The sequence below is a fragment of the Pinus tabuliformis genome, chromosome 1_1, assembly GCF_031772625.1.
Source record: "Pinus tabuliformis cultivar Carrire ecotype Pingquan chromosome 1_1, CPIR1, whole genome shotgun sequence".
Classification (NCBI taxonomy): domain Eukaryota; kingdom Viridiplantae; phylum Streptophyta; class Pinopsida; order Pinales; family Pinaceae; genus Pinus; species Pinus tabuliformis.
The window spans coordinates 67,855,296-67,927,384 of NC_142297.1; the positions used below are offsets into that span (position 1 = coordinate 67,855,296).

At 37.8% G+C, this 72,089-nt stretch overlaps 2 pseudogenes; both read right to left on the minus strand.

Annotated features, from left to right (window-relative positions):
- Window positions 1-21,012: 21,012 nt before the first annotated feature.
- LOC149211602 (putative F-box/LRR-repeat protein 8) lies at window positions 21,013-21,650 on the minus strand (annotated as a pseudogene).
- A 7,322-nt stretch (window positions 21,651-28,972) lies between these two features.
- Window positions 28,973-30,200, minus strand: LOC149211603 (strigolactones hydrolase CXE15 pseudogene; annotated as a pseudogene).
- Window positions 30,201-72,089: the final 41,889 nt, after the last annotated feature.

Sequence of the window (72,089 nt, forward strand, 5' to 3'; positions counted from 1 at the left end):
CATTCACATTTGAGATATATAATTCTCACCTTCATATGTTTGTATTTCTTTCATTGTCTCTTGTAGTAGCTCTATCAAGCTCATTAGTAAATGTTTTTTTCCTTCTTGAACCTTTTGTTGGAGGAAGAAATTGTGCAGAACTAGATGATGTATATGAGCGCTTATAAGTGACCATCATCTCCAAGAAATCTCTTTCACGCCCAAGTGTATATCCAAATCCATCTTGCACTTGTTAGAAAGATGGAGCAACTGGATGGTCCAACCCCAACGTGGTTAATGTCAATACTGTTTTGAATTCACTTGCAACATCTTCCATGTGTTTTTCTAAGAAGTGCAAATGTGACCCATCACCAGGTAATTGCATAAGTGACTCAAAAATATGCCTAATATTTTGTGAGATCTTTTCTTGTTTGTGACTTGGATCAACATTAGTGGAAGAATCCATGGAATAATTAATATTATCATTTACCTACAAAGAAAAAACAATAGTCATAACAACAATAAAAGAGTGATAAAAAACATAATTAACATTATCATTTACCTACAAAACAAAACAAAAAATAGTCATAACAATAGTAAAAGAGTGATAAAAAACATAAAATTAACCAAGTTATGAAATTATTACCATGACATCAACATAAGAATCCATGGAAGCATTAACATTATCATTTACCTACAAAGAAAAAAAACAACTAGTCACAACAATATTAAAAGAGCGATAACAAATATAAAATTTAGAGAGTTATTAAATTATTACCACGACATCAACATCCAAGTTATCCACACTTTCAAAGCCATCATTTTCACGTATCTATGAACAAAACATTGTATGGTATTAGATCACAATGACTATTATTTATTATTATTGATCTACATATTCAATGAAATACTCAAATCACCTAGTTTTGGGTTGTTGCATTGATTATTGCTTCTACATTTTCTTGTTCCAACCTTTTTTTTTCCCTCATCATGATAACCTTGATGACATGTTTGCAAAGATATCCATTTTTCACCCAATCACAATCACACATAGCAAAACTTGAACTTGAATGGCATACCATATGTTATGCCCCTATACCAATAGGTGTCATATATCATGATTGACTTGATGAGCTCTGTAATATGTTCATACCTTTTCTTGTTGCAAAGGTTTTCCATATTTTCAAAAAATCAAAAAATTTAAAAAATGAAAAGAGAGTATACCCTAAAAGAAAAATCAATGGATAAAAAGAATAAGATGGTCAAAAAATGAGAAAGAATGAACCCCAAACAAAAATAGACCAGGAAAGTGTGCAAGTCTAAATGCCACTACTTTTTCATTTTCTGTAATAAACAAATCGTGTGTAGCTTGTTACTTATGCCACAATTTATGAAGAGTCAAAGTGTTTAAACTTGGCTTATTCATATTTCAATTTCATGTTGTAGAAATAAATAATAAAGACCTGACTAAACAGTATAATCTTGGCAAATAAGTAGATAGGTAGAGTAAATAAAAAGGAGCTCAACAGTGTAATTTGAGCCCTTGGATGTAATAAGTGCAGACTTAGGTAGGCTTGCCATGTAAAAGAAAATGAAGATTTGATAAGGGTTTGCCAGTCTAAGTGCACCCAAATAAAGAAGAAAAAAATGTTAGGTTAAAGTAGGTAGGGTAGGTAGATGAGGTTGCAGAATGATACATGTGATGAATAATGTTTTTAAATGTGTTAATCTTTCATTTTTCGTTGAAAGGCCAAGGCATGCATCACATTGAAAACATCACAAGCAAAGCAAAGTCACAATGATTAACTCCCCTTCTCATTTTCCCTAATTGTTCACTAATTTCCCCTAAGCACTAAGGCATTTGCTAAATTGGAGGGGTTCAGAACATTTTTCTGACTTCTAGAGGGACCGGACCCTCGACCCAATAATTTAAAAAGCCTAAGTACTTAGAATCATTCATAAACCATTCATTTGATTTCATAAAGTCTTTCCCTAAGTAAAATTCTATTTTACTTAGGAACAATGCACAATATCACCTAAAAAACCCTTTTTCCACTTTAAAGCCTAAGTTTAAACATATACCCGAAATGTTTTAACTTAGCACTTTCATTTCATTTACCATATTAATTTCTTACTTATATTATATAAATCTTGCCCTATTTACCCTTTCCCGTATTATTTAATTATATACTAAAAACCCCAAATTATTATATACCCCGCCCTGGTTAATTATAACCATAAACGCAGTTAAAAAGGGATTAATGGATTAATATGAGATTCATTAATAACCTAATCTCCCCGCTCCACAAAATGGGATTAATTAACCCCTAAGGTTAATTAAGAACCTCCCCGCCATTCACAATCGCCCCGATATGATTTATTAACTTGTTAATTAAATCGAGCCCGCCGCAGTTAAAGTCCCATCGTACTTAACTCCCCGTCTGTCGTCCGATCATTCCCCCATCATCCAATAGTCGACACTGATATCGCTACTCCCTTGGTGACCGCGCTTTAACGCGCGATCGCCAGGCAATTTTCCCCCCATACTCCCGCCACGCGTCAGGCAGTGTATGTGATCGCTCACCCTCAGTCGAATACTGCCTAACTCCAAAAGCGGTGCGATCACGTATCACTTGCCACGCTCCAGAAATGACAAAACATCATTTCCCCGCCTACGTCAGTCACCTGATAATCTAAAAAAACCCCACCAACCTTGACTTTGTTAAATAAAACAAACAAAGTGTCATTTTCACTGTTATATGTTGCGACTCTTGCTCCCATGCAAAACAACATCCAAGTCAACTGTTCGAGCCTTCAAACCACCACCTGGTTAAGAAACTTTCAGTGACGTAGCCTGGAACCTGTTATCCTTCCTGTCTTGGCACTGTTCACTTCCTTGATACAGGTATTTATCTAAATTCCACCAAAACCCTGCAAATTTTAGTTTCACACTGTAAATTCCACAGAGTAAAGCCAAATTTAGTTCTAATTCAGTCTGTGATTTGCCATATAAGTTCCCAAACCTGTTGTTTGGCCTATTTCCTCACAGAAAACCCAAATTCCATTTTTGAATCCACAAGAACCAAAAATGGAAACCCCCGCTGTTTTGAATGTCGCACCAATCAATGCCCCTCATAAGGACCAAGACTATCTGCCTCTTGCAGATAAATATTTTCAGATAAAAGACCTATCAACTGATAAAAACCACCTTAAGGTCTTTTGCCAAGCCAGAGACAATTACTTAAATGGCTCAGACATCATAGGACTATGGGAATCTAACCTTCCCATGTATTTCCTCCCTTCAGTCCATGTTTTCCCAGATATAATTCATCAATGTTGTGCCAATTATGACCCCAGTCACAGAGCTGTTATGTCCCCAAGTCAAATAGTCCTTTTCCCCATAACTGCTCAATCCATTAATGAAATGTTGCAATTTTCCCCTGTTCAAGCTCTCACTCCCCTTTCTATAGAATATTTGCTTGAGAAATCCGCTCAATTGTCACAATCAGAACTCATTCGTATCTACCAAACCTTTATGTTAGAGAAACATCAGCCTAAGGGCCCACCTCCTTATCTGCAGGCTTTCTTCATAGATACTGGAAGACTCATAGTTGATATGATATCTTTAATCATGGGATTCAACACTAGTGAGTTTGTTGATGAGGTAATTCTAGTGTTGTTGTCAATTTTTACTCCTGGACAGCCTCCTGCTATTAGATATGACTATGCCTCCTACATTGCCAATAAAATCCATGATCAATTCCTAAGACTTGACAATGAAGGAGTCTTCAAATACACCACTTTCATATACCATCTTATGTTATATTACCAGTCAGAGAATTTTCCTTTCCCTGTCAGGAAGCTTGACACCAAAGGGAATCCCAGGTCTGTCATATTTTGGAGTCCCATTTTTCATAATACTCTTGAGTCCCCTTACACCTACAATGAGTTCATTGATCTATTTGTGCATCCAGCAACCACTTTATTGACAAGAGTTTCCCCTCCTAGGATCAGTGGTGATATAAAGAAAATCCTCCAACTCTCTGAGCAGTATAGAATAGGTGATTGGTACCTATACAAGAATCATACAGAAATCGGAATCTATGGGTGTGATCTCTGCCCTTTTAAACTCCCAAAATATGTTCCAATGACACTGTTTGCATTGGAATACTTCAGACAAATGATGCATACAGACTTAGTCAATTTTTGTAATGCTAAGAAGAAATCTCAACTTAGGATCAAGAATCAGTTATGCCCTTATATTTGCAATGATAGAGAAGCATGGAGAGAAGCACATATAATTTTACAAGATCATCTTAGGTTGCAAAAGAGTTTTGGATGGAGGCCATATGCTCCTAATAAATTTACCTATGATAGAAGAACGAAGAATAGGTTGTCACCATACATACATCATAGGATCCCAGAAATTGAACAATTTGCAAATATGGATGAATGGAGAGAAGGGACCCTAATAGAAGTTGTTAGTGAGCAGGTCAATATAGAAAATGCTACGAGAGATCTTGAAAAAACTCTTGACTGAGATTATTTTAGGCAAGTACCATTTCAGTTATCCTAGAGGCCAGGAATTGGTGCATCCATTGCTAGAACTTCTTAGGAACCTCCACAGGAAATCAATATACCAGCCATAGGAATATCTAAAGGCAAGGAAGTAGAGGTCACAAAACAGTCTACAATGTCTCAACAACCTGAAACTTCCAAAGAACAGGTCCAAATTCCAACTCCACCAGCTCAAACCAATGTAGAAGGACCTCCAAGCTTGCAAACTCCTCTGAATGAGGAAAGGAATAAGAAGAGAGACATGGAAACTATTACCCCAACCAGTGGACCTTTAGGACAGCCTGGGATAAAAAGGCAAAGACTGAATCCTCTTTCAGAGGAGGAATTTGTTGAAGAAACCACAAACAGTCAAAGGGAAGAAAGGGTAGTTAGCTAGCAGACTTTTCCAGTAGAAGGAACATCCACTAGCTCACAAAGGCAAGAGCTAGAAAAACAACATAGTGCAGAAGTATCATATCTCGGGCCACCAAGTAAAGAAGCTTTAGATATCAACAAAACATTTACATAGATAAAGGCTAGGAATGATTCATTGAGGCTTCAAATTTACAATTGATATTTGAAAATGCCCCCCACAAATCAGCAAAGATTAATGTCAGCCTATGACATTAAAGAAGGAAAGATGATAATGAGCTACTTCAAGCCAAAGGTACAACAGCCTCAATCAGCAACAGATTACCTCAAAACAAATTTGGAGGTCTTGAAAAAGGATATTCATCCTTTGGATCAGATCGAATTGCACAAGCAAACTGGAGAAATGGTTTATTCAAGCTTGACTGATAAGGCAATGATGGCCCACGGACTACAAAATTCTTTGGATAATACAACTGCCCAGCTAAACTTAGAAAAATCCTCCTCTCAGGCTAAAGATAATAGAATAAAGTCATTAGAAGAAATCATCATTGGATTGGGACATGATCCCAAAGATGTAAAGGGTATAGAAGCATTAATCAAAAAGAAGGATGAAGATATTGCTGCCTTGAGGAAACAGCTAAAGCTACCTCCTTCAAGGCATCCACAGACTGCTAAGGTTATAAAACAAAAGTCTGAAGAATAGATGATGGATCTACTCTTAAAACTCAATGAGAGACTGAATGATACAGAGCAAGCATTAGAAAAAGCATTGAATGACAAGCAGGGAGAGTCGACCTCTCAGCCTCCTGATGTAATACCAATAGTCTCAACAGCAGTCCCTTCTACACTTGGAACAACACTAGCTCCAAACATCCCAGCAGCCACAACAGAGGTGGTCACAGGTACAACAGGAACAACAGGGACAGTAAAGGGCAGTAGTACTAATTTGAGCACAAAGGAATTAATAAAGTCAATGGAGGACATGAAACTCCATGTTTCAGAGTTAAAACAGGTTAAAGAACAGTTTGCTAAGATGGAAAGAGACTATGATCTCTCAAAGTTAAACGTTGTGGAAAAAACTAGAGAGATTAAAGCATTAGAAGATAAAGTGAAAACATTAGAAAAAGATCCCACTTTTGACAAGCCTCTGGCAGAAATCAAGAGAATTCTTTGGGCCAACATCACTCAATCCATAAATGATGTTTGGCCATCCATTCAAGTAATTTTTGAGCAAATTGATTTAGTGAAGACAACATAGGAAGAAATTCAAAAGACAAAAGCACAATTGCCAAGACAAATGCCTGATGAAGCTAGCAGGCTCATACATTTTTTGAATACCAAGACTAGTGAACAACTTGAAGAGTTGGACATCACAGATAGAACAGAAACCATTTTGGAAATCAAAAGGGTGCTAACCAAGAAAACTTTGATGCAGAATTTAGAGAAAAGATGTCATGATATGCAGGTAGAAATTAATGCTTTCATGGAGAAGTTTACTATTTTGCAGAGTAAAGGATTACCAATTCCTTTAGTGATTAATGACAGATTAATGAAGCATAGAGATTATGTAGATAAATTGAATAAATATGCTGGCAATCAAGCTAGTTCATCAACAAGTGCATCAGGAATAAAAGCACTCCCAACAGGCCGAGTTCTCTATGACAGCTTAGAGAACTTATTATATGTCGAGCATGAATTGAAACACTTGTTTGCAATTCGGCCCACATTCTTCAGATAAACAGAAACCGATGAGACTCTGAGGAAACTTTAGAAACACAGATTGCTAGAGCCAAAGTGGTGGGAAGACATATTGGAAATTTTGTAAATTTATCCTTGGTAAAAGGTGAATTTTAGTTATTTATTGTAGTAAGTAATGAACAAAAATGAACAGAGATCAAACAGGTCGAAGTGCATCAGAACAGGTAAAGAGTATCAGTCAAAATAGGGCAGCCAGCATAGAGTTACTAAAGAAGACAGTAGCAAACCAAATCACAGGGCTTGCCTCCTGCACACTCAGAAAGAATAAGAACAACACAACATCAGTTTATCTTTCTCCTATCTTCGAGACTAGTTGTCTCTATTTTCTTGTAACTTATTCTTAGTCATCCTAGAATATATCTCAATTTGTTATGAGATATTTTTTGTAATTTTTTTTTGTATAAATACTCCCTCAATTGGAGTATTGAGGGTGGATTCTTAGACATTGCTGTAATATTGATTATTTGGAATAAAGTGTTGTTGGACCAATTTGTGTATGGCTAGGTGGATAAAGAATTGATGCAAAGGACTTTCCACAGATTTCTTGAATCAAACATCGGATCAATAAGTCCTCTATACCTTGTGTTTTAAAGTTTTCCTTGTTTCATATATCATCTATGTTTTCTTCTGAATTAGGATAAACAGTGAAATCTTAATTGATCATGTTTGCTAGTTCGTTCATTTTGATTATTTATTAAAGAATACTTAACTGCTTTTTATTAGTAATCATTCAAGTTCCCTTTTTCAAATAGGTTGAAGGATTCTTAACTTCCCTTCACCCATTTTGAAACCATTCCATTGATTCTAAGTCTTTATTTGTTCCCTGTTTGACCATCTTTCCCTGTGAAACCATCCTTTGTTAAGAGACCTAATCCAGTTAAGCCATTCTCTTTGACTCCATTAGCCCAATGGCCTAAACTAGTCAGTCATACCCCTCTGCTATTGAATCTCACCACCCAAATTCAAACAAAATCCTAAACTTCACAACTAGCCTAATATCTTTCAAAACAAAGCTAAAACTTAAACAGAGAGCCCTCTCTGGACACAAATTGGCTAGATTCTGTGTCTAAAAGATTGGTTTGTGGTTACCTCGGACCCCTTTCCTCCTTTTACAACTTCAAGGAAAATCTGAGTGATAACACCATATATGATTTATCTATATGGCGTTGGCTTTGCACCCATGCTATTGAAGAATCTGAGTGGTGCAGTGTCACATTGTAATATGGAATAGATTATGCTCTTACCCATGAATGAGCTTCTATTTTCTCCACGTTATAGTTTCTATGGAAACCATTTTCCTTTTCACATTAACGCCACCAATAAAAAATGTAGACCACTGAACACAACTGATGCACCAACCAATCCACTTAACGATGTGAAGCTGCTTGTATTGACTTCAAAAGAACTTGTTTCAAATGTGAATGGTAGGACTCAATAGCGCCATTTGTTTCTTGTTCGGCATGCTTTAAGTGGCGACAACATTTTGCCCACATTTCTGATTAACACAAAATAAAGTATGTCAATAGTCAATACAATTATACCAAAAATATGAAAATTAAAGCTACAGAAATCAAACCTATTCTATCCAACCATCGTGCTCGAAAGTAGTCAACAAAGGTGGTTTCTTCTTAGAATTCATTTAGAAATTTGTTGGTCTCCTCAAGTGCAGAATTTGCATTTTGTGGATGTGCATAATGTCACCTAGACGCTTAAACATGGCACGTCTTGTAGTATCATCTTTCACTTTCATTACAAGATTTTTTAACCATGCCCTTCTAACATGCCAAATGCATAAGTAGACTTCACATTGAAATATCGCCCTATTACACATAAATGTCATACAACGTTAAATATATATATTTATATAGTGAGTCTACAATTATTTATATAATATTTCATTTTGAGAAATGAAGAAAAAACACACTCATATCTCTATCCTTGATTGCACCAATCTTAGCAGCTGCATCATCTACCATGAATGCATTTAACTTCCACTCCAACATACCCATGCGAACTTTAAGAAGTAGAATCTCCATCCACTTGGTGATATCAGAAGTCATAGATCTTGACATGAGAACCCATGCCACTAGAACACCATTATGTTGGGAATCAAATGTAGGAATTTACAGGGTAGGTTCCTCAGAAAGAACACCAAAAGGACACCGCTCACAACCAGATCACAGATCAATACACCAGTATTTTTGACGTGGTTAAAACCCTCAAAGAGGGAAACAGTCCACGGCCTGCGCCAACGTGGCTACTACAGGCAATTTATTAATCAAAGAATGAAAATTTACATAAGCTTCTCTCATGCACGGATTACGCGAACAATGACCCTCCATGCGCTTTAAATAGAACTCATGGACCAATCGGGTGTCAAGACACGGATCAAGTGTCGGTAATACCGAGGAGAGAGTGAACCGTCGGATCACTACATATCGTGACCGTCGGATTGTAAGTTAAAAAATGTACAACGGTAAAGAAACACACTTTACCTAACTCTACACTAGACCAAGTTGAACTTAACTATATCCTATGTGTCGGAATATCCTAACATCCCCCCTTAAGAACAACTTGGGATAGGATTGAAGGATTTACAAATATGACACAATAGGAGAAGGAAGGAGGCACTAGAGCCTATCCCCCCTTAGTGACAACTTCCTGAACTCCAAGCATATATCAAAGTTTAGTGAACTTCGCCTCTGTGAGAGCCTTTGTGAAGATGTCTGCAACCTGATCATCTGTTGAACAATATTGCACTTCAAGAACATGGTCATGAATGAGCTTTCTGATGAAGTGCATGTGTAGTTCAATGTGTTTGCTGCGCTGATGTTGGACTGGATCTTTGCATAGCTGAATGGCACTTTGATTATCACACCAAAGTGTGGTTGGATGTTGCTCCTCAAAGCCAAACTCTGATAGGATCTGACGAAGCCACAAGGCTTCCTTACTAGCTTCCACGGCACCTCGATACTCTGCTGCTGCTGACGAAAGAGAAATGGCAGCCTGTTTCTTACAAGCCCATGTAATAGGTCCTGAACCAAGAGTGAAGACATAACCGGCAGTACACTTCCGATCATCAGGGTCACCAGCCCAATCAGAATCAGTGAAACCAACTAATAGAGGAGCTACTTTGGCGCTGTAATGAATCCCAAACTGTTCTGTACCTCGAACATAATGAAGTATTCTTTTAGCTGCTTTCCAATGACTTTCATGGGGTTTTTGCATAAAACGAGCAACAAGGCCAACAACAAAGGAAAGGTCAGGACGAGTATGGGTTAAATACAAGAGTTTTCCTACAAGTTGACGGTATAAGGTAGCATCAACTTCAGGAGAAGTACAAGAGACTGAAAGTTTGACTCCAGACTGAAAGGGAGAAGGGGCTGGCTTACAGTCTTCCATGTGAAAATGACGAAGAATATCACAAGCATACTTGGACTGGGAAAGGAAAATACCCTCCTTGGATTGCAAGACTTGAAGACCGAGAAAATAGTGTAAGTGTCCTAAGTCTGTCATTTCAAATTTCTTTTTAAGGCTGGACTTCACATGGTTTATAAGGTTGGGATCACTACCAGTAAGAATAAGATCATCAACATAAAGAACAAGGATGATAAGAGAGTTCCCACTTTCTTGGTGTAGACAGTATTGTCAGAATAACACCTAGAAAAGCCAGATTCTAAAAGAAAGCTATCCATTTTGGCATACCAAGCCCGAGGAGCTTGCTTGAGACCATAAAGGGATTTCTTAAGTCGACAAACAAGGCTGGAGTCTGTTTGTATGAAGCCAATGGGTTGTTCCATATAGATTTCTTCCTGTGAGTCCTCATGCAAGAAGGCAGATTTAACATCCATCTGATGGACTTCCCATTTTAAAGAGGCAGCAAGGGAAAGAACAAGGCAGATAGAGTTCATTTTGGCAACAGGGGAGAAGGTTTCAGTGTAGTCAATGCCTTCAACCTGTGAAAAGCCCTTAGCAACAAGACGAGCTTTATGTTTATCAACTTTCCCATCTGGTCCATACTTGGTTCTGTAAACCCATTTACATCTAACAAGTTTGCGTCCCTTTGGTAGAGGAACAAGATCCCATGTATCATTTGCCAACAATGAATGATATTCTTCATTCATAGCTGCTTCCCAATGTGGATGGCCTGAAGCTTCTGCAAAAGTGTCAGGATCATGATTTACTGGAGCTTGAGCCAGTAAAGAAGAGGCTCTTTCAAACTGAGAACGTGTACGTCGCTGATCTGTAGGATCACCGGCAAGATCACCTGCTGCATCCCGAGTAGCACGGACCCATCTTGGAAGTTGAGGATCCTGAGAAGGTGGGGGAGGATTATCATCCTCACTTTCATCATCTGAAGAAGAAATGTTTTCAAAAGTAGAAGAGATAGGAAGAGGTGGCACATCCGCCGGACTAGGCTCGCAGGCCGATTTTTTTTCATCAAATTTTGCATCTCTTCTAATGATAACATTTTTGGACTTAAATGGAATAAGTCTATAACCTTTTACATCTTCAGAATATCCAACAAAAGTACATTTCTCACTCTTAGGTTCTAAAGCTTTATGCTTTTCATCTGGAATATGGGCCCATGCTTCACTTCCAAAAACACGAAAGTGACTTACATCTGGTTTAATGGAACTCCAAGCTTCTTCTGGAGTGATATTCTCTAGAACCTTAGTAGGAGTGCGATTGATTATATAATTTGCACAATTAATTGCTTCGGCCCAAAAACTAAGACTGAGTCCTTTAGATTGCAGCATACAATTAGCCATTTCCTTTAAGGTGTGATTTTTTCGTTCAGCTACACCATTTTGTTGTGGAGTGTATGGAACAGTATGTTGCATTTGAATTCCATTTTCGGTGCAAAAGTTGATGAATGTGTTTTTAACATATTCTCCACCATTATCAGTTCTTAGCTTAAGAATTTGATGTCCAGATTGTTTTTCAACAAAGGCTTTGAAGGCCAAAAAAGTGTTAAATACTTCGCTCTTGAGTTTTAAGAAGTATACCCAAGTGCGTCTGGAGAAATCATCAATGAAAGTTAAGAAATAATTGCAGCCAGAGAATGAAGCAACAGGAAGTGGACCACATAAATCACTGTGCACAAGCTGTAAAGGGGCTGAGGCGTGCCAAGAGGCACGTTTGTCAAAACTGTCCCGATGATGTTTTCCGAGTACACATCCGAAACAAACACCATCTCTGCAAGATACCATAGGAAGACCTGTCACCATATTTTCTTTACATAGATGCTGAAGGGAGTGATAGTTTAAGTGACCAAATCGCTCATGCCAAAGTTTGCTCACTTCATCATTATGAGCAACAAACACTGAGGGAAGATTTGATGACCCAAAGTTGTGAAACTTATACAACCTTGTAGAATCATCAGCAATGCCAGTAGCTAAAATCTTTTTAGGATCTCTTAAGTCCTTGATTACAACATCATGAGGTGAAAATTCAACAATTTTACCTTCACCTGAATGAGTTATCTGATATACAGATAGAAGGTTGCAGGATAAGGTTGGAACACATAATACATCATTAAACTGACCATTGTCTAGATGAACAGTTCCAGTCCCTACAACATTAAGAGATCTATCATCACCAACATATATATTTTTGGTGTTACAATCATTTAAAGAAGAAAACATGGCTTGGTTTTTGGCCATGTGATAAGAGGCTCCAGAATCAATGAGCCACTCATGAGAAGGAGAGGAAGAAGATACATTTAATGCATAACCAGACTGAGATGATTGACAACGACATGCAGAAAGTGCCATTACGGAAGTTGAAGTTGAAGTATGCTCCACATGGATGTTATGTTTCTTCATTGCGGCTTCCAAGGCTTCCATCTTCTTAAAGCATTTAGATTTTAAGTGGCCATCTCGATTACAAAAGTTACAATGTCTATCAGTCTTCTTCCATTTGTTTTTATTGGTCTTATCATTTTGCTGAAATGATCTTTCATTTTGAGGCTGAGTTGGTTTAGGACCATTCTTTTGAGGATATGACTTCTTAGGATTCTTTGAATTTGGTTGCTGCTGGGCGGCTAACGCTTTCGTGGAAGAGTTTCCAAGATTAAGAAGACCAAGGTGTAAGAGTTTTTCTTGTTCTCTTATTAAAGAATCACAAAAAGAGTCAAAGGAAGGGGCCTTGTAGTCTTTTCCTTGACAAATGAAAGCTTCCCTTGTAGAATGGAAGGTGGAAACAAATACAGAGTAGGCTGGTCCCAACTTAGTAAGGATGGAATAAATAAGGTTACTATCTTCTTTCTTAACCTTAACACCTTCCAAAAGATATCTAAGGGTCTTGAATTTGGACAAGAAATCTTCAATGCAAGAAAAATTATTAGGATCCAATGTAAGCAACTCATTTTCAAGTTGATGGGCTTTAATTTCATTTTTAATCCCAAAAACTTTAGTGAGTTTTTCCAATGCTTCATGAGGAGTCTCAAGTTCTGCAATATGGAATCTAAGATCAGGAGAAATAGACATCCCTATCAAACCACGTGCTTGATCTTGTCTATTTTCCCATTTTGCAGCCTTGTCTTCATCTTTTGGTTTCTTCTCTTGGTCTGTGGCTATTCTGTAGAGACCTTTACTTCTAAGTAAATCTTCCACGTAGGCTATCCATTGGAAGTAGTTAGTGATGTCAAGAATGACTTGGCATGGACTTTCCATTTAAAAAAAAAAAAACTGAAGCTGAAGATGCAGAAAGTAAGTGTTCCAATGGATAGATCTCGAAAAATTAGGCTGTTTTAAAAAAAACGGCTCTGAAAAAGGCTTCCGAATGAAGAAGTTATGGCTTTTTGAAAACTATTTGTTGAAGTTGCCGGCAAAGTGCGCGAATGTGCGGGAATGAAAAAATCCGCCCCCACAAAATGGAGACTTGAACCCAAGACCTCTACTCTCTTAAAATAGCTTTGAACCAATTGATCTATACAAAAAATTTGAGAGAGAGAGAGAGAGAGAGGGGGGGGGGCTTGGTTTGCGTGCTTGCCTTGAGAAAGCTCTTTTTCCCTACAAAACACAAAACCCAACACGAATATGCAAAGAAAAAACAAACCTTGCAGCTCGAAGTTAGCTTTAGCAAAAAAACTAGATATTTAAAAAAAAAAAAAAAAAACTCAAAGTTAGCTTTAGCCGAAAAACTAAATATTTTTCTCAATGTTTCTGATTTTCCGAGATCACACTAAGGTGCAGGGAAAAGAGCATACGCATGAGAAAAATCCTTCCTTTCTGTTTCTGATTTGCCCAGATCGCACAGAGTCGCAGGGCAAAGAGCATACGCAGAGATGAAAGGTATAGATCCGGTTAAAAAAAGGCTAAATAAACCAAAACCGAAATAAGCAGAGAGAAAATAACAGTAAACTTTAAAAACACTGTATACCTCCCGATCTGAAAAATGACGCAGCTAGGGCTACCAGAAACCTTTTCGCGTGAAACGAAAGGGGTTCCTCAATGGAACAGATGCTCCGAACGCAACAAAGCAGTCCTCTCGGCCCGAAAGCAGTCAGAAACAATAGATCTAGGAAACGACAGCCGCATGCAGTTCTACCGGCTTCAGATTTGGATCACCAACGGACGCGGCCTTCAAATAGCTCCGATACCATGTAGGAATTTACAGGGTAAGTTCCTCAGAAAGAACACCAAAAGGACACCGCTCACAACTAGATCACAGATCAATACACCAGTATTTTTGACGTGGTTAAAACCCTCAAAGAGGGAAACAGTCCACGGCCTGCGCCAACGTGGCTACTACAGGCAATTTATTAATCAAAGAATGAAAATTTACATAAGCTTCTCTCATGCACGGATTACGCGAACAATGACCCTCCATGCGCTTTAAATAGAACTCATGGACCAATCGGGTGTCAAGCCACGGATCAAGTGTCGGTAATACCGAGGAGAGAGTGAACCGTCGGATCACTACATATCGTGACCGTCAGATTGTAAGTTACAAAATGTACAACGGTAAAGAAACACACTTTACCTAACTCTATACCTAACTCTACACTAGACCAAGTTGAACTTAACTATATCCTATGTGTCGGAATATCCTAAAATCAAATGCCAATAATGTATAAAGTTGAAACTGCATAAAAATAAATAAAAAAGTAGGTATATCCTTGGATTATCTTATAAATAAAAAATGATGATAAAAAATACATAGCAATGTAAAATAATAATTAGTTATATACTTGGATTATCTTATAAATAGAAAATGATAATAAGAAAATATATAACAATATAAATATACCTTAAAGCGATTTGTCCCAAACGTAGAATCCATCGCTAATATACTATAATGACCATATTTTCTCATCCATTTTAGTTGTAGTGGTTGTTGAATGCCTAAAATGAATGGAGTGTATCCCTCATCATCTATGGCATTGTCAAACTCTGAGTAGTAAAATACTTTATTAGGATTTTCTGCTTGCCATATATGCACACTTTGAGCATCATTATTATCAAACATGTATTGGGCATGTTTCAATCTCCTCTCTAAATTTCCAAGGTCGTCACGAGTAAGAAAATCATTTTGATCAAACTCAGCTCTAGATGATGTTGCTTTAGCATGCACTAATTCACGATGTTTGTCATGTACACATTCAGCTGACATTCCCAACAACAAACATCTTTCTACCCATTGATGTAGTTCATTACTAAGATGGGGTGCATGGTATGCTCTTGTGCCTACAAAATCATCAACCTCCTGTCCATGGCAAGGTTTACCTGTAATATCTATATTGTTCATCTCAACATAAGTGATCAAGGCGTGTTTTCTTAGATATGTGAACACTAAAATGACATGTGCAATCATGTCTTAGATGCTTATGACCTGGACAACTCACTATCCCCTTTTCAGGCACTTTTGATATATCATAAGACAATGCATCAATAAGGTTTACCTGTAATATCTATATTGTTCATCTCAACATAAGTGATCAAGGCACGTTCTGGTGTTTTCTTAGATATGTGAACACTAAAATGACATGTGCAACCATGTCTTAGATGCTTACGACCTGGACAACTCCCTATCCCCTTTTCAGTCACTTTTGATATATCATAAGACAATGCATCAATATCTCGATAATCTTGTGGCACATATGAACACCAAAACCTGCAAGAAACAACAAGATATTATCACATCAAAAAATGAATTTAAAAGAAAATTATTTGAAGAAAAAATTAGTAGAAAAATGCTTACATTATATATTCCAATGGCGAGTCAACTCTATATTTTTGATTTCCAATATTTTCTAACTCTATATTTTTGATTTCCAATATTTTCTTCTTTCGATTTTCTGCTAAAACGTTTTCGAAAGCTTGTTGGATACAATAGATTTTCTCTCCCCAATAACAAACTCATTATATCTGGGATCTGATTGAAGAAAGGGCGAGCGATGGAGGCTTTTCTTGGATCTAGGGTTTCAGAGGAGGTCTTCTGCGCCGCCGAGGCTCCAAAAGAACTGCTCGGCTATGGATCGGCTGGGCGTCTGGCTTTTGGATACCCTGAATCCGCTGGCTTTCTCTGGTCCGGGGCAGGATCTGCTGGGGAGAAGGTCTTTTACGGTTGGAATCAAAGGAGGCTGCGACTGGCGTGCCCCGCTGCCAAGTTACAGATCGAATATCTCAGGGCGACACCAGAAATCCTCTGCCCGGAGATCCGCATCCCAAAACAACAGGCTCTTTACTGGTTTTTCCTTGATACGATCTCCTCTGTGAATGCTATACACTGGTATGGCAGAAAGGAAACCCCCATGTTCCATTTGGATGCAATATGGAGTCGATCTGCCGTAATAGGACGGATTTTAAATGATAAAATTGTAAGGGGCGGGAGCAGGGAACGGGGCGTGAAGTTTCTTAAGCTCCTGGCTGAGCAGATCTGGGCGCTTACAACCTGGATGCCGTTTTGTAACAGAAGGCCCGACAAGCATATTTTGAAAATAAGCGACAGTCCAATCAGAAGCACAGTAGAAGCTTCAGGGGGCAAAGAATTCAAGCTAGCCCTCAAAGACCCAGAAAAGGATCGAACTCAAATCTTCATCAGAACCCTGACAGGGAAAACCATCTGCAAGCAGATCTGGACAGGACTGCTGATAAAAAATATAAAGGATGAAATACAAGCAGATATGGGCATCCCATCAAATCTGCAAAGCTTGATACATGAAGGTAAAATCTTGCAGGACAATTTCTCAGTACAGCACTATGGCATTGGCAGAGACTCAACTATCATCATAAGCACAAGGTTGAGAGGAGGGAGCTCTGGTTCAGGCCCTAAAGGCTCTGGTTCTTTCAAAGATGCTGTCAAAGGGAAGGGGGAAGTCAAAAACAAGCCTTCACCATCTCCAGATCTTCCTGGTCCCTACATCGTGGAACAAAGAACTCAGACCCCTGCTCTGCAAATCGACTTGCCTGAGGTAAAAAAATTTCACTCTGATCTTGCTTCATTGGCTGTTATATGCAGATTCAACGGGTTTTGGCCCAAAACAGATGCTTTAAGACAGTGGATTTTCTCCACATGGACCACAAATTGTGATATACATTTGTGCTCCAAGGGGTTCTTTATTGTAAAATTCGACACAGCAAAGGAAAAAGATTATGCCCTCCATGAGGGGCCATGGTTCTGGGGCAATGCTGGTCTTTTCATGACCCCCTGGTTTCCGGGTTTTGACCCCTCCACTATGGTGGTTTCCAAAATGCCGGTTTGGGTCAGGCTCCACAATCTACCATTACATTTCTGGTTCCCTAATGTTTTTGCAGCGATAGGGAATGCCATAGGTTCATTCATCAAGCAGGATGTTGAAAGAATAGACAGATGCATTCATACCTTCGCCAGAATCTGCGTGGAGGTTGATCTCAGTGAAGGGCTTCCTGACAATATAATTTTGATTCACAACAACTCTCAGTGGAAACAGCCTCTGGACTATGAAAACACGGCCTTCAGATGTCGAGGCTGTCAACAAACAGGACATCTACAAAATAACTGTCCGCAAAATAAAAGAGAAACCAAAAGGAACAAGAAACAAGTACACAAACCAAGAGGCTGGCAATGTACAGTGAATCCAGAAGAAGAAATAGAGGAAGAGGGGGAGCTTAATGCTCCACCTGAACAACACGATGATCCTATTGGGGAGAATATCGCAGCAGCGACCCAAACGGTAAACAATCAGGAACATATGTCCTCAGATTCCCGGAAAATTACTACATCAACCTACAAGAGCACAAAGATTCATCAAAATCACGCAGAGATGACAACCATGGATCCAAGTGTGGGAGGCATCAAACGGCACCACCATTCAGAAACCTCAGACTCAGACAAAGAAACAGGGCCACAGAATGCAGAAACACAGTTAGTTATTGCTTCGATCGAGCCCACTCAAGGAGAATGGCGCAAGGTTGAAAAGAAAAAGGGGAGAAAAGCTTGAAGCGTGAGACTTTCAGCTTTTCTTGCCTCTCCTTCTCTCTCCTCTCTGTCTCTTTTTCCTATTCTTTGCACGTTAGTCTTCTAACGTTGCGTGGAGTGCGAAGGCACTCGGGCCCATGTGGCAACTTACGGAATGCTTAATTGCATCTGCTTTGTGTAACTTTTCATTAATTTATTAATAAAAGGTTACCGTTTTTTTCTTGGAAAAAAAAACAAACTCATTATATCTATTTGATTTGATCCAAGCCACATTGTTACCTCCAATCATACTCGAATCCAAATCAAAAGAAGAAAATATTTCTTTTTGTGGATCTTGCACTTCACGAGCTTGATTTTGTTTCCATTTTGAACACCTCTACAAGATATATAACTCAAGTTAGTTTCTCATAAGTTTGCAAAAAAATGATATGTTCCATTGGAAAAGTCAATGAGTTTTGTGCTTAAAATACTAGATAGGTATCAAATGGAAATAACTTATCATGTTGATTATCATATTCAGCGATAATTTTCTTTTTCCTATTTTTATTTACATATTAACATTTTTAAAATTTACATATTGAAAATTGCCTGAAATTTGATTTTCAAAGTTAAATATCCACGGAAACCACATCATGTGAAGCGAACAAAGAAATTATCCACACCATAACCACAAAGAAATTATCCACGTTAACCATATCCTCTTCTAACTTTGAAATTCAAAAATCTTTAAAAATTTTCAATCTACATAATTTTTTTTAAGATTCAATATTATATGTTTAATGCTCCAAACACACATGAATTTCTCATCTAAAAACTCGAGTTTAACAGTGTGATGAGGAGTGTTTCTAAATTTGCAAGTCACTTTGTGGGTATGCTATATTCTAATTGTTTGGTGCCACGTTTGAAAGAAAGAAGCTAAAATTTAAAAATTTAAATGTGTCTTACATGTTTATCTAAATTTACTAAACAGGTGAAAATGTGATTGGAAATTGTATTAGAAATATTTTCATTTGATGTGATATATTCTCCTCACAGTAATCTATTCATTATTATTCTGAAGTTTTAAAAATACCATGGTAAGGAGGTGAACCCGATATGCTTTGGAGAGCTACAACTCCGGGATTTTTTTAGAGAGGAAGCCTTGCTACTTTTGAGATAAGTGTGGTAGAAACTGCATACACACAACAACTCTACTATTAGTCTAGTTTCCAATTTAATAGAGTATGAAAAAATAAATTTAATATCCCAATCTACTTTAAATAATAAACTATAAATCAAAATCAAACACTTCATGATCACAAATAAAAAATTCTAAATTAAAACTTTAATCCATTTAAAAAAAAGATAAATGCTATCCAAAACTAATTAATTACTCATTTATTATTTAGTAAAAAGTGTTACCAATACTAATAGAATAAACCAAATATCAAATAACATTACTAATGACTTATCACCAAAACACTATTTTCCTTATTAAGAAGTGATCCAACTCACTTTGACCATCAAAACAAACCAAAATAGCAAAAGTATATGAAAATGATAAGAATAACATGCTTTCATATCTCACTCAAAAATAATAATTTTACTAAAATCAGGGTTCTACAAATATATTAAATTACCATATAAAATAAAAAAATTCACTAACTATCACGGTTTTCAATCGGTTTTCAATTGGCATATCTAAACCCCACTAAAACAAAATCACTTATTCTGTTTTTGCAGAAGCCAAACTGTAAAAAAAAAAAATATTACAATCAAGGCACCATAATTTCTTGGGCCAAGATACTGTAGTTCAGGGAATTTTCACTCATAACTATTTGTTTTTTTAACGGAAAGTTAATTCGGGACATTTGGTTGCAAAAGAGTTAAAGCCACACCGTTAAAAAAATATATATTACAATTGCTTCAATGAAGGCACTTAATTTTAGGGAATTTTCACAGAGTACTATTTAAAAAAATACCGTTGCAAAAGAATAAAATAACACAGTAAAAAAATATTGTAATATATGGGCATAACAATTTAAATACTGTTTAAAGCCGTCTGTGTTCAACATTTAAAGATCTCTGTGTTCTACGCAAAAACATGGAAATTTTGTAGAGGAAAGCGTAGCGATAAAGGAGTTGCTCCCAGGGAACATATCGCCTTGACTTCAACCATTCCAATGCCTTTTGAATGAATTTTGAATTTAAAATTGGTTTTCAGTAAGTCTGATATTATGACCCTGTTTTCATTGAGCCTGATATTACAACATCCATTGCAGGTTTATTCACTTCGTATTATGTAACACTGATTAGGACTTTCTTCACGGATGAGAAATTTGGAGGGGAAAATGGATAATTTGAATTTGTTCAAGACGAATGAAAAATTTGGAGGCGAAAATGGATAATTTGAATTTTCTCAGGATGGCAGGCAAGCTGGAAGAGAAGGGACAGACCACCAAGGCGAGCATTAATTTAAATAATCAAATCAACTTTAAATGACACCTACCCAATTTGGAAGTTTTAAAACATTTAAGTCATGACATCCTGAGGGTTTATAAACGGAGACGTTAACGGATATGGAGGGACCTAGTCAGCCACTTAAACAGGTCTTTGCAACCTGCAATCGAGATAAGGTTGGCGTTACAAGACAAAGCAAGTGTCACCAAACCAGAGATTACCCTCGTAATTCCCACACAAGTCCGTACGTCAGAACTGTAAAGACAGTTCCTGCAGATTGCGGTAGTGAGATTTAAAACAAATACACAGACAAATACATGGACAGAAAACCAGCAAAAGTGAGACAATGCTCACACACAACTTCTCAGTTACATCACAATTATATAAGAAATATCTGCAACCAATTTCTAACCACACAAACTAATTCTGATCAACTGCTCATAACTAATTCTGTTCAACTGCTTCATAACTAAATCTATTTCTACATTATTTTCACAGTGAGTGGCCAGAGACTAGAGGGCCAGGGTAATGTCGACGGACGGCTCAAGCTCGAGTGTGAACTTCAGAAGCGTTGGACAATTCTCACCTATTTTTATCAAACCAGATGGAGTGAATCAGAAACGACCCTTTAAACCCAATTCTTGGATATTGTCACAGTTTTTAAGGCTTTCCAGGGCATTATCAAGATTGATAGAATTAAGCCCTTTACAAACACTAGTCAACGCCTCAATACCCGAATCTTGCAGATTGGGTATGGAAGTCAAGGCAACATCCTCCAGCATAGTACAATTTTTCACAAACCCTACAAACCCCATGTTTGAAATGCATTCCTGTGGTTGGTCAGGGTTCCCTAATGATAAAGTAACTAGGTTTTTAAGGCATTCGGAGGCCAACTAAAGATCTTGGTCCTGCAATTGATCCATGCACTCAGAGAGATTTAAGTGCTTGACATGTTTGAAGCGAGAAACGAGAGAAGGGAGAAGTGCACGGGCCCTGATTGTGAGCTTTTTGGCTGCCAACGTGAGCACTTCGTTCCAGATTGTGCACACCATGGATGCCGAGAGCAGATCCTGCGGCCCCGATAGGCGTGTCAAGATGAGGGACAGCAGTCTCCTGTCGCTGATAGTAATCTCCATGCTGCTTTCCCCGATAGGCGTGTCAAGATGAAGGACAGCAGTCTCTGTCGCTGATAGTAATCTCCATGCTGCTTTCCGTAATATTTTTTTTTGTAAGCTTCGGTAGGACCCATTCATATTCCACATTACAACATTTACCCATTCATATTCCACATTACAACATTTTAAAACCTCTCCGCAGGATTTGAACTCGGCTGGGCAGTGTGAAAGCCATCCGCCCCAACCATTACATCATGCACGTCATGTGCCTCCGTAATAATTTATTTTTGGTTAAATGGGAAGATAAATATTTTTTAAAGAATTTAAAGCTCTTAGATAATAAAAGAGTAAGGAAAGTTTACAAATAAGAAAAAATTTAAAAAAAATTCTTTACAGTGATTTTATAAAAATGAAAATGATAACCTTTCTCCCAAAGGAAATTGATTTTCCTTATTAAAAAAAAAAAAAACTCAAAGCAATTGAAGTCAAAGCTCAATGATGAAAATTACCCACTAGGGAAAGTGAATAACAACCTCATAAATTAAATTATAGATTTCAATGCTCTGAATAATTTATTTCTCAAAATCGGCTTTAAATAGAAATGTTGATAGCTTCCCAAAAGAAATCGATAAATCATTTAAATCGAATTTTTTTATATTAAAATGTCTATAGGCACTAAGAGTTGAACCTAACTTTTGATATCATATGTAACATCCCCGAAATAACAACACATAATCAATTAGATTAATCAAGCGATAGTCAACAAACAATTTATCAACTAGTTAACATCAATTTTAAAAATATATGGGTAGAGAGTTTTTTTATATTAAAATGTCTATAGGCCCTAAGAGTTTAACCTAACTTTTTATATCATATGTAACAGCCCCGAAATAACAACACATAATCAATTAGATTAATCAAGCGATTTATAGTCAACAAACAATTTATCAACTAGTTAACATCAATTTTAAAAATATATGGGTAGAGAGACAACCTACTTGTGCAACGCTAGTTGAATTTTGCTACCTGTAACAAAGTCTTGGGGACTACTCTCCATCCAACCATAGTCTCAATTGCACAAAATCTTGTTACAACTGGCCACCCCCGAGCCCTCAATCAACGTACTACTGCCAGGGTATGGAATCATGGAATGATGGAATCCCCCTCATCTTCCTCCCATCTTATTAAATAGAGCTTACTGATTTTTACTGTGTTCTTGTTTTATTTCTGATTTATATTTATTTAGAGCATGTAAATAAATTATTTTATTATTATTTATTATTTATTTACCATTACTATTTTTTTATTTATTGTTTATTATTTATTTAATATTATATTATTTATTTATTTTTTATTTTTTATCATTTATTATTAAGGGACATTACACAGTCCTAATAAATAGTTGTCATGTAATAGTTAAAATATAAAATTTTAAATAAGAAATAAAGCATACATAGAAGGCAATAACATGAATGCTATTTTGGCATTTGTATTCACTACGAATCCTGAATAAGAAAATTCTCACCATTTTTCGTACTAGATAGCAGCACCATTTCCTCACTTTGCTTGGTTCTGAGCACTTCTTTCTATTCTTGCTAGACTACTTCAAGGAAGATAATTCCAACGAATGAAGTGACGAGGATAAAGCATACAAGTTCATTCAGTAGTTCCAAATGATTCATCAAGCAGTGTAGGAAAACTTGGAGAAGAGTTAAGCTTGATACAAAGATCAACATGAAAAACACTAATTTGATCATTAGTTCTAGGTTGGAGACATGGTATGGCTCCATATTAGCAAGGATGGGATGAATGGAGAAGGAAAGAAATTGAGACCAATCAGATATGGTCTTTTCATCATCTTGGAGAATATTGGGAGTAATGCACATTACCTTGATCTTCCAGCATATATGCAGATGTATTATGTGGTTAGTGTTGAAAACTTGAAGCTCTACAAACCACCTATGGTCATGGATCCAAAGGAGAGTGGACAGGTCCCTTCATTGGATGATTTTACACCAGAGTACTTAGACAAGTTGTTTGAAGACATCATCTTTGATAGGAGGACCAAGACTTCACGGCGAGGAGATGTGGAGTAACTTCGAATGGGTTTCAAAGGAATGCATCCAAGTAAGGCATGATGGATTGAAAAAGAGAAATTGAGGGAGCAATTCCCTCACCCGCCAGTTGATTGATGAGGCTTTTGGAGGCCCAAAAGCTTCTCAATGAGGAGGAATGATCTAGGAGGATCCTAAAAGGAAAAATTTTGAAGTCCTCAAATCTCAACGAAACCTAACTCAAATCAAAGAGCTCATCTTTCTTAATCAAACAACATAAATGACATCTCAATCCGACACAATATGTGAAAGTTATGACCATCTGAGGTTTTTGTCAAAAAAATGCAGGTGGATCTTAGGCTGCCATGTGGCAGTACAATCAACACCTTGGCCAATAGTTCAGTCAACCGTACGAGCCAATCGGGGAGCACCATGTGTTAGTGATTGGGCACATGTGATAGCAGACTGGGCACATTTGTGGACCAATGGGTGGGAACCACGTGGCCCAATCGAATGGTGTCATGTGGCACCCAATTGGCAACCCCTAAGGGCCAAGCCAACTCTTGGGACAAATTGTCAAATGGCATGGTCAAAACATGGAATGATTATGCAACGGATATATAGTATATGGTTACGAACCATATGTAATGAAACGACAACACAACAGATATATATATATATATATATATATATATATATATATATATATATATAACCAATGGAGTGGGTCAAACACGAGGTTTGACCCTGGGTCGCCGCCAACAAACTGTAACCACTAGCAATACGCCAAGATGTACACCTTGGTAACTCCGCAACCAACGAAATATTTAAACACACTTATGCATTCGGTGGAGAAGGAGGGTCGATAGGCAGGCTAGGAACCATGAGTCCAAAACCACATGCAAAGACGAGAACCTTGACTACAAAACCGTGTGTTGTATATTTTGAAACAAGAATATACTAGGAGAAAATTCACTAAAATATTTTAGGAATATTCTCCCACAAAATCTGTTGTGGAATCTTTTAGATTCTCTGAGGGGGCAAAGTTGTAGGTGACAAAATATAGCCAAGTTTATACTCAAATTTCTTAGAATTTCAATAGGATTTCACTGGTGCAATTTTCTTTTGGATTTGAGTAGCCCATTTTCAGGTCACTCCCAGGATTGTAGATATAATGATGTATTTTGCCATGTACTCCTTATTTTTAAGGAGATGAATGAAGAGGCTTCCCCACAATTGAAGCAAGGCTTGAAGACGTAGTCCACACTAGATGAACTTCATTATCAAATTTTTGTGTGCATTGTCTTTATGGTATCTTTTATGTTTCCTCGTCTTTAAGTGTTTTCACATATGGTTTTTTGTGCTCTTTTCCATGCAATTTTATAAACATCAATGAAGTAAAGATCTTAGATCATATATGAACTTGCATAAAGTGAACCTTGTTAACATCACAAAACTTAAAATTGTGATTCTATTCATTCAATTTAGAGCATCATCAAAGCATCACTCATTTGTTGTCCAAAATAATCATTCCACTTTTCCTGATTCCATGCATCTTTATCTATCATGCTTTTTCACCTTTTTCATGTTCTTTCTAGAAACGCTGACATTAGTGTGATAAGTTGTAGATGTTTTGAGAATATCCTATATAGCACTCTTTCCTTGTACCTCATCTCAAGCCCAATATTTATTAAATGTATCCTTTGTAGCAAATTCTTTGCACAACATTATTGAAGTTGTATAGGATTCTTAAGAAAGTTATGGAGAAGGTAACATAATTTTTATTATCATCAAACTCATTAGGATAATGATCTAGCATCCATTTTCCCATGGTATGAGAGATAAAATTAACAATCAATATCCTCAATAAAAATTTAACATAATTGACTTATGAGTAATTTCTTTTAGTTTCATGTTTTTATGGATCTTGGTAAGCTCCAAATCATAAACATCTTAACCTAAAGTATAAGCACTGGATGCACTCATGCTAGATTGTCATGTTCCTAGAGGCCTATAGTGCAAATAGGGTCTTCTCATTACTTTTATAGTATTTTGATGAAATGATCACCTTTCAACAAAAGCTTCAAGTTCTAGCCCAATTCCTTTTTTCTAATGAGATTTAGAATGAACATGACTCCTATGATTAAGTAGGATAAGTGTATTCTCAAAATATAAATATAAGTTCCATTGCTCATACATGATATGAATATATAGATTACGTAATCTCTTATAGGGGTATTCAATTTACAATTGTGTCTAAAGTTTTATATTTTCGTTTTTCACAGTATGAAATTCTTCAAAATGAAGTAATTCAATTGGTATGAATTTATATTGTTATTAATATCTATGAAACATATTGATGTTATATTTGACATTATAAAGTATGCACATTATTACTTTTTTGTTAAAATGTTTTTTTTTTGTTTTTGTTTTTTAATTTTAACATTTTAAATAATTAGAACGACAATATTTTTTAAGTATATACTTAATTTACCTTTTCCAATTAAAATACAATTAATTTTTAGACTTTGCATAAAAAAGTAGAATGATTACATATCCTTTGACCCAAAATTGAGATTATCCCTTCAATTTGATTAATTTCAACCCCATAACAAGAAATGATATTACATTTAGCTAATGTCCTTGATACCAAGAATCTCTTAAAAAAGAAGAAGAAAAACTAAAGTCAACATGCCACTATTAACATTATGATACAAATTCATCACTATTTCCAAAAAGTAAACAAAGGTTCATTATAGTTATATTACTCAACCAAAAACTGATAACCCATTTCCCTACAAAGAAGAAAGATATGATGATGGTATGCTTTGTCATAAGTTTTTCCTCTTCTCTCACCAATTTTAGTGGTTTGTTTTAGAAGGGAACACCAAATTTGAATGATTGATTTGTTATAATGTTTTATAAATAACTTTTCTTTTTAATAAAATCAAGTTCTATAATCTATATTACCAAATTATTCATCTCATGTCAAATTATCTATAATATAACAATTTTAAAATCTCTAAATATTTAAATATTAAATATTCTTAATTTCAATATATTTACAATTTAAAAAAATAATATAAAAAAATTATTAAAAATAATAATAAACATTTCTATATAATTAAACATCACAAATACTAAAAGTTGAAAATCTCTAAATATTTAAATATTAAATATTCCTAATTCCAATATATTTAATTTTAAAAAAAATTACAAAAAAATTATTAGAAAAAATAAAAATAATAATAAACATTTCTATATAATTAAACATGCACACATACTAACATTTGTTTTGAGAGATTTCATCAAAATTTATTAACAAAAAATAGTTGAAAAGACTTTCTCAAACAAACTTCATAACAACCTTTTTTGAAAATAAATTTTATGATAAACATTTTTCTTTAAAAAAAACTTGAAATCTTCTCACATATATTTGACCATGTCAAAACAATCAATGAAAAAAATAAAATTCTCAATAAATTGAATCTTTATTGAACACAAATCTTTAAGTAAAAAAAGGTGCTTCTAAAGCCTTAAATGAACCTTAAAATAGATTCAAACTTTTCACATTAAATGAACCTTAAAATAAATTCAAACTTTTCACACATAGAGACATTCATTTCCATATCCTAGGCCATAATCCAAGATATCCCAAAATTTTACTCCATTTTAATGTAAAGGAGTGCTCCTAAACCTTTAGATGAATCTTAAAATAAATTCAAAATTTTCACTTCCATATTCATCCAAAATATCCCAAATTTTTAATGCATTTTGGAAAAAACTATTCCTTATAAAAGTGCATAATCCACATTGAAAAGATAAAGATAATGTTTCCTCCCACTTTTACCCATTTGAGTCTTTGAAAAATGTAGTGTATAACCCATATGACATCAATAGGTCTGACCCTACGTTGATTATGTATAAAGTCCAAATTTAATCACTTTATGCTCGGTTTATCGATCAGCGGCGAATTAACACTCTCAGCAAATCAATAATTTACTTTTCGTCCGATATAGTATATACCAGCCAATATTTATTTTAAATACAGATTTAATATCAGCTTAAAAGATTTAATTTTTTAATTTTTAATTTATAAATCAATATTATTTAAATATTTTATATTGTTATTTAATTTTTTAATTTTATATTTAAAAAAATTAATCAATATTAACAAAATTCTAATTTTGATGAATAAAATTGTACATTATATTGAACTATATATACCAGCCAATATTTATTTTAAATACAGATTTAATATCAGCTTAAAAGATTTAATTTTTGAATTTATAAATCAATATTATTTAAATGTTTTGTATTGTTATTTAATTTTTTAATTTTATATTTAAAAAAATTAATCAATATTAACAAAATTCTAATTTTGATGAATAAAATTGTACATTATATTGAACTATATATACCAGCCAATATTTATTTTAAATACAGATTTAATATCAGCTTAAAAGATTTAATTTTTGAATTTATAAATCAATATTATTTAAATGTTTTGTATTGTTATTTAATTTTTTAATTTTATATTTAAAAAAATTAATCAATATTAACAAAATTCTAATTTTGATGAATAAAATTGTACATTATATTGAACTATAAAATAAACTTCTAATCTCAATAACTTTGAGCTTACTGCAAAGGGAACATTTAAAAAAAATAAAAATTCTCCTAGCTATTAAAATATATATTCTCTATTATTTTTTAAATGTAATTCACTGTATTAATATGATACCAATTATGGTTATAAATAACATTTATTTAGCTATTTGGTTCACTGTATTAATCTGCTATTAGTTACGGTTATGATTAATATTTATTTATCTATTGGTTGAACGGCCGGGCTGTCGGCTTATTCGCAATAGTGAGTTGCTCTGCAGTTATTTGTATGCAGTTGATATATGATCAATGATGTATGGGATGATGGATGTGATGTTTATCAGCCTGGATATTTGTAATATATTGTACATAATAGCTTAATAAATGCTTCTTCAGAAGACTAGCCATCTCATTTTTTTTTTAACAATATCTACATGCAAAGTGAACATTTAAAATAAAAATAATCTTTTTTCTGTTCTCCATTAAAAAAAATTAAATTATTTATTGTATTAATCTGGTACCAGCAATATTTATGAATAGCATCTATTCTGAACAACATTTACATGTCATATTCATAAACAACATCTAAATACTATTTCTAAGAATAAAAGAAATAATCCTATTACAAACAAATATGTGATAACATAAAATTCAAACCCAAATTAAAAAGAAGACAAAGACCATTCCCTACACGACCTCATCTATCTGGCAACGTCTATAATATGAATGGCGGACACTGAAGGAGAAGAGGAGATGAAAAGGGAGATTTGTTCCAACAGGCGTTGAAAAGAACGAGAGTTAGGTTTGAGCGCGTAGAATGCATGCTCTTCTTCCCCAAACACCACAACCTCCACACTCTTACCGCACTGCTTCAATAACTCACGGTAATCATGGCCTCGATCTCTGAGCATATCGATGGCAACCAGAAATCGGGGCAACGGCACCTCTTCCAGCTTGGGCGCTGCAGGGCTCCAAGGGTTGCTGAATGGATGATCTCTGTTACTGCCCACCGGGAGCGACAGCCGCCAACCCGCATCGCTAAGCTGCGGAGTGAGACACGCGTCAGGCGGGCACTCGTTCTCCGATCGTGTGCGTTGCTCCGCACCGAAATAAGGTTGCACGAAAATGGCCCCTCTGACTCTCATGGGACTCCACGCTTCAACACCGCCACACCGCAAGAGCACGTGATGTGCGATGTTGGCACCTGCGCTGTCTCCCAGCAGATACACCTCGGAAAACTCTGCGTGGGAGTTGAGCCACGGATCGTGTTCGAATTCTCCTCCGCCAACCGCATGGGAGCTCACCCACTGGAGAGCCTCGATGCAGTCGTCGTAGGCGGCGGGGAGGCGGTGCTCCGGAGCCAATCTATAAGCCACGGAGACTACCATTGCGCCCACGGAAGCGGCCAACTTAAGAGTAAAGTTGTGTAAATCCGGCAGGGCAGGAGAGGCGAGGCAGAAGCCGCCGCCATGGAAATACACGATTACCGGGAGGCGGTGCTTTTCTGTTTGTTGTTGGAGGTGGGAAGAGGGTAAGTAGAGTCGAACCCACAACCCCAGCTCCTCGTTCAACACCACATCTCTAGTCGCAACTCCACCTTCTCCTTGCAGAGAAGCCTTGACGAACATTTGGGGATCTTCCAGCCGAAAAATGGTGCCATCTCTGTATACCTTGAGCACTCCACTCACGTTCTCCACTTCTTCGGGATCTACGGAATCTTCAATCTTCCATACGAAAAAGTTTTCCATCTCTGTAAAGAAAGAATTTGGGAAGCATTAAACACTGGAGTACAGAAATTTAATGCTGTGTTTATTGTCCCATATAAATTCCCACGCTAAATTGTCGCTGTCAAATGCAAAGCCGTATCCAATCATCTTTCCCATCTGATCTTTGTAAGTGGCGTGGTGCGTGATCGATCGATCATATTCCGTCCCTCAAAAACGACACAACGTACTTGTTTCCTGGTGTTTATCACATCGCCCACATGTTTGATATTTGAAAATCTGAAGGCCAGTAAAAAATGATGGCTTTGACAAAGTATCTTAGCAATTGTAAATTAAAAAATAAAATAGTTATAAAGAGTTAAATTAATTTTATAGTTTTCGTATAAATAGAACAAATTAATAATGACAGTTGATTATTATAGAGGAGTTGCTTGGAAAGTTATGGAACTTCCAATCATATTTAAAGAAAAATTGGTAAGGATTTTTGTAAATTTAAATTATAGTTGTTAAACTTCAAAATTTTAGGTGTCCTAGAAGTTTTTGATGAACCCATTTCCACCATCAAAAACACGATTCAAACACTGTCTCTACAAGATTTTTTGAATTTTTTTTTGCTCAGATACATGACATGACTAAACTAAATTTCCAAAAAAAAAACAAATTTTTAGAATAATAATAATATTATAGAATTTTTTATTTATACATTATATTGATTATGATGATGATGATTAACATCCACTGAGACCAAATTTTGGTCTATCGAACCTAAAAAAATGCATTATTTAATTTGATTTAAGATTTTATTCCTATGCTCAAAAAGCTTGGAGAGAAGGCTCCCAAGCTCACTGTAATTTTAACAACGTAAAAGGCTAGGAAGGTGAGTATTGCAACAAAGATTTTGAAACTGAGATCTAATGTGGTTGTACACGGGGCACTCTAAGAGGAAGTGATTTTCACCCTTGATGTTTGTATTCTCATAGAGATGGTAGAACCTTTCCATCCATGGTGTTTTACGAACTGCCCAACGACCCGTTTCACTATGGAGCTCGTGGGAGTTCATTCTAATCTTGGCTATATTAATTTTATTCTTTGAGCTAGTTAAAACAGAGTGATACTTTTGATCTTCTAGGGTGGGGTTGATGACCTCCTTATAATATCTTAATTTTCTTTTAGCTGTTAAATCTTTCTCACACCACATTTTTTCTTTGAACTTAGAAGTAACAATATTTTTAATGTTATTAATGTTTTGCAATGCAACATTCAGGTCGATCTCCCAATGGTTTAACCAGGCCCTGGTGTCTTTATACCAACCTCGTTTGAGCCTTGGGTGGTTTTGGCTAGAATTTAAAGCTAGCTTAGGAAGTCTATGGTCTCCTATGTTATTGATTTTGTGCTTGTACAACAAAAACCTAGTCATAGCTAGGCTCTCGATAGGGGAAAGACCCACTTCTATAAGGAGAATAGGATAGGGTGTGTTGCTTTTAATTTTAAGGTTATACGTTATAAAACGCTTCTGGATTTGCTCAATCTTTCTCCAGGATTCTCTAGAGATGCTACAACCCCAAACCTCACATCCATATAAGATAACCGGAGTGACTAAAGTTTCAAAGAGGAACTTCTTTCTATCCCACATTACGAGGTTTGTTGTTTTACAATTATTTTCAAGACCAAAATAAGCTTTCCATCCCCTATTAATCCTTTTCTCAATGCTATAGTTCGCGTTGAGCTTGTGATGAATATCAATTCCTAGATACTCGTAGGAAGACACTTTCTCCAAGTTACTATTGTCATACATAAAATTAGCGTAAGTGTCCTTCTTGGATTTGATAATCATAACTTTTGCTTTATCAGTGTTAACAATCATACCCATGGTAGAGCAGAAATCCTTAAGAAGTATAAGTTGCTTATCAAGATCAGATGGGCACATTGTGAGAAGAACAATATCATTAGTGTAGAGAAGAAGGATGATGACTATCCCAGCTAAAATCATGCTAGCACATCCTGCTTCCTCTAAACAACCTTCTAGCTTGTTGATGTAAACGCCAAATAGGGTAGGGGAGAGGGGGCAACCTTGTTTAACTCCGATATTACACTTAATATCTTTCAACCACCCCTCATTGCTCTTTAACTTGGCAATTACATTCTCGTATAACCTTATAGCAACATCTCTCAACTCAAAAGGAACCTTTAACTCTTCTAATATGTTCCAAAGGTTATTTCTAGGAACCGTATCGAAAGCCTTTCTAAAGTCCACAAAACAACAAAAGAGATTGGATTTATCATTGCGACATTCCTCCATAATGATCCTAAACGTAACAAGGTGGTCTATTGTTGAGTGCTGCTTTCTAAAACCCGCTTGGCCTTTAGCCCGCTTACCTTCACTTTCAATCCATACGCTCAACTTCCTTTCCAAAACAATACCATATAACTTGGCTAGGAGAGGGTTGATCATAATTGTCCGATAATTAGAGGGGTTATTTGTATCTCCACTTTTAAAAATAGGGATAATGAGGCTTTGAGTCCATGGTTTGGGGAACCCTTGATTGACCGCTTCATTGAAAAGCTTGTGAATGTGGGGGATGAGGACATGACCTCCAATTTTTAAGATTTCCGCCTAGTAACCTTCAATGTCCTTAGCTTTCCCAAGCCAAGCGATTAACCCCAAAATCAATGTCTTATAATGAGAAAACTTCTTTCGTTGTGAGCAGGGTTTCAAAGTTATCCATGACATTTGGAGATTCATAAAGCTTTTTAAGATAGGAATTCTAGTTGTGTAAAGCAATTTTATTATTATCTTTAGTTTTCCTAGTTAGAATTTGCCTTCAAAATTTCTTAGGAGCTACCTTAGAGAGGTGTAAGAGATTCTCTTGTCTTTTACGAATATACTGCCTTTTTTTCTTTTTAGTTAGGGCTTCGTATATTTTTATCTTGCCAATTTTAAGAGATTCATCAACAACTTCCTTAATTGCTCTCCTCGCACTTTTACAATCTTTGTCATACAATGGGTTGGTTTTGCTATTTCTTTTATTACTTGAAACTTCAATTGAGAACTTGTTAATAGAATATGAGAGGGTTGTAGTAAAATTATGATAGAGATTTTCTATGTTGTCTATACTAGATAAAGGAAGCTAATTAGTTTTTAGTTCATTAAGAAAGAGATCTTTTTTATTTCTATCAAAGATTAACTTCTTTTGGCTATAAGGATTATCTTCTATGAAATCTTTATGCATGACAAAATAGAGAGTTATAAGTAAAGGCCTATGATTAGAGTCAGGCTCGTGGTCATTTAAGATGTTAAAATTTGTTATTTCATTGTATAGAAAGAGATCAGAGATAACATAACCTACCATGCTACTACCAACCTCATAGATACAAATCATCTAGCTAAAATATTTTATATAATATCTTAAGTATTTTTTAATATATAATAATATCTTATATTAATGGCTATGGCTATAAGGAAACTATGTATTTTAATGATTTAAAAAGTTGATTTCCTAATTGTTACTTATGTTTTAATACTTTTTCTATTTAATTATACATAAATAGCTATGAGGTGAATTAAGTTGAATATACTTTCTACAACATATTTTTGTTTGCTTTATACTTTTGTTTACTTTATATTTTAAGTGTATTGAATATTGTTTAGTATTTTGAACCCAAATTTTTTTAATAATAAATATGAGTGCAACTATAATCTAGATCACTTAATATATACGAATATGCCTTAGTGAGAGGTTGTATTGAATATTGTTTAATATTAAGGAACCCCAGATTTTTTTAGTAATAAATATTAGTGTTTAATTAAATATGCCTTAGTGAGAGCAATGAGTGTGGATAGTGCGTTGTTGTGTTTGATCAACGACCTTCTGCATCTTCGATTTGCACTATGGGATTGATTTACTTTTTGCCCAACATACCCTTCTCTAGCCTAATGAAACTCTATGTTGCAATAAGGATATGCTTACTTTATCCAAGTTAAATTAAGAAAAATGAATATGACAGTTTTTGGTTAAATTAAGAAAAATGTATATGATAGTTTTTTTTATGTTTGGAGATTTAAGTGTTTGTGTTGAGTATATTGAATGCGATTTTTCATAATGTATATGATTTGGTTGATTTGGTTAATTGTTGATTAGTTGGATCTCAAATATTTTGTCCAATTAAAATAGTTTAAAATGGTTTTTAAATTAATGTTTAGTTGAGAGATTCTCAACTAAGTGATTGTGTGATTAAGATATTATTTCTATCTTAAATCAATAATTGATATATTTATATGTGTGATTGATATAATATAAAATAAATATTTAGTTTTCTAAATCTTATTTTTGAAAGTTAAAGAAATTATGATTACTACTCTTTGAATTTTCTCTCTCCAAACGATAATTTCTTGCCCAACACAAACTAGCCATCTTTCATGATATATTCTTGCTATTCAATCAGACATAAATAGCTACTAAAGAATGAGGTGAATTAAGTTGGACATACTTTCTTATCTTTACACCTTATACAATACATTCAATTGAATATGGTCTATTATAAAATTATATAAATTTAACTCTTATTAAATTAGAGGATTGGATTTAATGTTCTAATTTAAGAATAAAGATTTTTTAAACTAAAATTATAATCTTGAAATCTCATCTCAAATATATAACTATGTTACATGAAATCTATTATCATTTTCTTTTTTATTTTCCTTTTTAATTAACTCTCAAAAAGTGAGTTTGTAGATTATTAAAGCAAATCTATTTCATATTCTTTCTGCTACATTTATTTGATAACAATAAATTATTGTAAAAATTATGTGATAAATCTTATATCCTTTTTAGCATTTTGTAAAAAAAATGATTATATATAACGACATTGTGTTTCTCGTCGATTAGTGGTTAGGAGGACAATTGTTATCCTCCTCACTAGGACTCATCTATGTACACACTTCATGAACTATTGTTGATTAAGTTCCATTGAAAAAATATATTCAATATATTCCTATGATTAAGAATTATTCGAAACAAGCAAATTTTCACTTATATTTTTTTATATTTAAGTTGGTTACTTTTTATATTTAAGCTGATTATTTTTTTATTTTTATTTTATTTAAGTTGGTTATAATGGATAATAAAATTTAATATTTAAATTTTATAATTTATATATAATAAAAAAAATTACATTTAAATTAGTTTATAATTTTTTGGTTTCAATTTGTAATATGTTGATTTCTTATGTAAAAAAATAAATAAAAAAATAAGGTTATGGGATACATATTTCAAGTTGAATGTTGGGCAAAACATAGTGATGGGATCACTTGTGATTGATTCATGTCTATGGAAATTGTCAAAGCCACTGGCAAAGGTAAAGTGGCATTAATTGACATTTATTTATGAGAATAAAGGAAAATAGGAGAAAAGGAAAATGAAGAGTCACAGATTTGCATGAGAGGAAAATTGAAGGAAAATGAAGAAAATAGAGGCCTCAATGATAGAAAGGCTTATGAGGATCAGTTCACAACTTTTTGTCAGTCTTGTGTTGAAACTCTCTTCTATTCTCTCATTCACTCATACTCTTGCACACTTAGAGAAACCTTGGAGCATTATTGGAGCACTCTAGTATTCACTTGGATTGGAGAAAGAAGGCAAGAAAAGTAGGAAATCGCAAGGGAATAGGTGGATCAACAACTAAAATAGATTGCTTTACAAGTAGCAGGTTGCAAGCGTGATTTCCTTGCTGATTTATGGATGCATGTTAGATGCATGTGGTTTTCTAGTTATGTGTTATCATTGACATGGAGATATGTCTGGATTGACAATGGTTTTAGCCTTGCCTTGCCATTTCCTGGATAGTCATGGTGTTGTGGGTTTTTCCACTTGATTGTTTTCTGGTTGGTGCTCATAATTCCTTTTGGTCGTGCATTGGAACAAATGCTATGGAAGCCATAGAACAACTTAGGTTGAGTTACTAGTCCTGGAGCCTAGGTTGGGACAAATGCTCTGGAGCCCTTGGTGGGTTGAATTACTAGTCCTTGGAGCCAGGTTGGACAAATGCTCTAGAGTCATGGAAGGTTGTCGGTTGAGTTACTAGTTCCTGGAGCCTTGGAAAACTTGGGTAGAGACCAATATGGTTGGTGTTAGTGATGTTTGATCGTGAACTAGAATCATTGGTTGAGGGTTGAGGTGTTTTGGCCTCTGGAAGCCCTGGTTTGGTTTTGATTTGGTTTATTCCATGAGATCCCACATTCATTCTTAGAATATGGTGTGGGGCTGATTGGCTAAAAGAGAGATTTGGACCTTGGTTCAACCCAATCTATGGTCGGGTGGTACGTGGAAGTCCCGAACTTTGTTGATATCTTCATATGTTAATAAGAGTTATTCTTCTATTCTGATTCATGTATATTTGTTGTAAATATGTTGATGATGTTATGGTTGGGTTGCCATGGTTTATATGTTGGTTATTTTCTAGTTATATGCTATTTATATGATGTTTATCTTCTATGGCTCTTGTCATGAAGTGTTTAGCTATTGATCAGTTGATTAATGTATGGACTAATAAGTGTTGTTGTTGTAACAACCCTGGTCAAAATTCCATGTAATAAAGTTAATAAAGGAAAAATAATAACCAAGGTCATGACACACGGATTCCAAGCTGAATGTTGGGAAAAACATCCTAATGTGGGTGTTCATTTGGTTTATTATGGCTAAAGGAAATTGGCAAAGGCTTTGGATAGGAAAAGTGGCATTAATTGACATTTTATTTATGAAAATAATGGAAATTAGGAGAAAAGGAAGGTGAAAGGTCACATGTTGCATGTGAGGAGGAAAATGAAGGAAAATAATGGAAAATGAAGAAAATAAAGGCCTCATTAATAAAAAGGTTTCTAAGGATCAATTCACAACCTTTTGTTAGTTCGGTTTTGGAGCTCTCTCTCTTTTTCTCATACTCTTGGACACTTAGAGTATTCTTGGAGCATTTTAGCATTGGGGAAAAGAAGGCAAAAGAAGGACAAGAAAGCAAAGGGAAGAAAAGATCAAGCAAAGAAGGGCGGGATCAAGCGGCTACAACGGGATTACTTGCAGGTATCAAGTTGCACGTATGATTTCCTTACTAGTTTTGGCATGCATGGAACATGCATGTGTGTACTTGGTTTTCACATTTTCATTGGCATGGGTCTTGCCAAGTGTGACAATGATTTTCAGCCTTGCCTTGCCATTTTCGGATAACCATGGTGTGATGGGGTTCTCTTGTTTTGGTTGAGCCGGATTTTTGGATGGATTCAAAGCTGAGTGGCGTGGTCTAAGGATTAATCAAAAGGCCTAGGAATCCCTTTGTAAGATATATGGTAAATCTTGGTTGTGAGTACTCTTGATTGGTGTTTCCAGGAAAACTAGTGTCTGTTCAGATCTGCTAGTCCCACTAAGACGAGCAGCTATCTTAGAAACAAACAATTCAAAGTAACTTGTGTTTTCCTTTATGAGAGATAGATGAGAGAGAAGTAGAGAGCGCCAACCTTAGTCTTTCGCTTGGCTCCTTGCTTGTTTCCTCTCTCCCTTGATAGAGATTTTGCCACTCCTTTTTTACTTGTCCTGCTTCAAAGAACACCTGTAGAGTCAAAGCAGCAAAATACCATCAGAGCATAGAGATCTATAACCATAAACAATGTAGAATAAGATGTACATTAACCATACAAATGCATACACAAATACAAGATTCAGAAATATACAAGTATATGGAGGAAAACTCAAATAGCTTTATTGATAGAAGTAGTAGAAGAGAGGATTACAACCCAGCTACCTAATCCAGCGCCATCCTCCCAGCATGAAAGCCCCCTTCACCTCATAAAAAGCTAGATTACCCAACAATACAATGTCTCAAAGAGAAACCAACAACACTTCCTTACAAAATACAAAATTCCAGCCTCTAGATCTCTAGGATGAGGGATCCATATATAGATATTTGCAGGGGGGTGAGTCAGCTTCTGGGATTTTGATTAGTGTCATTTCATTGATAGTTCTTGGTTCCACTTGGAGAGTTTATGATCTCTTACTCTCCTGGGCGAATTCAGAGAGGCAAGTGTCATATGAGCAGTTTCTAGAAGATTCTTTGAGTTTCCACCTAACAAACTGCCTCTGCCATTTGTCTACTCTCGCTCATTGCACCCTACAGAAGGGATTTTCAGTATGCATTGCACCCTTAGCACTAAGCAATCTATATGGTCCAGTTTTGACCAATTCTGAGTAGTTTTTTAGGGAGAACTTCTGGGAAATGATGTAATCAGCTGACCTTGATACTTTAGGGTATGAAACAACACTTTTAGGGGTTTAGAAGCCCTTGGTTTATGGACATATGTGATTGGGATTGTAGTGCCCAAATATGTCTATAACAGTTGCTCCCTAAAGCATGAAGTTGTAAATCTTCTGATGTCGGGTGAAATGCTTTATCATGAGGATCCGAGGTTTTTCGAACTAGAAGGTGACTTGTAATAAGTGTTGAAAATGCAACAAGATGATGGAGCTTAGTGAAAAGGAGTCACCTTCACCAAGTGGTCCTGCAGGCTATTTTTGGCACAAAGTCTATTTTTAGACTATGTCTATTTTTAGACATATGGATCATGGTCTATGAGTTGCAGGATGTTGTTTATGGATGATTGGTCATGTTGGGAAAAAATAGATGGAGTTCTATTTTTAGACAACAGTGGAGGTACTGCCAGTCTAAATATAGAACAATCAAATATTATTAGCCCTCAATAATATTTGGATTATAAACATTATCTTGTTCTCTTGGAGCACTTCAATTGGAGCTACGGATGTGGCACATGCAACTGCCAGAAGGAAACACATGATTTTCTATGGGTTACTTGAGCTATTGCATGCAGGACTTCAGTTAGAACTCAACTGATTGAGTTTTGTGGAGTTGGATGAGCAGTTAATGGAGTTGTGTTCAGTTTGACTTAGTTGAACTAGTTGTATTTATTCTAACTGACAAATAGACTAAATGATGAGTTGTGTGAATTAATTATTAATTAATTCACTAATTATTAAATCATAAATCAACTAAAGAATACATCAGTTAACTCAGTGCATGGACAGTTCAGTGGAGACAAGTGTTAGAGGTAAGTGAAAGGGTGAGACTGCTATGAGTTGTGACTATAGTTGTGCATGAGATTTGCACATGCATGGATTGAGATTGCCCATGAGGATTGCATGGTACAAACCAAGGGAATTCGAATTTGGATTCATTCATTGCAGGTATTCTCAACATGGGATTGCGCAGTAGAGGCAGGCAAGCAGCGGAGGAGATTTGAACCTGTGATTGATTTAGATCTGAGCTAGTTTGTGTGTAGCATGTGGAGATAGTACTGAGTACTTGTGAGGAGTATTGTACTATGTATTGTTACATGTTCTCAATCAATATAATATACAGATAGTTGGGGTTTTTAGCTGTATGCTTTCCTTGTGATATACTGTGTTGATATGTGTGATTGATGTTTCAATGTGCGCATGTGAATGTTTCTGATTCCGCAAAATTGATGATCAATGGTAGAGGAGGTTATGTATTATGCATGCATTCCGCAAATAGTGTATAATTAGGATAATATCTATGAATAAGTGTTATATTATTCAAAATTTCTACATGGTATCAGAGCCAAGTTGATTTGTAGAAAAAGTTCTACATGGTATCAGAGCAGATTGATCATCAGATCTATTATTCAGAAAGTGTTTACATTTTATTTCTTCAGGCAGAGCCTGTAATCGGGCCAAGGAGCTTCTGGATTCATCCTTATTTTGGAAGGTGAGATATCCGGTGAATGCCCATACAGTCGATCTCTGTACAAGAAATACCTTGTTCTCACGAATTTTAGATCATAAGCGGTTGAGTTTTGAGCTGGTGGAATTCTAATTTGCAGTAGTGTTTTCTTGGTGTCAAAGTTGAAATGTATTTCAACGGATTGCGATTGGAGTATGCCCTTGAGGGCAGTTCGAATTATATTGCATGGAAAGATAGGATGGAGGCAGTGTTAGGTGACAATGGGTTGAAGGAGTTCGTAGATGCTGAAGTCCCAAAGCCTACTGATGCTGCTCAAGTTGAGGCTTGGCAAAAGAAGACAGCAAAGTGTCGAAGGATTCTGTTGGAGGGTGTGAAGGATCACATTGTATCTAGTTTCCATGGAAAGGCTTCTCCATACTTGATGTGGAGAGCGTTGACAGATCTACTCCAAAGCAAGAGCGACCAGAGGAAGTTGGTGCTCAAGGATAAAATCAGAAACATTAAGTGTGAGAATGGAGACAGTATGCCCAAGTATCTCATGAAGTTCACCCAATGCCGAGATGAGCTAGGAAGTGTGGGGGTGACTGTCGATGATGAGGACTTGGTGAGCTTCGCTCTCCTTGGTCTTCCAAAGAGTTGGCATTCCTATCAGGACTCTGTCAATGGTCAGGAGAAATTGCCAGGATGGGAGAGACTTTGGTTGGATCTTGTGCAAGAGGAGATCAGGCGGAATACCAGGGACGGATCTTCATCAAAGGCATCTGATGAAGAAAATTGCGCTTTGGCTGCCAAAGCAAAGAAGGGGAAGGAGAAGGTTTCTCTTTCCGAATCCAGTTCTTCAAATGATGGGAAGAAGGTTGACAAATCGAAAGTGCGATGCTTTCATTGTCATGAGGTGGGCGATTATGCTTCAAATTTTCCACGGAAGAAATCCAAGAAGGGATCCGGGGAAGGATTTGAAGGTGAGGCACTTGCTTCGCAGTTTGAGTTGGATTTCACACTCTTTGCATGCATGGTTTCATCCATGGTGGGAAGTGTTTGGTTTCTTAAGAGTGGAGCTTCTTTCCACATGACCGGTGACAAGAGTTTGTTCAGTACTTTGTAGGAGAAAGATCTCCAGATACTCATAGTGATGGGTAATGATGAGAAGTATAGTGTCTCGGGTGTAGGCACGATTATTTTTCAGAGGGAGCATGGAGCTCGCCTTACCTTGACCGATGTCAAGTATGTACCAGGACTGAAGAGAAACTTGGTGTCAATCGCGATGCTGGAAGACATAGGCTATGATGTAGTCTTCAGTAAGGGAAATGTTTTCCTTAGACACATCATCACTAGATAGGTGAAGCAGATTGGTTCACGGGTCAAGAACCTGTATTCTCTTGAGGTTCAAGATGCATGTGAAGCCTTGAGCAGCGAGGCAACTGATGGAGACTTGGTGGTTGAGAGGGAGCATATATTATCTCTGAACATGCAGAGCCAGAAGAAGTCTCAGATGATTGTGGAGGAGCCACAATTGGTGCAACAACTTCAGGAGGTTGTGGAGTAGCCACAACAAGGGAAGCTGAGAGGAGATCGAGTAGAGACATCTACTCATGCAGAGACCTCTAGTAGGGGGAAACTTCGAGCCAGGTGGGCTGAGGGATCACATGCAGCCATACCTCTAGGTAGTGTTAGAGTTGGTCCTTACAACCCTCCGTCAGAGATCTTTTTGCTTTGCATATCATTTTTAGGTGTCTCTCTTGTTCCACTTCGTTGCATTCCGCTAGGGGCATGCCATTGACTGACGAGGGGGTCTGGTTGTTTTGTGTTTCCTCATGTTTGTCCCTGCAGGGTTAGTGAATAAACAAATTTTCTCAAAAATCATTGAAGTCCATAATCATGCATTCATTGTCATAAAAGTGTCCTAGAGTCTAGGGTTGTCAGTCCTTTGCATATACATAAAACAAGCCTGCAGGCCATGAGGTTGATGTCAAAAGACTCTTATTTAATAATTTTCATAGAGCATTTTGAAACATTTTTAGTCCAAAACTCTGTTTTGGAACTAAAAATTGTTATTGTAAATAACTGTATTTATGTCATTTCAAAGGTTTCAGAGCAAGTCTCTGATCTTCTCCAAAGCCAAATGCCAGATCCCTGCAAAAATCAACAAAAATGATCAGTCCAAATCTCAGAAAAGCATGAGAAAGTCAAAAAGAAGTGTTGTATGGAAAGACCAAAAGTGAAAAGTGCCAAACCTTACAAAGTGGGTTTTGAAATCAATTTAAATCAAATGAGATATTTTGTTTACTTATAAAAAGGGAAAACAAGTCCATTTGCACACAAATTCCCAAAGCAACATCGTGTCTAAGCGTTTGAAGGTCAAAACCGCGAGTTACATACCTGTGGACAGTTTTGGAGGGTGCGCTACGCGTTGGAGGTTGTGCGCTACGCACCGGGCAGTGCGCTACGCATTGGGTTAGCGCGGCCAGTGTAAAAATACACGGGCGCTACGCATCAGGCTGTGCGCTATGCATTGGGATAGTGCGCTACGCACTCAGTTCAGCACAAAATTTCTTTATATTCATGCGCCCAGATCGTGTCTAATTGCCTCCAAATCTGCAAGTAGGTGTTCTATGACCGATTCAATCAATTTCATATTGTTTATAGTGTGTTTGAAGAGGGGTGTGATGTGTTGAATGTAAAAAAAAAAATGAAACCCTAGGTCAACAAATGAAACCCTAGGCCTCACCAAAATCTGCCTTAAGGGTGTTTATGGATGATTGGTGAAGATTTTTCTGCTTTCCCTTGGTGAAACATAGCCTCATACCCATTTGTAAGTTTTGAGCCAACAACACTTCATATTTTGGTCCATTTGTCAAACTGTCCTTATGACTGTTTTATGCCCAATACACTAAAACAGAATGTCCATTATGGCATAAGTCTTATGATGTTTAGGTTGGCTTTTGAGCATGCATTAAAATTGTGATTTCACCACAGCTACAACATACATCCGACATATTGCAGACCTCCTATATATTGCAGTCTTTGTGTTTTTAAAGCCATGTCAGACACAGATTCAGTTTATGAGCAGGAGAATGACAGTGATTCCACAACAGAGGGTAATGTGCCTCGGAGGTCTCGCAGAGGTGGCAAAGGAGGAAAGCAACTCAGAGAAGAGCCCACTTCTTTGGCTCAATTGCAGGCTTGCCCGCTGGCAATGGATTGTTTTCGCCACCAGTCATGCTATCGCTATTATGAGCTAATTTCACAAATTCACCATCATCGTGAATTAGCTCGCTTGTTTGTTTTACATTTACATGATGGCCATGTAAACCTTGCTGGAGTTAATTTCATTTTGTCACCAGAGATTATTGCAGAGGCCACTACGATACCAAATATTGGAGAGCAATGGAATAAGCGTCAGCAACTAGAGAAATCCTATTATGAGCCATATATCAAACCTGGGTATATGAGGCACTTGAGTAGAGTTTTTCCTTTCCAGTACCTGAATGATCAGTTCGCACCTTTGATGAAGCTCATCATTTGGTACTTCAGTTGTGAGGGAAGATTCTCCCGTCTTTATGTGTACCATGTCCGTTTGTTGATGCATTTTACAAGGGTACGTCTGATGAACATTCCATACTTCATGTTTCGCAACATAAAGAGGATGGTTGTATTAGTACAAAGGAAGACCCCAGCACAACAGCACAGGAGTATTTATCATTATGCACTGATCAAGATCGTAGTGGTTCATCAGTTGGCACAGCAGGGTATTACTTGGGAGGATTTCATTTCTCGCGACTTTTTCACAGTGCCACAACCACCTCCTGAGATAGTTCATGATGAGGGAGGACCTTCACATCAGTTTGACATTCCTGAGACCGAGCATGTCAGCGCTCCAGCATGTGTGACATATCAGCGAGGCCACAGGGCCTTATTTGCAGCTACACGGCGAGTATTATCTCCACATGGTGTGGAAGGGGTCTCGCCTTCTTCTTCAGTACAGGTACAGGTTCAGGACAGAGGCAAGGAGCCAATTTACGAGGAGGGCCATTCAGGTGGTCATGATATTGATGTTGCATTGAGTGATGTGGATAGGAGCTCTCCTAGCTCGAAACAAAAGACCGAGATTGATAGATTGAATGAGAAGTTACTGAAGGCAGAATGTCAGATCAAATACTTGGAGCAACGCAATAAAAAATTAGAGGACGAGCACACACTTATAGAGCTGCAATGAATCCGTGAAGACCGTAGGTTGGCCCGTAAAAGACCGGGTGATTTGACACCTGTTGCGTGACAATTTTTGCTTGAGAAGGTCAACCAACATTTGGAGGGGTTGTTGGTGAAGGCCAATAGAGACAAAGACTTGCTTCGTCACATGAAGAATCATTATTGGACCCGCATGCATGTTTGCAAGGAAAAAATGAAGATTTTGCAAAGGAGGTTGAGCAAAGCACTAAAACGGCGAAAGAGGCTAGATCCGCTTCGCGTTTTGGCCAAGGCTTCGCTGCCTGAGCATGACACATGATGGAGGGTCTTCACTCCGAATTTGAGCAAATTCGGAGAAATTTATTTCATTTTGAAATTTTTGGTCTCAAAAACAATTTTTTCCGCTCAATGGGTAGCGCGCCCGCGCGCTCGCTTTTGATTGGGGAACTTGATGGAGAAAAATCTTATATTTTTGGGTTTGTAATGATGAAATATACATGCTCAGTTATTTCCAAGGCATTTCATCAAATTCTGGATGATCAAAAGGCCTAAAAACACCATGAAAACCACCTTGCTGCCACCTTTTGCAACAACAGGAAGTACTTCTGGGAGAATGCAGTTTTGGAGGGGCAAATGAGCTCCAAATTGTAAAATTATACCTGGGTTGGAAAGTAGACATCCAGGGCTTTCCAATGAGCTATCATGAGCTCAATTTGGATGTCAGGAAGTGACCCAAACATAGGCTGAAAGGTGCGCTATGCATTGGGATCAGGGCGCTACGCATTGGGGTTTTTGGTCCAGTTTTCATCCTACAGCTCAGGAATTCGGCTAGTTTTCACCAGTTTGACTCCTTGATGTAATTTTTGACCCACCATGATGTAAATTGATGTATGTAAGGTAACATGGCACTTATCTACCTTCTTCTAGATGATTCATTCACAAATTAGCAAACAATTAATGTAATGAATCAGTTTCCTTCTTTTTAGAAGCAGGTTGTTTTGGTCACCTAGATTCTTGCTCCATGTTTAGAATTTTTTGAAACTTCTCTTAGAAGGAGGAGCTCGACCCCTAGAGGGTAGGGAATGAGGTTAGCTTGATCTATATATGTAAATTTTCATTCAGTAACACAGGTTGGACTCTTGGGAAGATTTTGGACACTATTGTACATATTTTTTCATATTTTGGCTAAGGAAAGATCAGAGATTTTGCAGCGCCTGTTGGGATCCTTGTGGCTTTGGGTGTTGATGGTGTGTTTCTTTCTGTAATTGTAAGTTGTTAATGTGTATCATTTTCCTTCTTTCATCTTCTGCAATTGAACAAATGAAATGTTAAGGTAGAATCCATAGATTGTTATGCTCTGCCTTTAAGTTTGTTTGATTTTCCATGTTTTCGTCAGTTTGAAGAGGATCCATATTCTCTTTTGCCCTCTTCAACTTCTTGTCATTCTGATTCGTCCATACACCTGATCAAAGGGCATCAAGACTATTGCCTACCTCGCCCCAACTCGATCTTTGCAAAAATCTGACCTCAATCCCCGCACCCAAAATTGGTTTTCCCATTTCTCCAACAAAAAACTCAAAAATCCAAAACAAGCCTTCCTATCTCTTTACTAGCCTAAAATCAGTATTAAATTTGAGTCATCTCATCCCCTTTGAAGACCTTTTGCCGAGATAGACCCGGAGAGAGCCCTCTCCTGTCCTCGTAGGGCTAGCTACGAGGCTGAGCGTGGTTTGATGTGGCCTCGAGTTTTGCCTTCCTCAGCTTGAGGAAGATTTGAGCACTAACAGGTAGGAGGTGGGGCGATATAGAGTGATTGTCCCAAGGAGGAGGGGCAGGATCCTTGAGGTACCCAACCTCTTGGATGAGACCTTGCTACGGGAGCCTCGATGTGGAGTAGCAGGAACTCACTGATTGGGTAGAGACAGATGCAGATGGAGTGGCAGAGAGAGCGACAGTGTAGGGAATCCCAGGACAACGCATAGCTAGCAGGCTGCAGCAATGCGAGAGGCACAAATGTTTTGCACAGTGTTAGGTGGCACAGAGAGGTGTGCAATGGTGCGAGATGCATGAAGATGTTGCAGTAGCGCAAATGTCAGAGAGGGAGCACTTGTCAACAGCAGGTAGAGATTCAACATTAGAGTATGTTCGTAGCCCAACAGAGTGGTCAGTTGGGAGTGTTTTTGTTCCAAGTGTTGTTGGAGCAAGTGGACCAGGAAACTGTGTTGCATACAGAAAATTCCAGAGTTACAGGATCGGGTTGTAGATAATCCATATCTTGTTGAGAGGGAGTGTTGAAAATGCAACAAGATGATGGAGCTTAGTGAAAAGGAGTCGCCTTCACCAAGTGGTCCCGCAGGCTATTTTTGGCGCAAAGTCTATTTTTAGACTATGTCTATTTTTAGGCATATGGATCATGGTCTATGAGTTGCAGGATACTGTTTATGGATGCTTGGTCATGTTGGGAAAAAATAGATGGACTTATATTTTTAGACAACATAGGAGGTACTACCAGTCTAAATATAGAGAAGTCGAATATTATTAGCCCTTAATAATATTTGGACTATAAACATTATCTTATTCTCTTGGAGCACTTCAGTTGGAGCTACGGATGTGGCACATGCAACTGCTAGAAGGAAACACGTGATTTTATATGGGTTACTTGAGCTATTGCAAGCAGAAATTCAGTTAGAACTCAACTGATTGAGTTCTGTGGAGTTGGATGAGCAGTTAATGGAGTTGTGTTCAGTTTGACTTAGTTGAACTAGTTGTATTTAGTCTAACTGACAAATAGACTAAATGATGAGTTGTGTGAATTAATTATTAATTAATTCACTATTTATTAACTCATAAAGCAACTAAAGAATACATTAGTTAACTCAGTGCATGGATAGTTCAGTGGAGACAAGTGTTAGAAGTAAGTGAAATGGTGAGAGTGCTATGAGTTGTGACTATAGTTGTGCATGAGATTTGCACATGCATGGATTGAGATTGCCCATGAAGATTGCGTGGTACAAACCAAGGGAATTTGAATTTGGATTCATTCATTGCAGGTATTCTCAGCATGGGATTGCGCAGTAGAGGCAGGAAAGCAACGAAGGAGATTTGAACCTGTGATTGATTCAGATCTGAGCTAGTTTGTGTGTAGCATGTGGAGATAGTACTGAGTACTTGTGAGGAGTATTGTACTATGTATTGTTACATGTTCTCAATCAATATAATATACAAATAGTTGGGGTTTTTAGCTGTATGCTTTCCTTGTGATATACTGTGTTGATATGTGTGATTGATGTTTCAATGTGCGCATGCAAATGTTTCTGATTCCGCAAAATTGATGATCAATGGTAGAGGAGGTTATGTATTATGCATGCATTCCGCAAATAGTGTATAATCAGGATAATCTCTGTGAATAAGTGTTATATTATTCAAAATTTCTACAATAAGATACAATACAATACATTATTTTCATAATATTTTCATGATCTAGCTGAGGCGGGCATTCCCATGCTCAACTTCATAAATCAATTTTCACGTACATAGGAAAGACAACCGTCTATGTGGCAGACTGATGATTTTGGTAGAGCCATCATCCCTTAGCTTGGATGATTATCTGTGCAGCTATGGAGTACATTTGATGTCTTTATTTTCCTGAATGTATCGCAGCCCAGATGGATGAAATTAGATCTAGGGTTTTCAAACTCATTCAATCTTTGCCCGATGTATAAGTCGATCTATGTGAAAAGATGTTCTGATGTCAAACATGGAAAGACATCACCTAATTACCAACGAATGATGTAATTTGTTAATAGGCACGAGAGGAATCATCGATAATGATAATGACCCTCAAGGTATTGTAGTACAATTCACATGGTGTGAATACATGAGTTGATGTCAAACACCACGCAAAATCTTTTGGTTAAAGGCCATTGATGTAAACTTATTGCCAGAAGTGAGAAACTTGCCCTTAAGGCATGCAAGCTTCAAAGTACTGAAAGGGTTGTTCCTAAGTCAACTTCTTGGATAATAATATGATGTCCACAAGAAGTGATCCATCATAGGCCTTAATGAATCCCACATCTACGAACAGAATAGAGCAAATGATCTTGTGGAGGTGAAAACGATCTAGTGATATGAGGTTCAGGGTGGCGGTCATGAAAGAATGGAGCATGAAGGTATTGCAATGGATGAGGCATTAGCTGGGTTGGTGAATTCTCTAAGCGACTTCTCTTAAACATATCAGCGACACTGAAATGGATTGGTAGCATTAACCCAAAAAATGGTTGGTACAGAGGACAAATGGTGATATGACCGGTGAATGGAATAACCCAACCCGACTCAATCATGGTGGTTGAGTGAAAGTGTCATGTTCAAGAGCGACCTGCTACCAATGAAGTTCTTCAAGTTTTCTTCTCTTTTTCCCCTGTCATTGCTGAACAGTACCTCTTTATTTTTTTCAAGCTTGAGGAGGATAACATATGCTTGTTCTATAATTTTCCCTTTGGGAAAACCTGTCGCTATGTTTTAGCGAGCCTAGCGACAGTGAAACTCGCTCTTGTCCGTATAGACAAGTTTGTCACTATTGTTTTAATGAGTTTAACGACAAAGATAACTCCGTCCTTTTTAGTTTTAGAGAGTTTTAAAAGAGATGGAAAGGAAACTTTAGTAGTCATTTTTCGTAGTATAATCCCTTAAGTTCAAAAAAGTATAAAATAATATGAAAGGGATGACTTTTCGATCACTTTAGCGAGCTGAAAAAGACAAGCGCTCAATCTTTTTGTGTAATGATCCCTCAGGTCCAAAAATATTAAAATATAGAGGAGGGATGGCACTTCCAATCACTTTAATGAGTTGGAGAGGCCAATTTCTCGACAATCTTTTCATATTTTATGAGTCTAAAAAGAGCTTAAAAGAGACTCGTTTTTTAGGAATGAGTGATGTTTTCGTGTAGCAACTGGTTCCAGGTAAGTTTGGAACTTTTCAATTATGGCAGTGTAAAGAAGGTGGCTAACAAAATCACTCATCGTCGTTGTCCCTCAAAAGGGTAACCAATCAAGTGAAGGTGATGGTAATAACACGACCAAGGCTTAAAAGCTGACAGCAATGCGATCACAAAGGTTATTTACTGAAGGTGGGTTCATTTTTTAATGAGCTTGAACTCTAGGGGAACATATGCTTATAGCTAGGTTTATTTTTTAACGAGCTTGAACTTTGCGGAAACATTGCTCGTGATAATAGCTAGAGATGTTCAATTCATCATTAACACTATGTCCCTTTGATGGTCGTACTACCTATTCAATTGCTCCATCAAATTGATTAGAAATGTAAATACATGCTTGAAAAATGAGTTAAAAACCAACATCTTACTTGAATTACGTGAACAGTAACATAAAAGTAGTTTTACCTCTCATTTTTACCATTTCATTCAAATTTGGGATTGTTGGAGCTCTGGAGGTGTTTTTCCCCTCGATTTTTCATCAGCTAATTCCGGGAGATTGGGTCGACTATTTTCAGTGCCGTCTGGACCAGGTAGGAGCTAACCCTGAGCTCTTCAATTGAATTCTTTCCTTTTCTGATTCTGAGCATCTTTTCTTGTTCTTTGGGCCTCAAGGGTTTAAAAAATTCATTTTCTTCCCATCGCACCTAGTATACATCAAAAGGTGTGATGCATACTGAGCTGGCCATTGGCCAGTCAGTATGCATCCCACCCTGTACACAGCTAGGGTGCGATGGGCACAAGGAGGAAAGTTTATGCACTGTTTTTTCATGGAAATTTTGCTTGTTTTTGCCCAAATCAGGATCCTAATTCTTCTCTTGTTTGTTTTTCAGAGATTCATCAAATCAAGATGGTCGTTACATGGTGTGAACATGAGCATGAAGAAGAGGATATGATTGCCTTACATGATCCAGGTACGGTTACTACATTGCGAAACTGTGGCTTGCTCAAATTCTTCCGCATATCTAACATGAGGCAACAAATCAATTTGTTGCAATATCTTCTTGATGCATGGGATCCTACCAACCAAGTGTTCCAAATTAGAGGTAAATCCATCCCTTTGACAGTTGAGGATATCTATTTCTTGACTGGGTTGTCGAGGCGTGGTGCTCCTCTCTCACTATCAGGATCTGCCCGTGGGGGTGAATCCATGAGGGATTACATTCGCTGATTCTGTAGAGATGGATGTTAGCCGAACAGGGACGGCAAGATTAGTATTCGAGATGTCATTGACCGGTCCTTCAGGACTATCTTATTTACAGTTACTAGATTGGTTGGTAGAACCGCTCTTCACTTGGCCAACAGGTCCTATATGCATTATGCCTTGGAATTCCTTGAACCAAAGGTATTCAACTCGTGTGATGCAGTACTTCCGGTTATAAAAGAACAACTTACCAAGGTGAAGAATGGAAGATCTAAGAACTTTGGTTATGGTTCTATTCTGACCACTTTCGCCTTAGAGAGGATACCACTGATGCAGCCACTGTACATTTCACTTGGACTGCCAGTGCTGAGAGAACCACGGATGCAAAGATGGGTCGATCTCATGGCCATACATACTGGTCAGTCGCAGATTTCATTCTCTGATGCTTTCTTTGAGTGGTTCAACCATCAGGAGATGGTCTTCACCGTGTATCCATATGTTGGGATGGATTTCCGGGGCGACCTAGATTTGGTGCTGCCGGCTGGCGAGTAGTGGGGTGTTATAGGTAAAAAAATCTGACCATATCTTTGTTTATTGCTTTTATAAGGTTCTTGTGTTTTTTAAATGTTATCAAGACTAATCAAACCCATATATTTTCACAGATATTGGACTAGTGCGACCAGCAGTGCGCTCGAGGATAGCAACTGCTGTTCCAGCTTGAGAGGCTATAGGGAGGGCTATCCTTCGCGATCTGGACGTAGCCGAGACCCTTGCAGTATTGCAGGATCAGATCGAGGGTCTCACCCTTGGTATTCAACATGTGAGAACCGACGAGTTACCTCTGAGATTACAGCGCCATACCATTGCCGTGCCAAGTCGATGGACTAGGCTCTTACGTATGATTGCATAGGTAGTGACTTGTTATCACCAGCACCATTAGTCTAGGGTGCTTCCTGCATTTTTGATTTTTTGGGTTGTATGACTGATTTTGTCTTGGACACAGAACATTTTGTAAAAACTATAAACAGTTATATATATTTTTTATTTTTGGTGCTTTATTTTGGTTAAGTTATATGATCCTGATGCAAATGTTGATTGAAATGCTTTTTATTTTATAAATGCTGCAAATGTCTATCTAACACATAATTTTCTAATGAATCAGTTAATGTGTTTAAGTTTTTGGAAATGTGTTGATATTGAACAGAATCAAACTACCTTTCCAAAACCCTAACCCTTAGGAACATACGATAGATAGCTGGATTCCAAACTGAATAGATGCCAGTAAGTTGTAGGATGACGAGTTGTGAGTCTAGCCTGACCACAAGTCGGCGTATGCCATGTGCAATGGCATCAGAGAGAAGCTCTATCAACGCACTGTACTCAGCGATGTTGTTCGTTGACTGACCAATACATACCCCTCTGACACTCACTAATTCGCCACTTGGATAAAAAATGGCGCAGGCTGCAGAAGATAGGTTCCGCATACTACGACTAGCTCTGTCAGTGTATCCAAAAAATGATTCCAATAGGTCCGACATCTGCAACAAATGCAAAAGTGGATTACCTAACCAAAATGATCACTCTTGATGAAAACAAAAACGTAAAAAAAGCATATGAAGAGATTACTACACTTAGTCAAGCATAGTAATGCTTAAGGTACAACCCGTTTCGAGGTTGCGATAGTGGAATCCCATCGTAATATACTAGCTCATAGGCTCCTTTTGCTAATACTCACTTAATAATGTGTTGTGCCCTACAACAACCCCCCATTTCATATCATTTATATTCACAAAATTAGTATATGAAATGGGTCCCTCTAGAAATTAATTGGTATCAATAGCGCATTCTTCTAAAAGATCCGCAAACCAAATGAAGATATTATTTAAAGCCTTTTGAAAAACCCATTTTTTAACAAATAAAACAATCTTTTATTATTGCGATAAGGCGATCGCAAGATCGCATATCGCAATGACATGGAAAACACATATAGGTGGCACATTGGTCTCCGCCGATGCGATTTCGCTATCGGCTATCGGCAATACTCCATACACATCTTAAAAATGCACATAACATAAGCTCCGATGCGATGCGCAATCGGCGATCGGCTATCGGTGATACTTTATATGCAGTCAAAGCACCTTAAGTCATTTACCCTGATCCGATGCGATTTCGCAATCGGCAATCGGTAACATCCCATGTATAATAATAAGGCGCCCAAGTTTTACTCCCGATGCGATGCAATATCGGCGATCGGGCAACCGGCAATGCACTTTCTATGCACATTGTTATACCTTTTCACGCTAATCCGATGCGATTTCGCAATCGGCGGTTGGGGGTATCCTATTCATATGATTATATAACACCTATTCTCCCGATGAGATGCGATATCGCTATCGGCGATCGGCGTTTTGAAATTGATAAATTAAAGATTTAAAGTGTTCCTAATACCCGATCATGATAAAGCGTGGATTTCGAAAAAAGCCGTTAAATGGAGGGATAAGGTGATTCATTCGTATTTAAAGTTTTATCTCTTGAATTAACGATCACCTGCACTCAACCGCCAAAATATCCATAGCACGCTTAAGTGAGTCATTCAGCCGGATAATGGTGTAATGAGCATTTAAGGGGTAGCAGGCCTTAAACGGCCATTTAATGTATCTGTAAGATCTTCCCATCGATTGGATCCGCAGCCATTTTTGAGAGTTAATCTCTCAGCACGCTTCGATTAATATATCTTCCCGTATTGGATTTTCATTATCATATTTCTGTGTTACGGTTATTTTTGCCTTTGTGCAGAATTCATCCTTAGAGAGAAGCTTGAGCAAGATGGGCAAGAAATCTAAAAAGACCGCGGGTTCTTCCGCTACACCAGTTGCAGGACAAGCTGCTGTGGACAAAAAGAAGGGCTTAATTTCTGATACTACATGTACTGGTCTCACCAGAGTTACTTGGCAAGGCACATACAATCTGATTGAAGCCGAACAACCAGTGAAGACAGTAACAGAAGCAGGCATGGACTTACTCTGGAAGTCTGATAGCACTCTCAAAGATTTGGCCGACTCTTTCCTTCATAGGATAGCGGCCAGAGAGCAAATTCTCCCATACACGGACGTCGTGCGATGGGCGATTGAAGAAATTCCAATCCTGGACAGAACTTTTAGCACCAGAGATGGGAGGATTTTCGGATCATTCAAGGCAGATGATCTAAGGAAAATGTATCATTTGCCCGAGCCAGAGAAGGTGTATAACAAGACCTTCCTGGAGAAGTTTGCAAGCGATAATGAAAAAGAATCCGAACCCATCCGGGATTGGAGACAGAATCCAGCCAAACACAAGCACGAGTCTTCTGGTAAGTACTCGGTCGACTCTCTAGCTTCTCCTTATTGCTATGCGGGGATAATGATGTGTAGATTATGGGGATTGCATGATTCTGCTAATTTTACCATAGAAATGGTTCCTCTAATGGAGGCAACAGTAAACAATATCATTATGGATTGGGCCACTATTCTTTCCGACAAACTAGCACAAGCTGTGCTTGAGTTTAGAAGCAAGACCCGGGTTACTGAGAGGATAATTCCCCCATTTTATTACAACACTTATATTCTAGACACCCTCTGTTATAATTCTGAATTCCCCATACTCGGTTGGAGGTGGACTCCGCAAGACCCCTCACCCATTCATATATATCACCAGAAAATGTGGAAGTCTTCTTATAAAGATCATTTATACCAAGTTTGCAATGGTTTTATGTTGCCTATTCATTATTCCATTTTTGATAGACCTGCTCCCAAGATCTCTTATCAAGCCGGTTTTGATTTAGCCGGAATAGCCAGTTGGTTTGGAGAAGAAAGGTTTACCTACATAAGAGTTTTCGGCAGCCAAGCCCGACCCCATGTTCTCCCTCTGTACATATCAGATAAGCTTTTAGCGAGGGAAATCTCTTACCAAATCATTTCCGAGAGTGTTACACAAACACTCAAGAAGAATAAAAAGCAAGGCTGGCCATCTTTTCCTTTGAAGTGTGGTGTGTATACCTTGCATGACCTCAAACATGCAGAAAAGGAAGCCACAAAAATCCAATCCTTGACTCTAGCGACTCTCCCAAATAGGCATTTTGATCCAAAAAAGGTTGCCTATAATGCTTTAGAACAGGCCAAACTGACAAGATTTGATCATCAGGAAGATCTCTTTGATGAACTGCTCTCCTCAGCCGAGTCAATAAGCCAGGTTAGGCAATTCGCCCTACAAAAGTACAATGATGAAGGGTTGACTGAATTCAATAAACTTAGAGAACAGAGGTTGCAAACTCTGCCTCTAGATTTACTCGCAACGACCCATGCAACATCATCAAGCGAGCTTGGTCGGCAACAGTCGAGCCAACCTCCTGTTATAACAAAAGATCATAGAAAAGAACAGGCAGAAAGGCAGAGAAAAGAACAGGAGGAAAGGCAAAGGAAAGAACAGGCAGAAAAGCAGCGGAGAGCACAAGAAGAGCAAGAGGAAAGAAAGAAGAAAGAGATAGAGGAACAACAGAGAAAAGAACAAGAGGAAAGAAAGAGGAGAGAACAAGAAGAACAACAGGAGAAACAGCAAGAAGAAGTGCAGAAGGAGTCTGAAGCCGAAAAGCAGAAACAAACCACCATTGACCCTGAATTGCTCCAGCAATGGAAGCAATTTGACTCTATTATCAATGGGATGGAATGTTCCAAAGATACAGACACTTCCAAAACAAATGATACTCAGGACATCACTTCACCTCAGGGTCTAAGTGGAACCAGCGGCCCACCCTTTTCTAAGGATGTTGAAGTAATACCAAAAGACCCCTCCGACCAAATCATTCTACAGGTAGAAGATATTCCTCCCTTGGATGTTTTCTACAGCCCGAGGCATAGAGTAGTGGTAAAACGACAAAGGAAAAGAAGGAAGATTGATCAACCTTCCCTTTTTCCGGAACAAACTGTTACGGGCAACGTGGTTTGGAAAGAGGAATTCGACCCCTCCGATGATCTAACAAAACTATCGCAGTATGCAGGAGCCTATTCGACAGCAACAATTGACAAGGCATCAGAGGTAAGTCTTCTACTAAAGACTAAAGACCAAGAAATTGTTGCATTGCAGGCAGAGTTTGCTGAATCAAAGCAGAAGGCAGAGCAGGCGGAACAGCAATTGTTGACACAACAACAAATGAACAGTCAATTAACTCAGCAGTTGCAGGCAGAAAAGCAGAGGAACGACCAAAGTGCGATCCAGAAATAGAAGGAGTTATCGGAGGCATTGGCACAATTGAGGGCAGCGAATGAGCAAATGATGAAAACGAAAGATGAGCAAATAGCTCAATTGTCATCACAGCTCGAAATCATAAAGGGCACCCCACAAGTGGACGAGTTCAGGGCAGAAGCATTGCAAATAAATACTGCGTTAATATCACAAATTAGGCTCCTGTGTCAACAACTCACTGAGGCAGAGCCATTATGTGAGCTAACTACATCAATAAATCAGCAGGTAGAGAAGGCCAGGAATGATTTATACCAAGCCGAAGAAATCATAACTGCATATCTTGACTGGCAAGATTCTGATCTAGGGAAAGCATCAAAATTGCCCAGGATCCAAGAAACATATAAGGATATACTCTTCACAGAATGGCAAATTCAGGTGATGAAAGCAGAGAGGGAGGCTTCAAGATGTAAATCAACTGCCAGCAATCTAGTTGACCTGGTCAACAACACTCTCTACTTAGCGAACATGATTTCCCAGTGTACACCAGGAAAGATAACAACAGTAAATATGATAGAGCAAATGAGTTATCCTGACTTAGAGGAAAAGGGGAGGTTAATCGCTGGGGTTAACACTTTGACCTTCGATGCATATTGGCTCTTCCTGATTAAGCCACACACACAAAGATCCGCCCTCAAGTGTTTAACAGATGCAATCAGGTGTATAATTCTCGATATTCAAGATGCCACATATGCCGCCCAGCTCAGTTCGTGCCTCAACAAACCGCCTGAAGTAGAGCCAATGCTTGCGATAAGTCAGCTCAGATTTAAAGGCAAGGAGCCTACCTAATGAATCATGCCGCCGATTGCCAGATCACTGAGGGAAATAGAATCAATATTTATTGATACCAATTTAGTAGCATTTCAGTTTCATAGATATTTAGATTAATTTAGTATTTATAGACCCTTTCATGTTTTTAGAAGGGGTCTTAAAGTTTTGTATCAGACTTAATAGACTGAAGTTTGCACTTCTGTGCTTCAGTCAATATTCTTTTATAAAACTGGACCAGTTGTTCTTAATTCAACAAGGAAGCTTTTATACAATTGTGCACTATTGTCTTTGTTGGAATGTTTTTGCGTTGAAGGAAGAACTACAAATAGCGATTGATATTGGGAATGTTGCGAAGCTCATATGGTATTTCTATCTATGTCTGAATTCATTCCTTTCATATGAATTGCTATGTGATTATTCTTGCTATTATTGATTATATGCATGCGACATAACAACAGATCTGTATTCATTCCACTATTGGATGTTTTATGATGTGTTTCTTTTAAATCATGTATATTTCAATGATATAAATGATGAGTGTGGTAATATAGTTATAATCGCTTTGCTTAACTATTTAGGCACAGCAATCTTGAATGAGTTAATATCTATGTCTCAAAGATGGAGTCATCTATATGCCTGTCTTTAGACGCAGACCATCAAACGCTACACTTCAAAGCTCAATAGATTCCCGGGATAGATTATAGTTTATATATTCTTATCGATAGTTTAGTTATTCGCCCTGCCAGCTTAGATTATAAATCATTCATTTATCTCGTTTATCCAATAATGGTAAACTGGTCCCATTATCCCCAGTCGGAGCCACTATTCCAAATGAAAAAGGAGCTGTACTAAGGTCCGGACCGGGTGGTTATCCCCAATGTTGTTGTAGCGATTTTCGAGGCATCAACATAATGTAGGGATGCATCCATAATGATTGGAACTTTCCTGCTCCCAATTTATCGGATTCCTGATCATAAAGTAAGACCATGTCACCTTCTGAGAAGACACGGGGTTTGACATTTTTGTCAAACTGTGCCTTGACTCATTTCTTATGGGCTTCATTAGCCAAGGCAGCGTCACAATGGGTTTCATCCAATTGGATTAGTTCCAAGAAACGAGCCTCTTCCTCTGAAGTTCCGGCGAGAAGGTTGACTGTGAGCTTGAGAGATGAAATTTCACACTAAATTGGTAAGATCGCTTCCAGGGATGTAAATCCAGTTGCATTTCTCACCGATTTCCTATATGCCCACAAGGCCGAGTACAGGATTAGGTGCCAACTCCATTTGTGGACTCCAATCATCCTTTGCAGCATGCGCTTCAGGACTTTATTGATGGCCTCAACTTGTCCGTTAGCTTGCAGATAATACGGAGTAGAACTGTTGTGGGACAGTCTTAATTTGGCAGCGAATTCAACCATCATGTGATTGCAAAAATGCTATCCATGATCTGTGACTAGCCTATGGAACACCAAATCTAGAGATTGCATTATTGAAAAAGAAAAGAGCAGCCGTTTCACCGCTATTATTTAATGTATGCATTGCCTCGACCCATTTTGTAAAATGGTCAACTGCGACTATGATATACCCATGCCCCTCAGCCGAGGTGGGGTTACATGTCATGAAATCTATCCCCCATTTAGCGAATGGCCCAACAACAATTACTCGATGCAGAGGTGTGGGTGGTATTTTGGTTTTGTGGTCGAAGATTTGACAAGCATGGCAACGTTTGACTGCGATTATGCAATCTTTGAACATAGTACGCCAGAAGTAACCTGCTCGTAAGATATTTTGCGCTGTAGCATAACTAGATTGATGTCCCCCACCCGTGCCTGAATGAAAATCATTCAGGACTTTTTCGGCTTCCTCATGGGTGAGGCACCTTCGTAGAACTGTATCGATACCTCGACGGTAAAGTGTATCATCGACAATCATGTAGTCTTTTGCTTGGTATCGAGTACGTCAATGTTCTGGGCGAGAGGTATTAGGCCTGTATGTTTGGGTTTGGAGATAGATTATTATATATCCGTACCATGGATTGCTCAACGATATCAGAAACAAAGATTCATCCATGATTTTTGCTTTTGAGGTTGAATCGTTGGACGATAATGGGAAGTCGCATAGTAACTCCGCGAAAACTAAAGATTTCTTTGATTTGGATTTTACAAATTCTAGATCAAACTCTTGCAAAATGGCTATCCATTTCGAATATTTGTCCCCAAGTAACTGACATGACATAATGTATGTCATAGGGTTGCAATCTGACAAAATGGTAGTTTTGCGAAAGAGGATATAGTGTCGAAATCTCTGTATTGCTTGAATAATTGCAAGAGCCAGCTTTTCAACATAGGAGTACTTGCTTTCTGTATCATTTAAGTTTTGACTTAAATAATAGACAGGATGTTCGATTCCATTGTCTTCTTGAACTAAAGCCATTGCGATGGTCGTATCTGGTTCAGCTAGATACAGGTTAAAGTCTTTTTTATAGTCAGGAGCGTACATTAATGATGATTTTATTAGGGATTTCTTTAGAGAATCAAAGGAAGCTTGAGCAACTTGATCCCAGTTAAAGGGTACTTGTTTTTTCAAAAGACACGAATAACCTTTAGCAATTTCAGCGTAATTTGGAATGAACCTCCTCAGAAATTTTGCTTTCCCTTGGAGTTTCTGAATCTGAAGCAAATTTGAAGGTGGAGGCATATCGATGATTGCCTGAACCTTACATGTGTTGAGTCGAATCTCGTCTTTAGAAACTATGAAACCAAGTAAATGACCAGAACCGACACAAAACACACACTTGTGCAGATTGAGTCATATCTTGTAGTGTTGGCAACATAGAAATATAGCTCTCAAATGCTGCGGATGGTCAATCCGCTTTCGCGAATGAGCCAGTAGATCGTCGAGATACGGTTGAATGATGTTCTTGATGTCATGGAAGGCGTAGTTCATAGCCCTCTGAAAAGTTGCCCCTGCATTCTTTAAACCAAAAGGTAGTTTGCAGTACGTGAATGTGCCCCATGGACATATAAATGCAGTCTTCGATTGGTCGTGTGGGTGGATATTTATTTGATTATACCCAGAAAATCCATCCATGAATGAAAAGATTTCACATCCGGTGCATTCATCAATTATCTGGTTGATGAAGGGTGTAGGGTAATTGTCCTTTGGATAAGCTTGATTTACATCCATGTAATCAACGCACACTCTAATCGTTCCTTGATTTTTCATCACAGGAATAATATTCGGTACCCAATTAGTTAGAGGAATCGGGTAAATGAAACCAGCATGTAAAAATTTTTTCAACTTCTGCCTTAACGGTAGCGGGTTTCTTCGGGTGTACCTAACGAAGCCGTTGTCGTACCTGTTTAACATCTAGATACATCTTGATTTCATGTTCAACTATGCTCGAGTCTATGCTTGCAATTTCTTCATATGAACAGGCAAAGACATCTCTGAACTCGCGAAAGAGAACGCAATATATTTCTAGTACTGAAGAAGAGCAAGATTTGTCGACATGAATATTCTCTACAACATTTGGTTTGGTCGAGATATTTATGGCGATAGTTTCTTCAATATTGGATAGATTTTGCTCGGAATCCACTGTATTTACAGTATTTGATAGAAAATAAAAAACTGAAGGATGATTAAGGTCACTGGAATAATCTTCAATGTAATCCGGAAGATGGGAACGATGGTGGTAATCTTCCCATGGTGCCTCTCCTATCATCATTGACTGAATGATTACTTCGTCTGTAGCATGTACATGCGACCAAGGATCTGAAGAGGTGCCATATTCCTTAGACCTATCTATCCAAACACTTGATGAGAATTGATTTGGGTTTGCCGCCCAGGCCAAGAAAATTGATTGCTACAATATTTTTATTGGGCTTGCAGGTAATACCTTGCTATGATCCATGCTAACAAAATTCTCGGAAATCTTCTGAATCCTTGAAGATATAGAATATACCATATTGCAGGTTTCCACCGTTGCCACTTCCGCAAGATTACTTGGAGGTGGTAGGGCAAAAGTACCCATTAAGGTAGGGTCTTTTAGGAGGCCTACTCCGATATTTTGAAGCGATTGAGAGCTTCCATGGATCATTGGAATGGTTACCGTAACTTGTGAACTATTGGGGAGAAAGGTTTGTTGGTCAATGATTGTAATTCCTCCTTGGAAGGGAAATGCAATCTTTCTAAAATATGTTGACACAATAGCAGCCATAGCATAAATCGAGGGCCTTCGTAGTAGGATATTGTAATCGAGTTTTCCATAGATAACTTCGACGTCAATTTATACCGTCTTGCCCCCCATTTCAACTTGCAAGTTACTTAAAATCATGTATGGGGTGTATGTTTTTCCATTGAATGATTTTAATGTAATTGATGATCTTGACAAGGGTGGTGAGCCTAAAGTTTTCCAGCAACTCATTGACATAATGCAGGTAGATGCCCCCTCATCAATGATTGTTCGATGAATAGTTTTGTTGAGGGCTTTCACTTGTACGAGGAAAGTGAGTTGAGCCAGTAACTAAGGTTCATATCCTTTATATTTAAAGGCCACAAGATTGGAATCCGCTGGGTCAATCCCACCTATTGTTGATAATAGAGCCTGCTTTTGGGAGGGGCAATTTTGCAGTACTTCAAGTGTCGACATAGCGAATGACGATTGGGCCAAATCCTATACTATATTATAATTCTGTGCTGCTCGAGCACGAGGATTAAATGTCAATTTGTATACTACTCCCTTTGGAGGCTTTATTGTTAGCTCAGGAATGATGGGTGGCACAACTTTGGTCGAGTTGTTGTCGAACTACTAGGTTGATCTATAGCCTTGTTGTTTGACATCTATGGATTCCCATAATCTTTATTCCTTGTCGATATCAAAGCATCATTTTGCTGTTTCGAAATGGACAACATAAGCACTTGGGATGGGGAAGCATTGTCGCTAGAAACCAGATTGGTTTCTGGGTTTGGAAACGGATCAGTTAATATTGCTGAGGTGTTTAAATTCTTAAATAATTTCTTAATCTCAGCTTTATGCGGACAATATTTTTTCCAATGGTCCTCATCGCATATGAGACATGGCCGATTAGGTTTCTTTTGCCTATAAGGGTTTCCAGAAGATTTTTCAGGAGTCGAATCTTCCTGTTTCTTCTTTTTGTTTTTCCCTTTCTTCTTGCCCCCTGGTTGCTTTGGTTCTTTGCCTTTGTTGGTCGACACGGCATTAACCTCCAAGGCAGGAAGTTTGTCATTTTCCTTTTTACTGGAAACTGCAAGGGCTTTACTAGATGGGGCCTTTGCGGTTTGCGTACTTGAGGTGCCAATCATGCCGTCATTGGCATGAGAGTCCCTGTTTGATTTAGGAGGAGGAGGAACGGAAAATTCTGGTCTAGGAGCATCAAGAATTTTGTCATAGAGCATGCCAGACTGAGTATAGATCAAGTCTAGATATTGTGCACGAGCAATGACTTGCTCTTCAGTGACAACTCCTCCCTTGGCCACATCTTCTGTAATAGAAGGTAATAATGACTTAATAAACTATTCAACTAGAAGCTGATCATGAACATATGTCTTTACCATTCGACGACGACGTTGTCGCTCATGAATATGATCAGATATGTGAGTGGTTGTTGTCTGTTTAAAATTGGTAAGGAGCTCCATTCCTGTTTTGTACCTTATGGGTAACTGAAAATGGGTTAAAATAGTGGTGGTGAGGGTGTTGAAGTTATTGAATGAAGCTCTAAGAAATTCAATGTACCATTTTGCTGCCGGACCAGTTAGTGTTTGCTAAAAAAGGTGAAGCCTAATCGAATCATCATTGAGGGTATTGGATGAACACCACAAATGAAAGGTCATTACATGATTCGATGTATCTTCACCTGGATTTCCATTAAATTTAGGAATATCTGACGGAAGTTTATGAGGAATCACTAGCCACCAAGGGGCATAAGCAATTGGATCATTTGTTAACCGTTTCAGAACTGGTAATTCTAAAGTTTCTACGAAAGGCAACTGCTGATTCAGGTTTGGTGAAGCATACCCAGGATAAGATGGGATCACCTGAGCAGTGGGTCTTTGCATACCAGCATAATGTATTTGATGCTGATAACTTTGATAAGGTTGATGGGCATAACCATTATAATATGTTTGTTGGTAACCGTTTTGAATATACGGCTGCCCATCCTGCAAATCTTTGTTTCTCAGGTCCTTGGTAAGCTTGCTGGAATTGCGGTTGTTGATATTGCACAAGTCATGGTTGTGAGACCATTTGCTGTTGTCCAATACTGGATGTTTGACCAAGATGAGGGGTGATAGTACCTGTTTGAGCCTAAGTCACTTCATTTAAGGAGCCACTAATTGGCAGTTGTGATTGAGTTGCGGAGACAAGAGGCTGTTGTATTATGACTTGAGAGACTTGAGGTTGACATACAATAGGCAGCGCTTGTACTTGTGACATCGTCACAATAGTCGGTGTAGTGGGAATGTTTGACATAGGTTGATTTTGTTGCATTGAATATACAACTCTTGGCTGTTGAGGCAGTATTGGTATCCAACCACTGGATGCAGTTCTAGCTTGACCTGAATTTAGTTGTGAACTCTCATATGGTTGCTCTCCCAGAGGGAAAAATGAAAAGGCATACTACCCCCCATATGGCTGCAATCTAGTGTTCAAAGGGTAAATTGGTCTTTGGAAATTGTTTAGCCCAAATTGATACTAATGTGAAGGATCAATTTGTTGAGTCTCAACATAAGAAACTCCAGATAAGATTCTGGATGAACAAATAGGAACAGACCATGCTGTCGAAACAGTCCCTGGGTGGACTCAATCTAGCGTTTGAGAACTAGTTGGGATAGATGGCATACCAACGAACATTGTCAGAGTAGTGGTAGGAGGTTCTACTACTGCTGTATCAGATGAAACAGTCCTAGATGTCGAGTCTATCCAAAATATTTCCTAGCGATTCGATAGGAACTTGCAATGAAGGGTGATCAAAAGAACTAACTTCTGTGGTAAAAGGATATAGGTGGATCCCAATTCCAAAATGTAATGGGGTACTAGATGGAAGATCCTCCACAATCTCTTCTATAGCAATCAATCCAGGTGGAAGAGGTAGACCGTCAGGTCCGCAAAATATTTCTAGTGCCGAAGAAGGTATAGACTCTGCAGTGACAGATGTTGGAGGGGTGACACCTTCCGATTTAGTCGTAGATGGAGTTGGTTTAGGAATAGAAGTGTTTAACGTTACACTAGGATCAGTTCTAATGTCCTCTTGTAACTGCGGAACTTCTTCTGTAGAGGCAGGGATACCAGAAATAATTGGAGTAATCGAAGTCTTTGATGATGTTGAAACACAAGTTTCAAATAAACCAGGAGACTTTGACCCACTTAAATGAGATCGCTTGGCCCGAAATGGTTTTGTTTCCGCGAATGATGGGGTTTTGATTGACTTTCTTCCACGATTGCGGATTACTTGATCAACTCAAAATTAAAAGGGGAAAATGTTATTCTGAATTAAATGAATTTTATGACGCTTTGACACAACTTGCTTTTTCAATTTTTAAGATTCGAGAAAAAGCTAAAGGTGACTCTAGTCGCTTTCGATTTTTAATGAGCCTGAAGTGACAAGTGCTTAGATGGACCTTTTCTTTTAAGGAGTCTGAAAAGGAATGAAAGTGACTACTCTGGAAGTCTAGACATAAGGATTACCAAACCAATCACAAAACTGCAATATACACCTCGGTGGTAAATTGTAGAGAAATTACCGAGGACTTTACGTACGGCAGTCAATCTTCCTGAATGCTGTGTTCAGTGCATTGCGATTGATAGGGTGGCAAACATGGCTTCCTAAGGATAAAGGATATCAGCCTATTGTGGTCTCCCAATATATACTCGATGTACATGGGAGCACAAGTCCGTATTGGTACTTGTCGTATCAAAGAGGAGGAATCACCCAACCTATGATGAAAATGATAGTTACTAGGCTTTATGACGCCGGAATACGTCTCTAGCCTAGACTTCTAGATGTTGTGCGTTAGGTTCAAAAGCGTTTTTATGTTCATTGAGGTTTATTTTATAGTTGATCTTTCTTAAGAATTTTGCCTTTCAAGGTTCACTGCGTGATGTAGATGTATAATTCCTAAATACGCAATTTAAAATGATAAACAATCGTTTATTTCTTTTAGCAATGAAAATCCTAGCTACTAAGGAAAGAAGAGTAAAATTCTTTCAACATAGAGCAGAGAGCACACACTAAATGCACTTTTCCTAAATTAATTACCGAATGCAGTCTAAATGCAAATGCACATGCATGTATTTGTTTTTCCGCTTTCTTAATGTGAGAATGACAAAAAATAAAACTAAGTACAGATCTGAACTACTTTTCTTCAAAGTGACACTTTAGCAATTTCTTTTCAAAAACGAAAGGAAGACTAAGACGACACTTTCACTTTCGAATGGAAAACTGTTTTCGACACTTTAAAGATCTGATAATTCAAATCAAATACAATGGCAAAATTACAATCGACTATCTAAAAGAGGAAGACTTTACGACACTCTTTTTCTTGACTGAAAACGACACTTTCGAATCAAAAGACGACAGTTCGATTAAGCTACTTTTTGCAAAGGAGGACTATAAATGATGAAAAATACATAAAAAACATTCACAATTCCTTATCAACGGAGGTTGCATAATGTAAAGGAAGAGAGCTTCAACAGTGATATACTGATCATAAACAGCAAAACTACTGAATAGAGCTGAAAACAATGAAGAAAAAACCAAAATATGGAGGCAGAAACAGTCTCACTCAATCATCGCACCTGTCCTTAAGGGAAACAGGGATGCATCTCATCTGCAACACACGGGAAGTGCGATGCATCCAGACTTCCAATGAGAGATAGTGCGATGGTCCAGGGATGAGACTGAGCTTGGTTTTCACCCACAGTTTGCAGCTAAGTTCACGGACTTAGGCTAAGCTTATGATAGGCAGTAAACACAAAGTATAGAGGCTGATCTAATAAGGTTATTTGAGCTACCACCAAGGCACTTAGGATGTTTTCAAGTCAGATGTTCAGCTCATAAACCAACCTAGAGATTGACTGAAGCAACGTTGATCTACTTTGCAGTTGCATAGCAAAAGTAGTTCGAAGGCTAGCTGGCTTAAATTTAGGCTCCGTCTATAGTTTATAAAGCAAACAACAGTAACAAAAAAAAAAACTATTCACTCCCCAGTATGGTTGCCATTTTGTTTCCAGGAAAACTAGTGTCTATTTAGATCTGCTAGTCCCACTGAGACAGGTAGCTATCTTAGAAACAAACAATTCAAAGTAACTTGCGTTTTCCTTTATGAGAGATAGATGAGAGAGAAGCAGAGAGCACAAACCTCAGTCTTTCGCTTGGCTCCTTGCTTGTTTCCTTTCTCCCTTGATAGAGCTTTTGTCACTCCTTTCTCACTTGTCCCACTTCAAATAACACATGTAGAGTCAAAGCAGCAAAATACCGTCAAAGCATAGAGATCTATAACCATAAACAATGTAGAAGTACATTAACCATACAAATGCATACACAAATACAAGATTCAGAAATATACAAGTATATGGAGGAAAACTCAAATAGCTTTATTGATAGAAGTAGTAGAAGAGAGGATTACAACCGAGCTATCTGATCTAGCGCCATCCTCCCAACATGAGAGCCCTCTTCACGTCATGAAAAGCTAGAACACCCAACAATACAATGTCTCAAAGAGAAACCAAGAACACTTCCTTACAAAATACAAAATTCCAGCCTCTGGATCTCTAGGATGAGGGATCCATATATAGATATTTGCAGGGGGGTGAGTCAGCTTTTGGGATTTTGATTAGTGTCATTTCACTGATAGTTCTTGGTTCCACTTGGATATTTCATGATCTCTTACTCATCCCTGGGCGAATTCAGAGAGGCAAGTGTCATATGAGCAGTTTCTAGAAGATTTTTTGACTTTCCACCTAGCAAATTTTCTCTACAATTTGTCTACTCTTGCTCGTCGCACCCTACAGAAGGGTTTTTCAGTATGCATCGCACCCCTTGTGTGTAACAGGTGAGATGCATCGTACCCTTAGCACTGAGCAGTCTGTATGGTCCAGTTTTGACCAGTTTTGAGTAGTTTTTCAGGGAGAACTTATGGGAAATGATGTAATCAGCTGACCTTGATCCTTTAGGGTATGAAACAACACTTTTAGGGGTTTAGAAGCCCTTGGTTTATGGACATATGTGATTGGGGTTGTAGCGCCCAAATATGTCTATAACAATCGGGCCTAGGAATCCCTTGACTGGTAATGGAGGGATACATGCTAAAGCCAGAGGGTGGAGACCTCGTAGGCCTAGAAATCCCTTGACCATTAATGTTGGGATACACCGTAAAGATGAGAGGTGGAGAAAAAAAAATTCCTCACGATTTGGGTGGATAGATATGGAGGTATCCATGCTTGTTTAGGGCCTAGTGATCTGGTGGGATTGTGGTAAAGCCTGGTTTTATTGATGAGGGTTTCGGGCCTAGGAATCCCTTGGTGGATATACAGTAAATCTAGAGGAAGACTTGATTGAAGTTATTGTGAGTCCCACATTCATGCTTGGAATATGGCATAGGCGTGATTGGCTGAAAGAAAGATTTGGTTCAACCAAATCTATGGTCAAGTGGTTCGTGGAAGTCCCTGACTTGGTTAACTTATGCATACATTAATAAGAAATCCTTTTCATTTGGAATTTCATGTATAAATTTACTTGTTAATATGTAGTTTTTATGGTTGTTCTACTCTTGTTATTCTGTTGGTTATATGGTGGTTATAAGCATGATTCATTACAGACTTTGGTTATGGATCTCATCATGATTTGATTAGAGAAATGTGAATGAATATATGACCTAATAGATGATAATGCAACTATTATGATAAGACAACAATTCTTCTTGACGATTCTCAGATAAGTATGAGACCCCTATGCTCAGATTTGTGCTTATTGTTGGCGGGGAAAATTCCCTAAGGTAAGGGTTGAAAACCTCAATAGAGCAGAACAAGATAATAAAAAAAGAGCATTCAAACAAGCATACCAAGCATATGAATTACTAAACATGGATTTGGAAACATACCCAAAGGTCCTACATTTGATGATGTTCCTATAGGGTCCAAACCCTGTGCTTCCTATAGAATGAGAAAGCCTGCAAGTCAATTCACAGAAGCATATACATAATTGTTGAAATGTGGAAACAAGAATATTCCAATTTAATTTGTCCTTGAATTAAATTGTGAATTAAAATTAAATTTAGTCTTAACAACTACTTAAAAATAATTGATTAATTCATTTTGAATTAATTAGTTGGAGAAATTCAAGTTAGAAGTCTTTCTGAAGTCATGCAAGAGTTATCCCTAAAATTTAGGAGATAAGATTGAGTTATATTTGAGTTGTAATTACTTGACTCAGTTTACTGAGTTAAGTCTAGTTAAATTAGTTCCAAATTGTTTGAGGAACTAACAGAGAGTTAACAATCAGTTGATGCATGCATGCACTCAACTAGTGTACTCCAATTAACTGAAGATTCCCTCATCAGAAACTCATGCATATCTATTCTGACAATGTACTATCAGTTGCATATGTTTTCCTATAAAGAAAACTCATGCATGCAGCAGGGAATAATACCTTGAGGATTGTGTAGTTCTGACAGTGTGTTAGAGCATTGTTCCACTTGGTGAGGTGAGAATCATCCACTGGGAACAACAAAAGGAAATAGGAGCTTGAAGGGTAGAGAGGAAGGCTTGAGAGAATCCAAGATTGCATATGAGCATTTGTGAGGATTGTACTGAGAGCTGGCTAGCTGTGAGAGCTAAGGATTTGTATGATTCCTATGTATTTCCACCTTTTATGATAATACAAATAGTGGGTTTTTTAGCTGAGGCTTTCCTAAAAGTATTTTCATGTGTATTGTGTGATTGATTCTTCTTCTTCTGGTTATATGTGTTCAGCTCAATCTTTAGCTTGATCTTTAAGCTTCCGCAAATTGATAGTAGAAGTAGGTTATAGTATTTTTCTTTGGTTATATCGCATTATCAGGTTAATCTACAGTCAGATTTTCTACATAGGTCTCACGGTGAGATTTGTAGAGAATTTGCAGAATTTCTACATGGTATCAAAGCCAAGTTTATCGGAGCTGTGAATAATATACTGAGAAGAGAATTCAAAGTTTGAAGTTTGGGGTTGCAGGTGCAAATCGAATTCTTATCATACTTCAAGGTTGGCCAATGGCATTCTATGGCTTGAGACTAGAGTATGCCTTGGAAGGTAGCTCAAATTACATAACATGGAAAGATAGAATGGAGGCTGTATTAGAAGACAACAGCTTAAAGGATTTCATTGATCAAGAAATCCCAAAGCTAGCTTCAACTAATGCACAAGAGTTGGTTGAGTTGAAGAAGTGTGCGGTGAAGGCGAGATAGATCATCCTTGAGGGAGTTCGAGACAATATTGTCTCGAGTCTCCATGGGAAGGATACTCCATTTTCAATGTGGAAGACATTGAAGGACCTCTACTAGAATAGTAGCGACTAGAGGAAATTGGCACTCAAGGATAAGCTTTGAAGAATCAAGATGGAGAAGGGCGATACTATTTCCACATATATGAACAAGCTCACCACTTGTAGAGATGAGCTTGGTAGTGTGGGAATAACTACTGACGATGATGATATGGTGAGCCTCGCTCTCCTTGGTCTTCCAAAGAGTTGGAATAGCTACAAGGACTCTGTGAATGGAAGGGAGAAATTGCCAGATTGGGAATGACTGTGGTCGGATCTCATGCAGGAGGAGATCAGGAGGAGCACATGAGATGGTTCTTCATCCAAGGATGATGATGAAGAAAATCTAGCCTTAGCACGTAAGGTAAGGAAAGGGAAGGGGAAGGCTTCCCATTCCAAATCGAATTCTTCTCATGGAGTGAAGAAGGGTGACAAGTCTAAAGTAAGATACTTTAATTTTCATGAGATGGGACATTATGTGACTAATTGCCCATCGAAGAAGTCTAAGAAGGGATTCTCAGAAGGATTAGAAGGTAAGGCATTAGCCTCTCAGTTCGAAATGGACTTTACCCTCATCGTATTGTTGGCATTATGATTCAGTGGCAAACCCATTCAGGTGATAAATCAAGAAGGACGCAGGAAATATGTTCAGCAAGTGCGTCCCCGCAGGTATACCATACAGAACCCGCGTCCAGGGACGCAGGCCAGCCGTTCAGGAGGTGCGTCCGCCCAGTGCACACATTTCAAGGCAGAGAAAAGCACGTGGGGGTTTCTTGTGTGGTATCTAGCCGACGGTTTTGTGTTTCTATGGTGTCGGCTCGTGGTTTTGTTCCATGTTTTGGGGAGAAGCTTGCCTATATAAAGCAAAGGAGTTCATTTGGATTATGCATCATCTTGGTTGAATATCTTTTGGTGAGATCTAGTCCAGATCTATGAAGGCGAATCTTCTAATGGACTGTGATCTCTATGGCGCATGATCAGATCTGTGGATCTGAGTGTTTGGGTTGGTTCTGAAGTCCTCATATCTTTTATATCTGAAGGGACGCAGGTTCAGTGAAGGGAAAGTGCGCCGGGACGCAGTACAGTAAAGGCTCAGGTGCGTCTCTGAGGTAAAGGACGCGGCGCGACTGTGTTATTGGGTGCGTCTCTGAAGCAAAAGACGCGGCGCGATAGTGTTTCTCGGTGCGCCGGTCGCAGCAAAGCCTAGAGGAACAGTGCGTCTGCACGCAGAGCAGCGGAAGGTAGACTGCGTCCAGTCGCAGGCCACAGAAAGAAAATATGCGTCCCTGTCTTAAGATGATCTGTTGACTGTATATTTCTGTTCATAAGGTGTTCTGGGTTATTTTTGTAATTACTGATCTGATATCTGTAGTGGACTGTATCTGTTGTATTCTTGTTGATCATTTGATTCTTCATGAAAAGAAGTAGGGGGTTGTAGCTCCCTTCCAGGAGAGACTGGAAAACGAGAGAGAGTTGTAGCTCTCTGCAGGTTGCAGCCTGCGTGCTGGTAAAGGACTGCACCAGTACAAAATCATTGTAAAAAGAATTTCTTGAAAGAAGATAGAGACATATTGCAGCAGGTGGTTTTTCTCCCGCATTGGGTTTCCACCTTACATCTTGTGTTCTTTGGTGTGACTGTCTATTTTCTTTATTCATGCTCATTATTTTATGGTACTGATATGCAAGAATAATTCAAAAGATCAAATAAGGAAGATTTGGTAAATTGCCTGATAATACTGATTCACCCCCCCTCTCAGTATTATTTCCAACAATTGGTATCAAAGCAGGTCCTTCAGAAAAGCTTGATCGCTTGAAGGTAGATCGTTCATCATGAGCAACTACGAGAGAGAAGCATCAATCAGGCCACCAGTTTTTGATGGGACAAACTTCAATTATTGGAAGGTAAGAGTTACTGCATATCTTCAATCTCTTGGTACTGAAGTTTGGGACATTGTAGAAACAGGCTATGCTTTTCCTTCAGCTACTCCTACAGATCCAGCTGAGAAAAAGAAGTATGAAACAAATGCAAAAGCAGTCAGTACTCTATTAGGAAGTATATCCCAAACAGAATTCATGAAGGTAATGCACTTCAAATCAGCAAAAGAAATATGGGACAAAATGATCACAAGCTATGAAGGAGATGAACAGGTAAAACAAGCCAAACTTCAAACTCTCAGAATTCAATATGAGACTCTCAAGATGTATAATGATGAAAGTGTGGCTAATTATTTTCTTCGGGTAGATGAGATTGTAAATTGTATGAAAAATTTGGGTGAAGAAGTAAAGGAGTCTCTAGTAGTTCAAAAGATTCTAAGATCATTATCCCCCAAGTTTGAATCCAAAGTATCTGCAATAGAAGAAAAATAAAATCTCCGTGTTCTTACTATGTCTCAGCTACATGGAATTCTAACTGCTTATGAAATGAGAAAGGGAGGACCATCAGACAGAAGGGAGGCTGCTTTTAAAGCATCAGGCAAAGAAGATTACTATGAAGCAAGCCATGATCCAGAAGAAGAGGAAGAAGAATCAAATTTTGTCAGAAATCTTCAAAGAGGTTCTGGAAGGTTCAGAGGTAAGCTACCTTTCAAATGCTTTGCTTGTGGAAGAGTAGGTCATTATGCTGCAAAATGCTCTTATAAGGATAAAGGAAAGGAACCAGTTAGATGGAACAAGAAACAAAGCGCAAATAAGAAAAGCTACTACACCCATGAAGATAGTGATGGCTTATCAAACAGTGATGAAGATGAACAAGGTAATAAATATAGGTTGTTAATGGCATTTGAAGATGATGATTATGAGGATGCTGTAGATGTGGATAATCTTTATGATGAAATTACTAGACTCAAGAGATGCATAGAAGAAAAGAACATGATTATTGATACTCTACAATTCCAAATTGATGAAAAGGAAAAACATCTTGAAAAATTAGAAGGTGAAATTGTTGGTCTTAGAAAAGAAATTGAGAAAACAAAAACTATTAATCTCAAGTTTGTCAAAGGATCTGAAACTTTGGATGAGATTATCAGTGTGCAGCGGTCTCCACTAAATAAGACAGGTTTGGGCTATAATGGAGAAACTTCTCAAGCATCCACTTCAAAAAGTTATCTTGATGCAGCAAGAAGAAATGAGCAAGAGCACAAGGAAGATCATCAGGTAAAGCAGGGACAAATGTCAAGCAGAAACTATCAGGGGCAATCCAGCTTAAGGGTGAACAAAAGCCACAACCAGCCACAGGTAAAATCTTCTCAATTTGGTTCAAGAATAGATGAAAATAGAAATTACAATCAGTTGGCTGGTAGATCCAATAATCGCAGAAGCTTCTTCAATGGACAATGCTTTTCTTGCCATAACTTTGGTCACAAAGCAGCTCAATGTGTTGCATATAAAACAATCATGACTAGGGAAGCTCAAAAAC